Genomic DNA, 72,089 nt, shown 5'->3' with positions numbered 1-72,089 from the left:
AGCACCCCATACCATGATGCTGCCACCCCCGTGCTTCATGGTTGGGATGGTGTTCTTCGGCTTGCAAGCCTCCTCCTTTTTCCTCCAAACATAACGATGGTCATTATGGCCAAACAGCTCTAATTTTGTTTCATCAGACCAGAGGACATTTCTCAAAAGGTACGATCTTTGTCCCCATGTGCAGTTGCAAACCGTAGTCTGGCTTTTTTTGTGGCGGTTTTGGAGCAGTGCCTTCTTCCTTGCTGAGCGGCCTTTCAGGTTATGTCAATATAGGACTCGTTTTACTGTGGATATAGATACCTTTGTACCTGTTTCCTACAGCATCTTCACATGGTAATTTGCTGTTGTTCTGGGATTGATTTGCACTTTTCGCACCAAAGTACGTTCATCTCTAGGAGACAGAATGCGTCTCCTTCCTGAGCGGTATGACGGCTACGTGGTCCCATGGTGTTTATACTTGCGTACTATTGTTTGTACAGATGAACGTGGTACCTTCAGGCATTTGGAAATTGCTCCCAAGGATGAACCAGACTTGTGGAGGTCTACCATTTTTTTCTGAGGTCTTAAATGATTTCTTTTGATTTTCCCATGATGTCAAGCAAAGAGGTACTGAGTTTGAAGGTAGGCCTTGAAATATATCCACAGGTACACCTCCAATTGACTCAAATGATGTCAATTAGCCTGTCAGAAGCTTCTAATGCCATGACATCATTTTCTGGAATTTTCCAAGCTTTTTAAAGGCACAGTCAACTTACTGTATGTCAACTTCTGACCCACTGGAATTGTGATACAGTGAATTATAAGTGAAATAATCTGTCTGTAAACAATTGTTTGAAAAATGACTTGTGTCATGCACAAGATGATGTCCTAACTGACTTGCCAAAACTATAGTTTGTTAACAAGAAATTTGTGGAGTGGTTGAAAAACGAGTTTTAATGACTCTAACCTAAGTGTATGGAAACTTCCGACTTCAACTGTATATATTCTCTCCTATAATATTATTTATATGTAATACTGTATATATTCTTCACTGTTGGGGAGAATTCCATTGGTCGCTACAGTTTGATTTGGTCACCACTTCCTCACAGTAGAATAAAGCTATATGTCCTGTCTATTTCAGCTGTAAAAACACAAACTCAATCTGGTACCTGGCTGACTGTAACCACCCGATCCACAAGGCTGGGTTATACGCCGGAATCAGTATAACTGCCGGGGTTGTCCTGGTGATATTTGGTGTCCTGATAGTGTTCCTGGTGTTGAACAAGAAAAAGGAAAAGAGGTAAGTGGGGATGAGTTGAAGGAGGAGTAGAATGATAGAGACTAGAGAAAGATTGATTATTGTATTTTCAATTACTAAATTTTGCTGTGTAGTAAAAATACTCAATATTTGCATCTCCTGTCCTCTACTCCCCGTCTCCTCTCCCCTCCGTCTCCTCTACCCTCCTCTCCCTCTCCCCTCACCTCCCCTCCTCCTCATCTACCCTGCCCTCGGTCTCCTCTACCCTTCCCTCTGTCTCCTCTACCCTCCTCTCCCTCTCCTCTCCCCTCCGTCTCCTCTCCCCTCCGTCTCCTCTACCCTCCTCTCCCTCTCCCCTCACCTCCCCTCTCCCTCCTCTACCCTCCCCTCTGTCTCCTCTACCCTCCCCTCTGTCTCCTCTACCCTCCCCTCTGTCTCCTCTCCCCTCACCTCCCCTCCTCCTCATCTACCCTCCCCTCGGTCTCCTCTACCCTTCCCTCTGTCTCCTCTACCCTCCTCTCCCTCTCCTCTCCCCTCCGTCTCCTCTCCCCTCCGTCTCCTCTACCCTCCTCTCCCTCTCCCCTCACCTCCCCTCTCCCTCCTCTACCCTCCCCTCTGTCTCCTCTACCCTCCCCTTTGTCTCCTCTACCCTCCCCTCTGTCTCCTCTACCCTCCCCTCTCCCTCCTCTACCCTCCGTCTCCTCTACCCTCCTCTCCCTCTCCCCTCACCTCCCCTCTCCCTCCTCTACCCTCCCCTCTGTCTCCTCTACCCTCCCCTCTGTCTCCTCTACCCTCCTCTCCCTCTCCTCTCCCCTCCGTCTCCTCTCCCCTCCGTCTCCTCTCCCCTCCGTCTCCTCTCCCCTCCTCTCCCTCTCCCCTCACCTCCCCTCTGTCTCCTCTACCCTCCCCTCTGTCTCCTCTCCCCTCACCTCCCCTCCTCCTCATCTACCCTCCCCTCGGTCTCCTCTACCCTTCCCTCTGTCTCCTCTACCCTCCTCTCCCTCTCCTCTCCCCTCCGTCTCCTCTCCCCTCCGTCTCCTCTACCCTCCGTCTCCTCTACCCTCCTCTCCCTCTCCCCTCACCTCCCCTCTCCCTCCTCTACCCCTCCCCTCTGTCTCCTCTACCCTCCCCTTTGTCTCCTCTACCCTCCCCTCTGTCTCCTCTACCCTCCCCTCTCCCTCCTCTACCCTCCGTCTCCTCTACCCTCCTCTCCCTCTCCCCTCACCTCCCCTCTCCCTCCTCTACCCTCCCCTCTGTCTCCTCTACCCTCCCCTCTGTCTCCTCTACCCTCCTCTCCCTCTCCTCTCCCCTCCGTCTCCTCTCCCCTCCGTCTCCTCTCCCCTCCGTCTCCTCTCCCCTCCTCTCCCTCTCCCCTCACCTCCCCTCTGTCTCCTCTACCCTCCCCTCTGTCTCCTCTACCCTCTCCCCTCCTCTCCCTCTACCCTTCCCTCTGTCTCCTCTACCCTCCCCTCTGTCTCCTCTACCCTCCCCTCTCCCTCCTCTACCCTCCCCTTTGTCTCCTCTACCCTCCCCTCTGTCTCCTCTACCCTCCCCTCTGTCTCCTCTACCCTCCCCTCTGTCTCCCTCTGTCTCCTCTACCCTCCCCTCTGTCTCCTCTACCCTCCCCTCTGTCTCCTCTACCCTCCCCTCTGTCTCCTCTACCCTCCCCTCTGTCTCCTCTACCCTCTGCTCCTCTACCCTCCTCTCCTCTAACAGGAATAAAGACACTAAGCAGGAGATGGTAAACCAGTGGCTTGAGGATGACTTTGAATGGCCCACACCCAACACCAGGTCCACCACAACACCTCACCCAGGTACCTCGTCTTAGTTTTTCTGTTATTTTTTATATATTTTTTGTGTGTGTGTGTGGGGGTGGTTCCTGAAGAAAATGTGTGTGCTTGCTCCCGCTGTCTCAAAGTATTTCTATGGTATTTAGTGGAAGTAGTAGAGGTACTTGTTACTGCAGTATTAGTGGCTGTGGTGACTGTACTAACGGTAGTATTGACAACTGACACATTTTTTATCTTAGAATAACATCTTTATATTATATGTAAGGATATCTACATTTGATTTTTTACATTTTGTCTGTATTTCTTTTTCTAGTGACGTACGATAACCCAGCATACACCAACGGGGTGTCAAATATCTACCAACACTCAAGCGGTCCTCTTCCAACCTACAACCCCAACCCACAGTTGAACAAAAGATACCCTCCACCATACTACCCCTCAGAGCCCCACAACCAAATGCACAACTTCCCAAGCAACCAGCCTGTGAGTACACTATAGTACTATTGTATACCGGCGACCAGCCTGTGAGTATAGGTTGTTATCAATAAAGCGTCACATTAAGGTGCAGAGCATTCTATTTGGCTGTTGGGGGCAAGGAGACTCCCAGCTCTGCTAAAACCATTGACAACTCCCTGCCGTTTTCAAAAGGATTGTTGAAAAAATCTTAACTATTTGGTTATAATATCATCACCTCTTGAAGAGGATAGTCAGAACTACACATTTCTGATTATTCCACATTTAGCACTATCAGAGTTATACAGGAAGTAACGGCATGCTTTTCATGATCAGTAAACATCAATTGATCATTTCATTTCAGATACGTGAGGGTAGCCTCACGATATCTCTCAATATTGACGCACACGCACACACTAAATCTCAATTTCTATCTCTTTTTACCTCAGGTAAGGATCAACAGACCGCAGATCAGAACATCTTATGACTTGTAGCATCCTCTTACTCGCAAGAAAAAGTGCCTACAGATGCAGGATCTTAATTTGAGTCAGTACATTCCTAAAGAAAATATTGTACTTTTTACTCCATACATTTTCACTGACAACCAAAAGTACTCATTACATTTTGAATGCTTAGCAGGACAGGAAAATAGTCAAATTCAAGCACTTATCAGGAGAACACGTGGTCATCCCTACTGCCTCTGGCCTGGCGGACTCACTAAGCACAAATGCATCTTTTGTAAATAATCTCTGAGTGTTGGAGCGTGCCCTTGGCTATCCCTTAATTCTGAAAAAAATTAAATGCTCTGCTTTGCTTAATATAAGGAATTTTAAGTGATTTATACTTTTAGTAATAACATTTACTTTTGATACTTAAGTATATTTAAAACCAAATACTTTTAGACTTTTACTCAAGTAGTATTTTGATGACAATTGGGTACTTTTTCCACCACTGTGTGATAAATACACATAGGATTGCTTGCTTGTCTATGGCGGCCGAATGAGCCACAGCTCTCTGTTGTTCATTAATCCTCTTGAGTCAATTTCGTGAATCGAATTAGCATAATACAAAATCCCCATACAAATCTGTCTGTTTAAGCTTGAGATATCTGTTTCTATGCATGGGCTGCGTCTCAATCCATTGCATCCGCCGATATCGGCCTTCCGGATGGGCTGCGTCTCAATCCATTGCATCCACGGATATTGGCCTTCCGGATGGGCTGTGTCTCAATCCATTGCATCCGCCGATATCGGCCTTCAGGATGGGCTGTGTCTCAATCCATTGCATCCGCCGATATCGGCCTTCAGGATCTGCTGTGAAAGGTGGCAGAACTACAGTTGTGTTTGTCAGATCATGAGACCTCCCGAAAATCGGGACACTTCAGAACAAACTTCCTATAAAAAAAGATTGGGGTGCTATCTGTTTTTCCATGTGTGAATCTATTATTCAATGCATTTCTTTGAGCTAATCGCAGTAATGCCAAATTCAATGTTTCATCAAATCATTTTGGGACTCTGGAGGTTTAAAGCTGCTAAGTATTCTGTTCTGAAATGACAGGGTGATCAAATTAAGATCCTACATCTGTATGAACAAATTGAATGTGAATGTGGTAAATACACATAGGATTGCTTGCTTGTTTATGGCGGCTGAATGAGCCAAGCTCTCTGTTGTTCAGTAAAGCTGCTAGATACTCTGCTCTGAGACAGTGTCTCTGCCTATGTTGTCCAAGTATGTATAGCATATGGTCTTCTAGGAGGGCTTTGTCCATGAGAGGAGAGCCACAGTATGAGACCACTGGTGGCCAGCTCAGGATGCCTGAAACATATAGGATTAAAACAGCTATGGTATTAATACTCATAATAGATCATTTATTCACTTTGACAGTGGATCAAATTTTATTTTAGTGCACTTTAAGATTGAATTCATCAATGTGTATTTGATTGTTCTATGTCTAGCAATAGTTATGGAGGCTTATACGTAATATAGGTTTTATTTATTTTTCTTTGTTTACTTGTTATTGTATATTAGCTCTGTATTACACTGTAAGCGGTCTGCCAAACAATTTGTATCACTGTAAATACTGTTATGGAAATATGGAAATTGTAATCAGAAATTGATAAATATGATTTTTGTTATCAATAATTAAAATTGTTTCTGAAAATGTTCCAATGTCAGTTGTAAAAGTTCAAAGTTCTTTTTGAAACCTGATACAGTACGGTACACAGTGGGGTCCGAAATTATTGACACCCTTGATAAAGATGAGCAATAATGACTGTATAAAATAAATAATTCAAGTACTGAACTACACTGCATGACCAAAAGTAATTGGACACCTGCTCGTCGAACAAATCATTCCAAAATCATAGGCATTAATATGGAGTTTGTCCGCCCTTTGCTGCTATAACAGCTTCCACTCTTCTGGGACGGCATTCCACTAGATGTTGGAACATTGCGGGGACTTACTTCCATTAAGCTAAAAGAGCATTAGTGAGGTCAGGCACTGATGTTGGGCGATTAGGGCTGGCTCGCAGTAGGCATTCCAATTCATCCCAAAGGTGTTTGATGGGGTTGAGGTCAGAGCTCTGTGCAGGCCAGTCAAGTTTTTCCACACCGATCTCGACAAACAATTTCTGGATGGTACTCGCTTTGTGCACAGGGGCATTCATGCTGAAACAGGAAAGGGCCTTCCCCAAACTGTTGCTACAAAGTTGGAAGCACAGAATTGTCTAAAATGGCACTGCATACTGAAGCATTAAGATTTCCCTTCACTGGAACAAAGGGGCCTAGCCCGAACCATGAAAAACAGCCTCAGACCATTATTCCTCCTCCACCAAACTTTACAGTTGGCACAATGCATTCGGGCAGGTAGTGTCCTCCTGGCATCCGCCAAACCCAGATTTGTCCGTCGGACTGCCAGATGGTGAAGCGTGATTCCTCACTCCAGAGAACGTGTTTCCACTGCTCCAGATTCCATTCGCCACAAGCTTTACACCACTCCAGCCCACGCTTGGCATTGCGCATGATGATCTTATGCTTGTGTGTGGCTGCTCAGCCATGGAAACCCATTTCATAAAGCTCCCGACAAACAGTTATTGTGCTGGCATTGCTTCCAAAGGCAGTTTGGAACTCAGTAGTGAGTGTTGCAACCAAGGACACACGGTTTTACGCGCTACACGCTCAGCACTCTGCGATCCCATTCTGTGAGCTTATGTGTCCTACCACTTCGCGTCTGAGCCGCTGTTGCTCCTAGACGTTTCCATTTCACAATAACAGCACTTACAGTTGATGGGGAACTTCTAGCAAGGCAGAAATAAGACAAACAGACTTGTTGGAAAGGTGGCATCCTAGGGCGGTGCCACATTGAAAGTCACTTGAGATCTTCAGTAAGGCCAATTTACTGCCAATGTTTGTCTATGGAGATTGCATGGCAGTGTGCTGGATTTTATACACAGCAACAGGTAAGGCTGAAATAGTCGAATCCACTAATTTGAAGGGGTGCCCACATACTTTTGTATATATATAGAGTGTTTTGTTTACTACATTTTGGGGGAAATGTATATTATTTTATACTAATACAATTGCTCAGAGAATGAGATTTTGTTTAACAAGTAATACATTTCTTCCTCAAAAGAGGTAGAGGTCAAAATGATTGACACCCCTAAAGATTCGTATAAATAATGTAGCCAAAGGTTTAGTATTTGGTCCCATATTCCTAGCACGCAAAGACTAAATCAAGCTTGTGAGTCTACACAGTTGTTGGATGCATTTGCAGTTACTTTTGGTTGTGTTTCAGATTATTTTGTCCCCAATAGAATTAATGGTATTTAATGTCTTGTGTCATTTTGGAGTCCCTTTTATTCAAAATAAGAATATAGTATATTTCTAACGAATAATCCTGAGAGAATAATGATGAGTAAGAAAGTGTCAAAGATCATACCCCCAAGACATGCTAACCTCCCCTATTATTGGTAACGATGAGAAGTTAGCATGTCTTTGGGGTATAATCTTTGACCCTCTGTGATATTCTCATTTTAAGATTAATTCAGGATTATCCGTAATCATGGTAGCATCCACATGAATGTAAAAGTGTTTAGAAACATATTATATTCTTATTTATAATGAAAGTAACTCCAAACTGACACAATACATTATTTACCATACATTTTTATTGGGCAAACATTATCTGAAAGACAACCAAAATGAAGTGCAAATGCAACCAAAAAGTTTGTAGAGTCACAAGCTTGATGTAGTCATTGCGTGGTAGGAATATGGGACCAAATGCTAAACTTTTAGCTGCTTTATTTATAAGAAATTTTAGGGGTGTCAATCATTTTGACCGCTACCTTTTTGATAAAAAAGAATCCCAATTTTTGGAGCATACAATGCAGCTAAGTATTTGATATGTTTATTCTATCCAGTCATTATTGCTCCTTTTTATAAAGGGTTTCAATCATTTCGGACCCCACTGTATGTGTTACAACCTGAAATATAATTTCAAATATATTTTTAATAGGAAATCTGGATTATAGGTACAGTTGAAGTCGGAAGTTTACATACACTTAGGTTGGAAACATTAAAACTTGTTTTTCAACCACTCCACAAATTTCTTGTTAACAATAGTATAGTTTTGGCAAGTCGGTTAGGACATCTACTTTGTGCATGACACAAGTCCTTTTTCCAACAATTGTTTACAGACAGATTATTTCACTTATAATTCACTGTATCACAATTCCAGTGGGTCAGAAGTTTACATACACTAAGTTGACTGTGCCTTTAAACAGCTTGGAAATGTCCAGAAAATGATGTCATGGCTTTAGTTGCTTCTGATAGGCTAATTGACATCATTTGAGTTAATTGGAGGTGTACCTGTGGATGTATTTCAAGACCTACCTTCAAACTCTGTGCCTCTTTGCTTGACATCATGGGAAAATCAAAATAAAACATCAAAGACCTCCATAAGTGAACCAGACTTGTAGACCTCCACAAGTCTGGTTCATCCTTGGGAGCAATTTCCAAATGCCTGAAGGTACCACGTTCATCTGTACAAACAATAGTACGCAAGTATAAACACCATGGGACCACGCAGCCGTCATACTGCTCAGGAAGGAGACGGGTTCTATCTCCTAGAGATGAATGTACTTTGGTGTGAAAAGTGCAAATCAATCCCAGAACAACAGCAAAGGACCTTGTGAAGATGCAGGAGGAAACAGGTACAAAAGTATTTACATCCACAGTAAAACGAGTCCTATATTGACATAACTTGAAAGGCCGCTCCGCAAGGAAGATGCCACTGCTCGAAAACCGCCATAAAAAAGCCAGACTACAGTTTGTAACTGCACATGGGGACAAAGACCATACTTTTTGGAGAAATGTCCTCTGGTCTGATGAAACAAAAATAGAACTGTTTGGCCATAATGACCATCGTTATGTTTGGAGGAAAAAGGGGAAGGCTTGCAAGCTGAAGAACACCATCCCAAACGTGAAGCACGGGGGTGGAAGCATCATGTTGTGGGGGTGCTTTGCTGCAGGAGGGACTGGTGCACTTCACAAAATAGATGGTATCATGACGGAGGAAAGTTATGTGGATATATTGAAACAACATCTGAAGACATCAGTCAGGAAGTTAAAGCTTGGTCGCAAATGGGTCTTCCAAATGGACAACGTCTCCAAGCATACTTCCAAAGTTGTGGAAAAATGTCTTAAGGACAACAAAGTCAAGGTATTGGAGTGGCCATCACAAAGCCCTGACCTCAATCCTATCGAACATTTGTGGGCAGAACTGAAAAAGCATGTGCGAGCAAGGAGGCCTACAAAACCTGACTCAGTTACACCAGCTCTGTCAGGAGGAATGGGCCAAAATTCACCCAACTTATTGTGGGAAGCTTGTGGAAGGCTACCCAAAATGTTTGACCCAAGTTAAACAATTTAAAGGCAATTCTACCATATACAAATTCAGTATATGTAAACTTCTGACCCACTGGGAATGTGATGAAAGAAATAAAAGCTGAAATAAATCATTCTCTCTACTATTATTCTGACATTTCACATTATTAAAATAAAGTGGTGATTCTAACTGACCTATGACAGGGAGTGTTTACTAGGATTAAAAGTCAGGAATGTGAAAAACTGAGTTTAAATGTATTTGGCTAAGGTGTATGTAAACTTCCCACTTCAACCGTAGCAGTCATACATTTTTCACAAGCAGGTAAAATGCACACTTCTGTAAAAAGACTAGTGAGTTGGATCCAAAGTCCAATTACTTCTCTTGTTTTGCTAGCATTTAAAGAGTCATTCTGGAATTGGTATATCGGCTGTTTAACAAAAAAGTGTCAGGGAAAGGGCAAATGAAGGTGGACTCAGTTCTGATGCAATATCATCCACCAGCTGGCTCTCTCTATCAATTGAGCCTGGGGAAGAGATTAGTGACGCCGGCCACGTCACACTTCAAGGATGGGCAAACATTGATAGATTGTAAGTTTAAGGATACAATTTATAGATGTAGTAATGAGTTTTCACGAAGCAATCACCTCAAATAACCTGTACTATGTAGAAACTGGAAACCTCAGATCCAAAACAAGAAACATTCAACTGTTCGCTCATTTGTTCATTAATTCAGTCATGCATTATTTCATTTGTTTGTCCATTCATCCATTCATTCCATTGTAAACAAACAAGGTATAGCATCAAAACATGGTTAAAACTATCATGTGGTTGTCATGGACTGTCAGTCCTTGCATCTAAAGCGTTGTGTATGAATTTGAGAAGGGTTACATTACACAGAAAATGTTATTCCAATGTGATTTTCCCATGTGAAAATGCAGATTTGATTTTCACATGTGAAATGGTGTGTTAACATGTGAACTCTACATTGAATACATTTCAACATATGGTTTCACAAGTGAACAACTGATCTCACGTGTGTCTCTTATGGTTCTCACATTTCAGCTCAATGTGAAATTGCGATTTTTTTTCAAGTGAAAATTGTGGTTTTCACATGTGAAACTGAACATTTAAAATGTTTTGTTTGTAAAGGAAGTAATGAAATGGTGTGGGGTTTTTAAGGTAAGTGGTACAATGTTTGTGCATTTATTATGGATCCCCATAAGTTCCTGCCAAGGCAGTAGCTACACTTCCTGGGGTTTATTATGGATCCCCATAAGTTCCTGCCAAGGCAGTAGCTACACTTCCTGGGGTTTATTATGGATCTCCATTAGTTCCTGCCAAGGCAGCAGCAACTCTTCCTGGGGTTTATCATGGATCGCCATTAGTTCCTGCCAAGGCAGCAGCAACTCTTCCTGGGGTTTATCATGGATCGCCATTAGTTCCTTCCAAAGCAGCAGTAAATCTTCCTGGGATTTATTATGGATCCCCATTAGTTCCTGCCAAGGTAGCAGCTACTCTTTTTGGGGTCCAGCAAAATTAAGGCAGTTATATACAATAAAAAATATGACATTACATTTCACAACAAATTTCACAACACATTAAGTGTGTGCCCTCAAGCCTCTACTATACTACCACATACAGTTTCTACAAAAAGTGTACGTGTATATAGTGTGTATGTTATCATGTGTGTGTGTACAGTATGTGTATCTTTGTGTGTCTTTTAAATCAGATTTCACTGCTTGCATGAGTTACTTGATGTGGAATAGACTTCCATGTACTGTAGTCATGGCTCTATGTAGAGCTGTGTGCCTCCTGTAGTCTGTTCTTGACTTGGGGATTGTGAAGAGACCTCTGGTGGCATGTCTTGTGGGGTATGCATGGGTGTCTGAGCTGTGTGCTAGTAGTTTAAACAGACAGGTTGGTGCATTCAACATGTCAATACTTCTCACAAATACAAGCAGCGATGAAGTCCATTTCTCCTCTACTTCGAGTTAGGTAGATTTACATATTAATGTTAGCTCTCCTTGTACATTTAAGGGCCACACATGGCTGCCCTGTTCTGGGCCAATTGTAATTTCCGAAGTCCCTCTTTGAGGCACCTGGCCACATGACTGGACAGTAGTCCAGGTGTGACAAAATTAAGGCCTGTGGGACCTGCCTTGTTGATAGCGTTGTTAAGAAGGCAGAGCGGGAGTTTATTATGGACAGACCTCTCCCCATCGTAGCAACTGTTGAATCAACATGTTTTGACCATGACAGTTCACAATCCAGGGTTACTCCAAGCAGTTTAGTCTCCTCAACTTTCTCAATATCCATATTATTCATTACAAGATTTAGTTTGGGTTTAGAGTTTAGTGAATGATTTGTCCAAAATACAAATGCTTTTAAAAAAAATATATATATATATATATATATATAAAGGACTAACGTATTTCTTGCCACCCATTCTGAAACTAACTGCAGCTTTTTGTTAAGTGTTGCAGTGATTTCACTTGCTGTGGTAGCTGACATGTATAGTGTTGAGTCATCAGCATACATAGACACACAGGCTTTACTCAGAGCCAGTGGCAGGTCATTAGTAAATCTATTTTTTTAAGTAAGGGGCCTAGACAGCTGCCCTGGTGAATGCCTGACTCTACCTTGATTATGTTGGAGAGGCTTCCATTAAAGAACACCCTCTGTGTTCTGTTAGACAGGTAACTCTCGATTCACAATATAGCAGGGGATGTAAAGCCATAACACATATGTTTTTCCAGCAGCAGATTATGATTGATAATGTCAAATGCTGCACTGAAGTCAAACAAAACAGCTCTCATAATCTTTTTATTAACAATTTCTCTCAGCCAATCAATCTTTTGTGTAAGTGTCGTACATGTTGAATGACCTTCTCTATAAGCATTAAGCATCCTCTTCGGAGGACGACAATAAACGTTGCTTTTTCTTTTTGTACATTCTAAACACATTTGACATACATGGCACTTTTCTTTCTACAGTAGTTATATAGGAAGAATAAAGTAATTTTATATACATTGCATCTAGATAGATAGAACTTATACATTATATATCATGTTTTCAGTCATAACTATTATAGAACATGAGCTTTTTTTTCACCATGAAAGTAAGTTAATTTATTTACTGTGAAATAGCAATGTAGCTGGTCAAACACAATTGTTTCCAAAAGTTTACTACGGGTTGGTAACAGACTGATTAGTTGGCCGTTTGAGCCAGTAAAGGGTATTTTGCTATTCTTGCTTCCCTCCAGGCCTGAGGGCACACACTTCCCAATAGACGTAGATTGAAGAGAAACAGAAGTGGGAATATCGTCTGCTATCATCGTCAGTAATTTTCCATCCAAGTTGTCAGACCCAGATGGCTTGTCATTGTTGATAGACAATCATTTTTCAACTCTTTCACAAGAAACCAAAAATTGTCGCTCAAACAGAAAGGGGAACTAACAAAGAGTCACTAATAACAACCAAAACAAAGAGGCGTTCTCAACACTTGAGGGAGCAGTGACCAAATCTTTCACAGCCATTTTAGGGATGTGGCTATCTGCTCAAACAGTAAAATACACATCTACCTCTTTTTTGTTAAAAAACAGTGCAAGCAGGCTGTTCGACCAAAATCAAACTCTGTTGAGGGTGCAGGATGGCCTGACTGGAATTCGGAGTGCTTCCAGATCTATTACTCTTAATCAAATGACATGCTCACGCTCTTGATCTTGTTGTTTGGTTGCATGTTCAACGTACTTGTTCTTTGGCTGTACGCTCATCTCGTCTTTCCCTGTCCTCAAGCTCTAATTTATGTTACTCCTACTTTGCCTTTAGTTCTAACTCCCTCAGTTGCACGTCTACGGGACTCACCCCACTATCCGTAGCACCCTTTTCATCAGTCCTCTCTCTCCATAAAGATTTCCTCATCCACCGATCAGCACTTCGACCACTGCTTTTGGATTGCCAGATGCCACTTTGATGTCATAATTCTTTGCGATGATGAGCAGCTTTGCCTTCGTACATTTATCTATCATCTCCCATGTAGGGTTTTCCATAAATGCTTCCAACTAGCCTGTGTGATAATGCAACTTATAAAACAATTCCACCAATCTTATAACCTATTAGGGTGGATGTCAGTGACAGCAACTCTACCACAAAAGTGTATTTTGAACACTCAAGTATCTGGTCACAGCAAAGCTTCACAGTCGGAAATTCTAGCAACTATCACAGGAAACCAGATCCCGGACGAGCCCCCATTTTGTTACGTTCCCCAGCAAGAAACCAAAACGTTTCACTCAAACAGAAGGATGAACTAACAGAGTCACTAACAACAACCAAAACAAAAGGGAAGCGGGGATGATCATGTAAAGGATTGTTTTTAGGAATATCTAATAGAGAGAGCCAACTGATGGTGTTACTCCTTCACATCTCTCAAGACAACTGGAGCACTGGGCCAGCCACTCTTAAATATCACCTGGGTCAGCACAGGTGAAACACCTTCCCACTAAAGAGATGGACAAGCCAGCACAGGTGAAACACCTTCCCACTAAAGAGATGGACAAGCCAGCACAGGTGAAACACCTTCCCACTAAAGAGATGGACAAGCCAGCACAGGTGAAACACCTTCCCACTAAAGAGATGGACAAGCCAGCACAGGTGAAACACCTTCCCACTAAAGAGATGGACAAGCCAGCACAGGTGAAACACATGCCGACTAAAGAGATGGAGAAGCCAGCACAGGTGAAACACATGCTGACTAAAAAGATGGACAAGCCAGCACAGGTGAAACACATGCCGACTAAAGAGATGGACAAGCCAGCACAGGTGAAACACCTTCCGACTAAAGAGATGGACAAGCCAGCACAGGTGAAACACATACTGACTAAAGAGATGGACAAGCCAGCACAGGTGAAACACATGCCGACTAAAGAGATCGACAAGCCAGCACAGGTGTAACATATTGACTAACGATGAGACACCAATCGGTGCACCTCACGTGCTAACCCGCTAACGTCCAACCTCTAAATATAAACGGAAAAACCAAAGCCTGTAACAGGTCAGTTATGGATAGATGTGTAGGTTCAGAATTTGTTGTAGGCATGTCATGCCTAAGGTTGCTAATCATGCCAATAAAAAAATAATTTAATTAGTTGGCAATTTCAGTGGGTTTTGTGATAAATGAGCCATGTGATTCAATTTTAAAACCCGAGACCGGATTGTAAGGAGGTTTTACTGGCCAGGAATTCAGGCTGAAGTGGCTCGGCATTGTGGAGAGTGCCCGGAGTGCCAGGTAACAGCTCCCCGACCAGCGTTTAGAAGCCCGTTAGTGCCACTCCCCATAATCGAAACGCCATTTGAGAGGATAGCGATGGATATAGTGGGCCCACTACCCAAATATGCCAGAGGGCACCAATACATTCTGGTCATTCTAGATTATGCCACTCGCTACTCAGAAGCCATTCCCCTTCGGACAATGGCTTCCAAAAATATCGGCAAGGCACTAGTGCTATTGTTCACCAGGGTCGGGGTCCCAAAGGAGATCCTTACTGACCAGGGGACCCCCTTTATGTCCCGCCTTATGGTGGACCTTTGTAAATTGTGGCAGGTGAAACAGTTGAGGACATCGGTTTACCATCCACAGACGGACGGGCTGGTTGAGAGATTCAACCGGACCCTGAAGTCAATGCTCAGGAAGGTAATCGACAAGGATGGGAAAAACTGGGATTGCATGTTGCCATATCTGATGTTTGCCATTAGAGAGGTTCCTCAAGCCTCGCTGGGTTTTCTCCCTTCGAGCTGGTATATGGGAGGCACCCCCGGGGAATCTTAGACATCGCCCGGGAAACCTGGGAACACCAATCCACCCCGTATACTAGTGTCATAGAGCACGTCACGGCAATGCAAAACAGGATAGCCACAGTCATGCCCATCGTCAGAGAGCACATGAGACAAGCACAAGAGCACCAGCGGCACACTTATAACCGGCAGGCTACCCTGAGGGAATTTCAACCGGGAGATAAGGTGTTAGTGCTGATCCCCACGGTAGAGTGCAAACTACTAGCCACATGGAAAGGACCATATGAAGTACTGGAGAGAATAGGAGAAGTTAATTATCGGATCCGACAGCCAGGTCGACGGCCCCAGGAACAGATATATCACATAAACCTGTTAACCTCTTGGGGCTAGGTGGGACGCTAGCGTGCCACCCGTGGTGCACTCCATCAACAGCAGGTGCATTTCAAGAGCGGCAAATTTGAATCCAAATAAATGTCAAAATTCAAATTTTTCAAAAATACAACTATGTTACACCATTTGAAAGATAAACATCTCCTTAATCTAACCACGTTTTACGATTTCAAAAAGGTTTTACGGCGAAAGCATAAATTTAGAGTATGTTAGGACAGTACATTTACAAGAGTTGTGTGTAATGTTTTGTCAAGTCAAAGACAGGGTCACCAAAACCATAAAACCAGCTAAAATGATACACTAACCTTTTACAATCTCCATCAGATGACACTCCTAGGACATTATGTTAGACAATGCATGCATTTTTAGTTCTATCAAGTTCATATTTATATACAAAAACAGCGTTTTACTATGGCATTGATGTTGAGGAAATCTTTTCCCTCCAATAACCGGCAGTCAAGTCAGCGTCACAAATTAAATAATTAAAATTAGAAAACATTGGTAAAATATTATATTGTCATTTAAAGAATTATAGATTTACATCTTTTGAACGCAATCAACTTGCCAGATTTAAAAATAACCTTACTGGGAAATCACACTTTGCAATAATCTGAGCACTGTGCCCAGAAAAATACGCGTTGCGATACAGACTAGACGTCATGTTGGGGAGATCTAAAATCGAAAATACTATGTAAATAATCCATTACCTTTGATTCTCTTCATCAGATGTCACTTCCAGGTATCACAGGTCCATAACGAATGTAGTTTTGTTCAAAAAAGCTCATCATTTATGTCCAAAAATCTCCGTCTCGTTAGCACATGATGTAAGCCAGCCGGACTTCTCGTCATGAACGAGGGGAAAAAATATATTTCCGTTCGTTCAAACATGTCAAACGTTGTATAGCATAAATCATTAGGGCCTTTTTTAACCAGAACATGAATAATATTCAAGGTGGACGAATGCATAGTCTTTTATAACGTATTGGAACGAGGGTACCCAACATGAAGTAAGCGCCAGGTGTCTAATGGGACATCACCGTTCCATGGCTCTTGTTCGGTCAGATCTCCCTCCAGAAGACTCAAAACACTTTGTAAAGGCTGGTGACATCTAGTGGAAGCAATAGGAAGTGCCAAAATATTCCTAAACCCCTGTGTTTTTCAATGGGATAGGTTTAAAGTCAATACAACACATCAGGTATCCACTTCCTGTCAGAAAATGTCTCAGGGTTTTGCCTGCCAAATGAGTTCTGTTATACTCACAGACACCATTCAAACAGTTTTGGAAACTTTAGAGTGTTTTCTATCCATATATAATAAGTATATGCATATTCTAGTTACTGGGTAGGATTAGTAACCAGATTAAATCGGGTACATTTTTTTTATCCAGACGTGCAAATGCTGCCCCCTAGACCCAACAGGTTAAAAGCATGGAGAGAGAGAGAAACACTAATGGTCACGTACCCCACACACACTCAGGAGACAGCCGAAGTAAATATTTCACCTACTTTGTCCCCAGCACAAGTACAGGAAGTAAAGACCCTGATCCAGAAAAACAGAGATGTGTTTTCAGAGGTACCTGGCCGAACTGAGGTTACAGCTCATGATATCGTTTCCCTACCAGGGAGAAAAGTGAGCATGAGGCCATATTGGGTACCCGAGGCTCGACAGGCAGCGATTAGAGCAGAGACGGAGAAAATGTTGACAGCTGGAGTGATCGAAGAGTCACATAGTGAGTGGTCTAGCCCAATTGTGATGGTCTCCAAGCCCGATGGGTCTTTACGGTTCTGTAACGACTTTCGGAAGGTAAATGAAATCTCCAAGTTTGATGCCTACCCCATGCCCAGAGTAGACGAACTACTGGAGAAAATTGGTAAAGCTCGGTACATTACGACCCTGTACCTGACAAAAGGGTACTGGCAAATTCCTCTGACCCCCAGGGCCAAAGAAAAGACAGCCTTTGCAACCCCTGACGGTTTGTTTCAATACACTGTCATGCCATTCGGCCTACACGGGGCCCCAGCCACCTTTCAACGGCTCATGGACAAGGTCCTAAATCCGCACCAAGCATACGCCGCAGCTTATTTAGATGACGTGGGGATCTACAGCCCAGATTGGGAATCCCACTTACCCCGGGTACAGGCAGTGTTAGACGCCCTTAGAAAGGCAGGGCTCACAGCGAACCCTGCCAAGTGTTATGTGGGGTTAGAGGAAACGGAGTATCTGGGATACACAGTGGGAAGAGGATTAATCAAACCCCAACGTAAGAAGGTGGAGGCAATTAGAGAATGGCGAAACCAGTAAATAAGAAGCAGGTTCGAGCCTTCCTAGGGCTGACCGGGTAGTACCGGAAGTTCATCCCAAGTTATGCCACAGTGGCCGCCCCACTCACTGACATGACTAGAGCCAGAGGGCCAAACATGGTCAAGTGGGATGAAAGGGCCACCAAAGCATTTAGGACATTACAGGAGGCCCTCTGCTGTAATCCAGTGCTGGTGGTACCAGACTTTGAGAGAGAGTTTGTGGTTCAGATGGATGCTTCAGAGGTCGGCTTGGGAGCAGTGCTGTCCCAAGAGGTAGAAGGGGTGGAACACCCCATCCTGTTTTTAAGCAGGAAGCTGGAACCACGGGAAACCAACTACTCAGTTGTTGAGAAAGAGGCGCTGGCAGTAAAGTGGGCTCTGGAAAGCCTGAAATACTACCTGCTGGGGCGCCACTTCACCCTCATCAGTGACCATGCACCACTCACCTGGATGCATAGGGCTAAAGAGAAGAACGCTCGGGTGATGCAGTGGTTTTTGAGTCTCCAACCGTTTCACTTTGACTTGAAACACAGAGCAGGAAAGGAAATGGGAAATGTGGATGGGTTATCCCGAATGCAAGCATATTTTGCTGCGGTAGCCCGACCTAGGGGGTCGGATATAGGGGGGGAGATGTGTGGCAAAGAAGGGGGTCGAGTGATAAATGGCAGATATGTGAGGGCAGAACTAATAAACGGGCTCTGCCCGATCACTAAAATGGCCACCCCGATCAGAACTACAGACCACAAAATGTCCGACTGCCAAAACTACAATTCCCAGAAGCAAGGGGAACCCTCAGAAGGTGGAGCCGACCCACAGATAAAAGGTCAAGAAAAACCAGGAAGAGAGAGAGAGAGGGCGGGAAGGATCTATGAACCATAGAGAAAGAGACAATCTACATTGGCTGGATTTACCGTGTACGAGCTGGACTGTTTTGGACTTACCTGTTGGCGTTTAGACCTGGACCTACCGAGAACCAGATTTGTGTACCGAACCCTGCTATCCTTGACCTTACCTGCGGCCTGGGTGGACCAGGACATCGAAACAAACACACAGGTACTGTCATGTTCGAAAGAACTTTAATTCTGGGCTGACTTTGGTGACAGTTTCCCACTTAATTTGTGACAAACGCTCCTAACTTTGAAGAGGTTTGCCACAGCACAAATAGAGAAATAACTACTGGCGAGCACATACGCTTGCAAAAGGTTTCACCAATACGTCTACGGATGAGACTTCAAAGTAGAAACCGACCACAAACCATTGGTGTCAATCATGTCTAAGCCACTGAATGATTGTCCAATGAGAATCCAGAGAATGTTGATCAGACTGCAAAAGTATGATGTGAAGATGATCTATACCATGGGAAAGTTCATGTTTGCCGCAGACACCCATTCTCGAGCAGTCGACAAGAAAGAGAGCTTTGACACACAGAAAAACACTGAGATTCAGGCCTACGTCGACATGATCGTAGCATCACTTCCTGTGTCTTCTGAGATAATGGAGCAGATCAAAAGAGAGACCGCAGCTGACTAAACAATGACAGAGTTGAAAGACAACACTGATAGGATGGCCCGCACAGAAAAACCACTGTCCAAGGAGAATACCGGATTACTGGATGTGCAAAGCACAAATCACTGTTGTGGATGAAAGTGTTCAAAGGCAACAAGATTGCCATTCCCATGACACTACGCAAAGAAATGCTACAGAAAATACACGAGGGCCACTTGGGTGAGGAAAAATGCAAACGACGAGCACGAGAAGTAATGTACTGGCCAAGAATGAACCTGGAAATCAGCCAGACCACTGCTTCATGTGAACTGTTTGACCTACAGGCCAAAGCAGCAAGCAGAGCCACTAATGCCTCATCCAGTACCCAACAGACCCAACTACAAAGTTGGAGTTGACCTTTTTGACTGCAATGGCAAAAGTCACATTGTTGTTACCGACTACTACTCAAACTACCCTGAAGTAGCAACACTGCCAACTACCTCCAGCAATGCTGTAATCACCTCCCTGAAATCAGTCTTTGCAAGACATGGGGTTGCGTCTGAATTGTACTCGGACAATGGGCCACAGTTCTCTTGTTCCGAATTCCGATTGTTCACTAACGACTGGGGATTCCGACACAACACCTCCAGCCCCAACTACCCAAGGCCCAACGGCTTAGCAGAGAGTTCAGTCAAAATTGTCAAAGATCTGATGGAAAAGGCACACGATGGAAAGGAGGATTTCCTAAAAAATCTGATGATTTACCGCAGCGCACCGCTGCAGAATGGACTTTCACCTGCACAGAACGGACTTTCACCTGATGGGACGTCGCATCAGAACCAACCTACCCATCCATGAGGTGCTCACAAAGTCAAACTCGCAAAGGAAAAACAGAGAGACAAACAAAACACAGCGACACAACAAAAGTGCAAGACACTTACCTGAACTGAAACCTGGAGATCATGTACGACACCAAGACATCACTACAGGAACCTGGATGCAGCAAGGGTGTGTGCAGAGAGAAGTTGCACCGCGATCCTATGAGATCCAAATGAAGCATGGATCACAACTAAGATGAAACAGAGTGGATCTAAGGCTTCAGCCATTCTCTCAAGGGACTGAGGATCATCAGGAGGATACTGCTGAAGCGTCAAATGCCTTTAGGAATGGACAATTCAGTCAGAACACCCTGACTGACAACGAACGCTGTCCAACTGTTTCAGGAAGCACAGGAAGCACAAAATACAAAAAAGGGGCACCTGGACTGAATGTTTTGTTTATGTGAAAAGAAATAGAGCCACAATAGAGTATTGTTGGACAGACTATATTTAGTTGGAAACCCCCCCCATCAGAATATGTTTATTGCCTCTTAATGGTTAGGCTAATTAAGTTCCATGGAATATTCTGTTATCATAGGTGTGGTTATAAACTGCATTTTACTGCTGGTGCTCAAAAAAATAAAGGGAACACTTAAACAACACAATGTAACTCCAAGTCAATCACACTTCTGTGAAATCAAACTGTCCACTTAGGAAGCAACACTGATTGACAATACATTTCACATGCTGTTGTGCAAATGGAATAGACAACAGGTGGAAATTATAGGCAATTAGCAAGACACCCCCAATCAAGGAGTGGTTCTGCAGGTGGGGACCACAGACCACTTCTCAGTTCCTATGCTTCCTGGCTGATGTTTTGGTCACTTTTCAATGCTGGCGGTGCTTTCACTCTAGTGGTAGCATGAGACGGAGTCTACAACCCACACAAGTGGCTCAGGTAGTGCAGCTCATCCAGGATGGCACATCAATGCGAGCTGTGGCAAGAAGGTTTGCTGTGTCTGTCAGCGTAGTGTCCAGAGCATGGAGGCACTACCAGGAGACAGGCCAGTACATCAGGAGACATGGAGGAGGCCGTAGGAGGGCAACAACCCAGCAGCAGGACCGCTACCTCCGCCTTTGTGCAAGGAGGAGCAGGAGAAGCACTGCCAGAGCCCTGCAAAATGACCTCCAGCAGGCCACAAATGTGCATGTGTCTGCTCAAACGGTCAGAAACAGACTCCATGAGGGTGGTATGAGGGCCCGACGTCCACAGGTGGGGGTTGTGCTTACAGCCCAACACTGTGCAGGACGTTTGGCATTTGCCAGAGAACACCAAGATTGGCAAATTCGCCACTGGCGCCCTGTGCTCTTCACAGATGAAAGCAGGTTCACACTGAGCACGTGATAGACATGACAGAGTCTGGAGACGCCGTGGAGAACGTTCTGCTGCCTGCAACATCCTCCAACATGACCGGTTTGGCGGTGGGTCAGTCATGGTGTGGGGTGGCATTTCTTTGGGGGGGCCGCACAGCCATCCATGTGCTCGCCAGAGGTAGCCTGACTGCCATTAGGTACCGAGATGAGATCCTCAGACCCCTTGTGAGACCATATGCTGGTGTGGTTGGCCCTGGGTTCCTCCTAATGCAAGACAATGCTAGACCTCATGTGGCTGGAGTGTGTCAGCAGTTCCTGCAAGAGGAAGGCATTGATGCTATGGACTGGCCCGCCCGTTCCCCTGACCTGAATTCAATTGAGCACATCTGGGACATCATGTCTCGCTCCATCCACCAACGCCACGTTGCACCACAGACTGTCCAGGAGTTGGTGGATGCTTTAGTCCAGGTCTGGGAGGAGATCCCTCAGGAGACCATCCGCCACCTCATCAGGAGCATGCCCAGGCATTGTAGGGAGGTCATACAGGCACGTGGAGGCCACACACACTACTGAGCCTCATTTTGACTTGTTTTAAGGACATTACATCAAAGTTGGATCAGCCTGTAGTGTGGTTTTCCACTTTAATTTTGAGTGTGACTCCAAATCCAGACCTCCATGGGTTGATAAATTGGATTTCCATTGATTATTTTTGTGTGATTTTGTTGTCAGCACATTCAACTATGTAAAGAAAAAAGTATTTAATAAGATTATTTCTTTCATTCAGATCTAGGATGTGTTGTTTAAGTGTTCCCTTTATTTTTTTGAGCAGTATATATATATATATACAGTATCTCACAAAAGTGAGTAAACCCCTCACATTTTTGTAAATATTTGAGTATATCTTTTCATGTGACAACACTGAAGAAATGACACTTTGCTACAATGTAAAGTAGTGAGTGTACAGCTTGTATAAGAGCGTAAATTGCTGTCCCCTCAAAATAACACAACACACAGCCATTAATGTCTAAACCGCTGGCAACAAAAGTGAGTACACCCCTAAGTGAAAATGTCCAAATTGGGCCCAATTAGCCATTTTCCCTCCCCGGTGTCATGTGACTTGTTCGTGTTACAAGGTCTCAGGTGTGAATGGGGAGTAGGTGTGTTAAATTTGGTGTCATCGCTCTCACACTCCCTCATACTGACTGGTCACTAGAAGTTCTACATGGCACCTCATGGCAAAGAACTCTCTGAGGATCTGAAAAAAAGAATTGTTGCTCTACATAAAGATGGCCTGGGCTATAAGAAGATTGCCAAGACCCTGACATTGAGCTGCAGCACGGTGGCCAAGACCATACCGCGGTTTAACAGGACAGGTTCCACTCAGAACAGGCCTCGCCATGGTCGACCAAAGAAGTTGAGTGCACGTGCTCAGCTTCATATCCAGAGGTTGTCTTTGGGAAATAGAAGTATGAGTGCTGCCAGCATTGCTGCAGAGGTTGAAGGCGTGGGGGGTCAGCCTGTCAGTGCTCAGACCATACGCCGCACACTGCATCAAATTGGTCTGCATGGCTGTCGTCCCAGAAGGAAGCCTCTTCTAAAGATGATGCACAAGAAAGCCCGCAAACAGTTTGCTGAAGACAAGCAGACTAAGGACATGGATTACTGGAACCATGTCCTGTGGTCTGATGAGACCAAGATAAACTTATTTGGTTCAGATTGTGTCAAGCGTGTGTGGCGGCAACCAGGTGAGGAGTACAAAGACAAGTGTGTCTTGCCTACAGTCAAGCATGGTGGTGGGAGTGTCATGGTCTGGGGCTGCATGAGTGCTGCCGGCACTGGGGAGCTACAGTTCATTGAGGGAACCATGAATGCCAACAAGTACTGTGACATACTGAAGCAGAGCATGATCCTCTCCCTTCGGAGACTGGGCCGCAGGGCTGTATTCCAACATGATAACAACCCCAAACACACCTCCAAGACGACCACTGCCTTGCTAAAGAAGCTGAGGGTAAAGGTGATGGACTGGCCAAGCATGTCTCCAGACCTAAACCCTATTGAGCATCTGTGGGGCATCCTCAAACGGAAGGTGGAGGAGTGCAAGGTCTCTAACATCCACCAGCTCCGTGATGTCGTCATGGAGGAGTGGAAGAGGACTCCAGTGGCAACCTGTGAAGCTCTGGTGAACTCCATGCCCAAGAGGGTTAAGGCAGTGCTGGAAAATGATGGTGGCCACACAAAATATTGACACTTTGGGCCCAATTTGGATATTTTCACTTAGGGGTGTACTCACCTTTGTTGCCAGCGGTTTAGACATAAATGGCTGTGTGTTGTGTTATTTTTAGGGGACAGCAAATTTACACTGTTATACAAGCTGTACACTCACTACTTTACATTGTAGCAAAGTGTCATATCTTCAGTGTTGTCACATCAAAAGATATACTCATAAGATGTGTAAATTAGTCAATTTTCAGTGCATTTGTAAGGTAAAATATAATATACAACATATTGCAACACTGCAATGATGCTCAAAACCAAATGTATTGAACTTCTGAAAAACACACTCAAATATATGCACAGTATTTATCGTGAATGCGAAGAGTATCAGTGAGTGAACTGGCAAATTATGGAAATGTTTATAAGACCTGAGAATTTATGAGAAACTTGCAACGTGAATAGTCAAATTAGAGTAATTCCAATGTATAGTCAAACTATAGGCAAACATATAGTAGTCATTAAAGTAAGCCTTGTTCAAGCCAGAACAACCCATAGGGCAAGAACCTCTGTTTCTAAAGAGGGACAGTGGACATCAAATCAAATTTTATTGGTCACATACACATGGTTAGCAGATGTTAATGTGAGTGTAGCGAAATGCTTGTGCTTCTAGTTCCGACCATGCAGTAATATCTAACAAGTAATCTAACAATTTCACAACAACTACCTTATACACACAAGTGTAAAGGAATGAATACGAATATGTACATAAACATATATATGGATGAGTGATGGCCGAACGGCATAGGCAAGATGCAGTAGATGGTATAGAGTACAGTATATACATTTGAGATGAGTAGTGTAGGGTATGTAAATATTATACACTGCTCAAAAAAATAAAGGGAACACTTAAACAACACATCCTAGATCTGAATGAAATAAATAATCTTATTATATACTTTTTTCTTTACATAGGTGAATGTGCTGACAACAATATCACACAAAAATAATCAATGGAAATCCAATTTATCAACCCATGGAGGTCTGGATTTGGAGTCACACTCAAAATTAAAGTGGAAAACCACACTACAGGCTGATCCAACTTTGATGTAATGTCCTTAAAACAAGTCAAAATGAGGCTCAGTAGTGTGTGTGGCCTCCACGTGCCTGTATGACCTCCCTACAACGCCTGGGCATGCTCCTGATGAGGTGGCGGATGGTCTCCTGAGGGATCTCCTCCCAGACCTGGACTAAAGCATCCGCCAACTCCTGGACAGTCTGTGGTGCAACGTGGCGTTGGTGGATGGAGCGAGACATGATGTCCCAGATGTGCTCAATTGGATTCAGGTCTGGGGAACGGGCGGGCCAGTCCATAGCATCAATGCCTTCCTCTTGCAGGAACTGCTGACACACTCCAGCCACATGAGGTCTAGCATTGTCTTGCATTAGGAGGAACCCAGGGCCAACCGTACCAGCATATGGTCTCACAAGGGGTCTGAGGATCTCATCTCGGTACCTAATGGCAGTCAGGCTACCTCTGGCGAGCACATGGAGGGCTGTGCGGCCCCCCAAAGAAATGCCACCCCACACCATGACTGACCCACCGCCAAACCGGTCATGCTGGAGGATGTTGCAGGCAGCAGAACGTTCTCCACAGCGTCTCCAGACTCTGTCACGTCTGTCACAGTGTGAACCTGCTTCCATCTGTGAAGAGCACAGGGCGCCAGTGGCGAATTTGCCAATCTTGGTGTTCTCTGGCAAATGCCAAACGTCCTGCACAGTGTTGGGCTGTAAGCACAACTCCCACCTGTGGACGTCGGGCCCTCATACCACCCTCATGGAGTCTGTTTCTGACCGTTTGAGCAGACACATGCACATTTGTGGCCTGCTGGAGGTCATTTTGCAGGGCTCTGGCAGTGCTTCTCCTGCTCCTCCTTGCACAAAGGCGGAGGTAGCGGTCCTGCTGCTGGGTTGTTGCCCTCCTACGGCCTCCTCCAAGTCTCCTGATGTACTGGCCTGTCTCCTGGTAGCGCCTCCATGCTCTGGACACTACGCTGACAGACACAGCAAACCTTCTTGCCACAGCTCGCATTGATGTGCCACTTGTGTGGGTTGTAGACTCCGTCTCATGCTACCACTAGAGTGAAAGCACCGCCAGCATTCAAAACTGACCAAAACATCAGCCAGGAAGCATAGGAACTGAGAAGTGGTCTGTGGTCCCCATCTGCAGAACCACTCCTTTATTGGGGGTGTCTTGCTAATTGCCTGTAATTTCCACCTGTTGTCTATTCCATTTGCACAACAGCATGTGAAATTTATTGTCAATCAGTGTTGCTTCCTAAGTGGACAGTTTGATTTCACAGAAGTGTGATTGACTTGGAGTTACATTGTGTTGTTTAAGTGTTCCCTTTATTTTTTTGAGCAGTCTATAAAGTGGCATAGTTTAAAGAGACTAGTGATACATTTATTACATCCAATTTTGTATTTTTAAAGTGGCTAGAGATTGAGTCAGTATGTTGGCAGCAGCCACTCAATGTTAGTGATGGCTGTTAAACAGTCTGATTGGCTTGAGATAGAAGCTGTTTTTCAGTCTCTCGGTCTCAGCTTTGATGCACCTGCACTGACCTCGCCTTCTGGATGATAGCGAGGTGAACAGGCAGTGGCTCAGGTGGTTGTTGTCCTTGATGATCTTTTTGGCCTTCCTGTGACATCGGGTGGTGTAGGTGTCCAGGAGGGCAGGTAGTTTGCCCCCGGTGATGCGTTGTAGAAAACCTTAAGACAGTTGTGCTACAAGTCATCTAATGCTATGAGCAAATGTTAATAAGTAATTTTTATAATGATGATAAAAGTAATTCGGTAGGCTTTCCCTAGTAGGAGGACGGGAGTGGCATTTACAGGGAACTCTATACTTCTAGAGTATCGTTTCAGCAGCTTTCATAGCCATATAACCTTGCATGTTGTAACATACTTTGAAACTGCAATAAAATGAACCAACGGAAAAATGTCAAAGGAGTTCAGCTAACTGCTCAGTGCTCATTAATCTTTTGACATGATCTGAGATGGAAAATGTATGTAATTATATTATCAACTCAAATGTTATTTGTCACATGCACAGGGACTCCGAGACAATTATCTCATCACTTTCCCTTTGGTTATATTCAAAGTAATCTTGTTTGGGTCTTTGACCAGTGTCAGGAAAATAATTATATTTCGGCATCGTTTTAGAGATTTTTGTCGGTTGGGTGCTGTTTAATGGGTAACAGATTCAGTCTAGAGGAGAAAAAAACACAGCTATTTAGGGGAGGGGGTGGCTAGCGGAGTAGAACACTTGAAAAATTAAAGGAGAGCCGCACACTCTAGGAGTTCAGACGCAATAATTTAATAACCTAATAACCAACGTTTCGACAGACAAGCGGTCTTCACCAGGGTATAATGACAAACACTGCGGGGTGACTAGTTTATAAAGTGTCAAAGGACACACACAGGTGTTTGTAATCATGGCCGGGTGTGGCCTGATATCATTGGTTAATTGTCAGATATAAAAATAACATACCAAAAACATGAATGGATATCATACGATCATAGATACAATTTGGCTACATAGGCCTATAAACATTTACGATAGCAAAAATCACAATAATCACAAGAATGGCTTCAGATCAAAGTCTATGTTAAGAACGTATGGAGCAAGGGTCTTTATTAAATTAAAGATCCAGGCAGCCTCTTGAGCTGCCCCGGTCAACTGAAACGTCTAGGAGCATCAATGGCTCAGCCGTGAAGTGGTAGGTCACACAAGCTCACAGAACGGGACCACTGAGTGCTAAAGCGCATAAACATTGTCTGTCCTTGGTTGTAACACTCACTACTGAGTTCCACACTGCTTCTGGAAGCAAGGTCAGCACAAGAACTGTTAGTTCGTCGGGAGCTTCATGAAACAGGTTTCCATTACCGAGCAGCCGCACACAAGCCTACGATCCCCATGCACAATGCCAAGCGTTGGCTGGAGTGTTGTAAAGCTCGCCGACATTGGACTCCGGAGCAGTAGAAATGCGTTCTCGAGTGATAAATCACGCATCACAATCTGGCAGTCCGATGGATGAATCTGGGTTTGGCAGATGCCAGGAGAACGCTACCTGCCCCAATGCATAGTGTCAACTGTAAAGTTTGGTGGAGGAGGAATAATGGTCTGGGGTTGTTTTTCATGGTTCGGCCTAGGTCCCTTAGTTCCAGTGAAGGGAAATCTTAAAGCTGCAGCATACAATGACATTCTAGACCAGGCCTGGGCAACTCCAGTCCTCGTGGGCCTGATTGGTGTCACACTTTTGTCCCAGCCCCAGCTAACACACCTGACTCCAATGATCAACTAATCATGATCTTCAGTTAAAAATGCAATTAGTTGAAAATAAGTTGTGTTTGCTAGGGATGGGGGAAAAGTATGACTCCAATCAGGCCCCCGAGGACTGGAATTGCCCAGGCATGTTCTAAATGATACTGTGCTTCCAACTTTGTGGCAAGAGCTTGAAGAAGGCCCTTTCCTGTTTCAGCATGACAATGTCCCTGTGCACAAAGCGAGGTCAATACAGAAATGGTTTGTTGAGATTGATGTTGAAGAACTTGACTGGCCTGCACACAGCCCTGACCTCAACCTCATCAAACACATTTGGGATGAATTGGAACGCCGACTGCGAGCCAGGCCTAATGGCCCAACATCAGTGCCCCGACATCACAAATTCTCTTGTGGTTGAATGGAAGCCAGTCCCCGCAGCAATGTTCCAACATCTAGTGGAAAGCCTTCCCAGAAGAGTGGAGACTGTTATAGCAGCAAAGGGGGGACCAACTCCATATTAATGCCCATGATTTTGGAATGAGATGTTTGACCAACAGGTGTACACATACATGTAGTGTAGATTTTCAAGCATTTCACACATATTATCTAGATACATTCTGTTAGCACTTGGTGGTTTATAGCGACCTTTAGGTGAGACGTGAACCTCTAGCCATATTACTTCAACAGCATTTGACAAGAGATCCTCGCTAAGTTTTACAGGAATATGACTGAACATCAATGGAAACACCTCCACCATTGGCATTCCTGTCTCTTCTGAAGATATTGAAAACGTGTATTGCTACCACTGTATCATCAAAGGTATTATCTAAGTGAGTTTCAGAGATAGTCAGTATATGAGTGTTGTCTGTTACTAGCAAGTTATCGATTTCATGAACTTTCTTTCTTAGACTACATAGTGTATGTTAATGTGGGCTATTAATAGCACTTTTCTGGGATTATAGATTGTTTTTATTGCTTTACTGGGAGTTTTATCAGAGGTAGACATGACAGTGATCTATATTGTTTGAGCCGATAGTGCAGGGTAAGCTGCACAGTGGACTTCCTACTAGGGCTAACAGCCTCAGTCCTAAGTATAACTCAGGTTCATAGGCGGATGATTACGGCTTAATCCCCCATTCCCGCAGAAGGCTTTTTGCCTTTTGGTAGGCCATCATTGTAAATAAGAATTTGTTCTTAACTGACTTGCCTAGTTAAATAGAGGTAAAATATATAAATAAAATAAAATACAATAGCTGTATGACTGACAGAGGCATTCAGGGGAGTTAGAGGGACATACACTAGGTTATTACTGCCAACAATCCTGGGACAATGTACATTTTCAGCAGCACTACGACAGCTCTGTGACACAAAGGTAGGGATTATCTGAGCAGTGCTTGGGTCACTGATAAGTCATTGTCTCAACGTAGCTGTGAAATGCACAGAATGGATCCAGAATGTTTGCAGGGCATCATGTGAAAATGGGAATACACATGTGAAAGGTTATGTGATCACGTGAAAATCCACGTGTGAAATATCCGCACCTGCGAAGTTGTTCCAAAACCACATAATTTCACATGTGAAAGGTTGTGATCACATGAAAATCCACTTGTGAGATGTGAAACTTCATGTGAAATATCATCACATGTGAAGTGTTCTAAAGCCACATGGTTTCACGTGCACAATATGTGAGAATTTCACATGTAAAAACATTGTGATTTTCCACTTGTGGAATCATGTGTTTGTTTTTGTAAGGGGGTTGGCCATTTTGCTGTTTTTTTTTTTTAATCGCAGAATGTATCTTTAAATGTGTACATGAAATGATTATTTCATTATTATTACCGTCCCCAGCGTCACAAGAGAACAGCAAACACTAGGGATGGGTCCTGATCAAACATTGCAGAACGTGCTCAAATGTGACCATGGCAGTTGGTTAGTTGAAGATAGTAGCATGTTAGTAGTAGCTAGTTACCAGCAAAATACATGTCACATAGCCATCACTGACCTCTCCATCATAATCACTTACTTATGCTACAGGAGTTGGAATTGTAATAGGTTATCAATCAACTCTGTGGGGTAAGAGTCTGAAATAATCATTCAATGTTCAAACCTGTCCATCGATATGATATCTACAACAAGTGGATCCTGAGGATAGTGTTTTTTTATATGGGATAATGATGGTGAAATGCAATATCTTTGAATTAGCAAAATAACAAATATCTCTATCTTGTGTACTTGTACACTACAGATGGATTCCACAGTTTTTATTGGCTTGATCCTTCTGTTGCAAGAAGATATTAAGTCAATCATTGTCAGCAGGATGAAAAAAAACAGCATAATATTTATTGCAGCCCCTGAAATGTTAAAATATTATTTGCATTGACATTTACAATCCTTTGTCATCTTTTTACAGTGGGAGGTCCATCACAGCTACAGATCTCTTATCTCTGACTCTGATGCCTTTGCCTTTTCCAGTGCCCTCGTGAACTTACACAACGGATATAATAAATATTCTAGAGCTCATAGAGAGCTGATAGTTAAGTGACTGAAAATAGAAACACGTAACATCCTGTACAGGACAACCTCCCTGCAGTCACTGTGTCATTCTTTATAAACTATCATATGTGTGTTGAACATCATTTAAACAGAGTGGTTGCTCCTTAGCAATCATGGGTTTCCTGGGAGACCATGCTATGGATATACTATGGAGTTTTCTACTATTGTTGACTCTTATAGGTAAGACCCCATTCGAATGTTTAGTACTACTTTTTTTAAATGGTAGATGTGATTTTAAACTGCATTTAACAGCTGATAACTTAGTATTAGTCATCAGCAATGCACATGCAATGGATATACAACTAAGTTCTCTCTTATTGATCGCTGTAAGACCCCATACCTAATGGTTAGGCTAATTAAGTTCCATGGAATATTCTGTTATCATAGGTGTGGTTATAAACTGCATTTTACTGTTGGTGAAGTTATAGTCAGCAATATAATTTATATGTACATATGTATATACACTGCTCAAAAAAATTAAGGGAACACTAAAATAACACATCCTAGATCTGAATGAATGAAATAATCTTCTTAAATACTTTTTTCTTTACATAGTTGAATGTGCTGACAACAAAATCACACAAAAATAATCAATGGAAATCCAATTTATCAACCCATGGAGGTCTGAATTTGGAGTCACACTCAAAATTAAAGTGGAAAACCACACTACAGGCTGATCCAACTTTGATGTAATGTCCTTAAAACAAGTCAAAATTAGGCTCAGTAGTGTGTGTGGCCTCCACGTGCCTGTATGACCTCCCTACAACGCCTGGGCATGCTCCTGATGAGGTGGCGGATGGTCTCCTGAGGGATCTCCTCCCAGACCTGAACTAAAGCATCCGCCAAATCCTGGACAGTCTGTGGTGCAACGTGGCGTTGGTGGATGGAGCGAGACATGATGTCTCAGATGTGCTCAATTGGATTCAGGTCTGGGGAACGGGCGGGCCAGTCCATTGCATCAATGCCTTCCTCTTGCAGGAACTGCTGACACACTCCAGCCACATGAGGTCTTGCATTGTCTTGAATTAGGAGGAACCCAGGGCCAACCGCACCAGCATATGGTCTCACAAGGGGTCTGAGGATCTCATCTCGGTACCTAATGGCAGTCAGGCTACCTCTGGCGAGCACATGGAGGGCTGTGCGGTCCCCCAAAGAAATGCCACCCCACACCATGACTGACCCACCGCCAAACCGGTCATGCTGGAGGATGTTGCAGGCAGCATAACGTTCTCCACGGCGTCTCCAGACTCTGTCACGTCTGTCACATGTGCTCAGTGTGAACCTGCTTTCATCTGTGAAGAGCACAGGGCGCCAGTGGCGAATTTGCCAATCTTGGCGTTCTCTGGCAAATGCCAAACGTCCTGCACGGTGTTGGGCTGTAAGCACAACCCCCACCTGTGGACGTCGGGCCCTCATACCACCCTCATGGAGTCTGTTTCTGACCGTTTGAGCAGACACATGCACATTTGTGGCCTGCTGGAGGTCATTTTGCAGGGCTCTGGCAGTGCTCCCCCTGCTCCTCCTTGCATAAAGGCGGATGTAGCGGTCCTGCTGCTGGGTTGTTGCCCTCCTACGGCCTCCTCCACGTCTCCTGATGTACTGGCCTGTCTCCTGGTAGCGCCTCCATGCTCTGGACACTACGCTGACAGACACAGCAAACCTTCTTGCCACAGCTCGCATTGATGTGCCATCCTGGATGAGCTGCACTACCTGAGCCACTTGTGTGGGTTGTAGACTCCGTCTCATGCTACCACTAGAGTGAAAGCACCGCCAGCATTCAAAAGTGACCAAAACATCAGCCAGGAAGCATAGGAACTGAGAAGTGGTCTGTGGTCACCACCTGCAGAACCACTACTTTATTGGGGGTGTCATGCTAATTGCCTATAATTTCCACCTGTTGTCTATTCCATTTGCACAACAGCATGTGAAATGTATTGTCAATCAGTGTTGCTTCCTAAGTGGACAGTTTGATTTCACAGAAGTGTGATTGACTTGGAGTTACATTGTGTTGTTTAAGTGTTCCCTCCATTTTTTTGAGCAGTGTATTTGACTCTCGCCACAAAATGAGGGCAAGGCTATTTTCTTGCCTGGCGAAATCCCCCTCCATCCTTCTATCTTGGGACTGCAAGGCCTGGCACACTTCAGAATAATTTTGGTAGCTCATGTTGACCAGTAGTGTGTGCCACAGAAAGCAAAATTAAAGTATAAAGAAACATAAGCATTTGTTTTAGAAACATTTTGTCATGTTTAAGAAAATAATGATAATACACACATATTATCACACAGTAACAAAAAATATCACAAAGTTACGTTTGTTAACAAACATTAAATAAGAAATACAAAGTTTGATCTTTGCATAATAAGATGTAAAATGACAATAAATCAAATATTAAAAGACAATAAATAACAAACAAATATTGAATAGCTGCAACAGCTCGACTGAACATTTAGTCCACTTTTTATGGAAAGTTTTCCAGGTGATACCGTCGCCTGGAACTCAAGCCTAACCTAGTCCTGATAGGTAGGCCTTGCAGTCCCAAGATAGAAGGGGATAAAAAAGAGATAGAAAATAGCCTTGCCGAAATCCTCCTCCCCCTTCCAATTTCCTTCATTTTGTGGCTAGAGTCAAATACTTTCTGTGGCACACATCAGAGTCAAATACTTTCTATAGAACAAACTTCACATCAGGATAGGCAACCAAAATTAATAATTAATGTATGTGTGTTATATTAAACATAGAGGAGGGAGTAAAATGTAGGCAAGCAGTAAACATTTCAGAACTACTACTAGTCCAATAAGACATGGGAGAGATGACGAATTTTGTCAAAGAGACGTATTTATAGACTAAATAGCCAAACCGAAAACTGCAGACATTACTAGTGCCTCCCCCCGGTATCAAACCGAAATAAAAAATAAAATGAAAGGCAGCCGAACGTAATCAGAAATCTCAACTAGCAACTCATTTTTTTGAGCAGTCTATATATATATATATATATATATATATATATATATACGTCCACAGGTGGGGGTTGTGCTTACAGCCCAACACCGTGCAGGACGTTTGGCATATATATATATATATATACTGTATAATATATGCTGTATAATATATATGTACAGTATAAGATATATACTGTACTTCTGATTATTTTAATAGGTATTTATGATACAATTACATTTGTATGTCTTTGTAATTGATGCATTTATGTATTCTAATGTATGTAGTAATGTATTTATCAGTTGACGCTTGTAATCAGTATCTTGTGAAAACGTGTTTTAAATGTTTTTCAACTTTGTGCATTTAGACAAATGGTAGGCAGGGTGTATAGGGAATGGTAAGGGGTTATCATTTATACTTGGTGATAATTTTTTTGAAAATAATAAAGCTGTTAAATGAGTAGGTTATTGTTATAGAATTCTTTTAATTATGCAATTTATGTAATGATAATAGATGAATAAAATGAATATTTAAAAACTAATTTGCTGGTATGGATAGCACATTTGACTCTTAAAACTGAAAAGAAGATCTTGAATAATCTTTGAAATATCTCACCTGGAATTTAGGTTTGGTTTAGTGCTGATCTAGGATCAGGTTTGCCTTTCAGATCATAATGCGCAAGATATGGGGGACCTGATCCTAAATCAGCACCCGTACTCTGAGACACTTTGTGAATACAGGCCCTGGAGTGTATTTTAAATGGCATTTAGTTTTCAGAATGTTTTTACATTGAAATAATAAGAATACAGTTCTAATACAGCATTCATTTAATGTAACTCATGGACACTACAAGATGTGTAAATTAGTCAATTTTCCCTGCATTTGTAAGGTAAAATATAATATACAACATATTGCAACACTGCAATGATGCTCAAAACCAAACGTATTGAACATCCGAAAACACACTCAAATATATGCACAGTATTTATCGTGAATGCGAAGAGTATCAGTGAGTGAACTGGCAAATTATGGAAATGTTTATAAGACCTGAGAATTTGTGAAAAACTTGCAATGTGAATAGTCAAATTAGAGTAATTCCAATGTATAGTCAAACTATAGGCAAACATATAGTAGTCATTAAAGTAAGCCTTGTCCAAGCCAGAGCAACCCATAGGGCAAGAACCTCTTTTTCTGAAGAGGGACAGTGGACATCAAATCAAATGTTATTTGTCACATACACATGGTTAGCAGATGTTAATGCGAGTGTAGCGAAATGCTTGTGCTTTTAGTTCCGACCATGCAGTAATATCTAACAAGTAATCTAACAATTTCACAACAACTACTTTATACACACAAGTGTAAAGGAATGAATACAAATATGTACATAACAATATATATGGATGAGTGATGGCCGAACGACATAGGCAAGATGCAGTAGATGGTATAGAGTACAGTATATACATTTGAGATGAGTAGTGTAGGGTATGTAAACATTATATAAAGTGGCATAGCTTAAAGTGACTAGTTATACATTTATTTCATAAAATTATTAATTATTAAAGTGGCTAGAGATTGAGTCAGTATGTTGGCAGCAGCCACTCAATGTTAGTGATGGCTGTTAAACAGTCTGATTGGCTTGAGATAGAAGCTGTTTTTCAGTCTCTCGGTCCCAGCTTTGATGCACCTGCACTGACCTCGCCTTCTGGATGATAGCGAGGTGAACAGGCAGTGGCTCGGGTGGTTGTTGTCCTTAATGATCTTTTTGGCCTTCCTGTGACATCGGGTGGTGTAGGTGTCCAGGAGGGCAGGTAGTTTGCCCCCGGTGATGCGTTGTAGAAAACCTTAAGACAGTTGTGCTACAAGTCATCTAATGCTATGAGCAAATGTTAATAAGTAATTTTTATAATGATGATAAAAGTAATTCGGTAGGCTTTCCCTAGTAGGAGGACGGGAGTGGCATTTACAGGGAACTCTATACTTCTAGAGTATCGTTTCAGCAGCTTTCATAGCCATATAACCTTGCATGTTGTAACATACTTTGAAACTGCAATAAAATGAACCAACGGAAAAATGTCAAAGGAGTTCAGCTAACTGCTCAGTGCTCATTAATCTTTTGACATGATCTGAGATGGAAAATGTATGTAATTATATTATCAACTCAAATGTTATTTGTCACATGCACAGAATAAAACAGTCTGTCTGTGAACAATTGTTGGGAAAATTACTTGTGTCATACACAAAGTAGATGTCCTAACCGACTTGCCAAAGCTATAGTTTGTTAACAAGAAATTTGTGGAGTGGTTGAAAAACTAGTTTTAATGACTCCAACCTAAGTGTATGTAAACTTCCGACTTCAACTGTACGTACATCCACTGTGGGGATGACGTCATCGATGCACTTATTTATGAAGCCAGTGACTGATGTGGTGTACTCCTCAATGCCATCGGAAGAATCCCGGAACATATTCCAGTCTGTGCTAGCTTATGGCCGTATACAGCTGATTGAGTGCGGTCTTAGTGCCATCATCGGTTTGTGGTAGTAAATAGACAGCTACAAAGAATATAGATGAAACTCTCTCTGTAAATAGTGTGGTCTACAGCTTATCATGAGATTTCATACCTCAAGGGGAGCAAAACCTTTAGACTAACTAAGATTTCGTGCACCAGCTGTTGTTTACTAATATATTGTACATAGACCGTCACCCCTTATCTTACCAGAGGCGGCTGTTCTATCCTGCCGAAAAATCGTATAACCCGCCAGCTGTGTGTTATTCATGTCGTCGTTCAGACACGACTCAGTGAAACACAAGGTAATACAATTTTTAATGTCACGTTGTTAGGATGTAGAGGCAGATTACCGACTAGCCGTCAGATCCTTACAAGGCACCGAGTGCTACGTCCCCGATATCTCCGTCTCATTCTCCTGCAAATGACGGAGATGAGGGCCTTGTTGGGTATTTGGAGTAAATCCTTTGTGTCCGACTCGTTAAAGAAAAAATCTTCTTCCAGTACGAGGTGAGTAATCGCTGTCCTGATGTATAGAAGCTATTTTCGGTCATAAGAGATGGTGGCAGAAACATTATGTACAAAATAAGTTACAAATAACGTGAAAAAACACAATAGCAATAGGTTAGGTGACTGTAAAATGAACAGTACACTGGCAGCGATCTCTTCCGGCACCATTATATTGGGATGTGAAGTTACAAAAACATTCTATTAAAATCTTTCATTCAATAAAGGATTGTATTAAACTGGCAAGGAAAATATAGACGATGTGTGAAAGCAGTCCTAATTATATATTTATTTTTGTTGAAATAACTGTTATAAAACTGTACTAATGATTCATTCTCTACCACCCAAAACAGCAAATACAGCCTCATCAACTGATTTCACTATAACATCTAAAGAGAAAAATCATCCACCACCAGATGGGATTACAACATTTAAAATGTGGGTGAAAATCCCAGACAGACTCAAGAAAAATATAACTGCATCTGTCAAGAATAAAATGGCAGCAACAAGTGCCTTGCCAGAACAAAAATCCTCACAACCTTCTACGATTACCAGTGAGCCTGCCATTACAAATGAACTAACTTCAGCAGTCACGGACGGGCAAATATCTTCCACCACCATTGGACTCTCATCTACCCAGGGAACTGAAAGTACAACTGCAGAGCCAACTGACTCCACAACTGTAGTGGGAACGACCCTTGAAGATCACACAACAGCGTTAGAAATGACAACAATTCCAGCTGAAACAACTACCATTGTTACACAAGAACCATCAGCTAGCACAGAGACTGTGACAAGCCGGTCTCCCACAATCACATCTGGGCACACATCAGTGTCCTCTGACGTTACAAGTGAGTCTCTAACTAGCGCTGCTGGTACCTCAACTCCACGTAAGGCATCAACAACAACTTCTGAAGCAAGCACATCTGCTGAAGAATCAACATCGACCTCAGCTGGTTTAACAAGTGCAACTGTGGAAGCTACGTTTTCAACATCGGGAGTGACCATGACACCAGAAACAGCCAAAGACACAATGGAAACAACTACAGCTATGTCCTCAGGTGTAACAGAAACTTCAACCAGTACCTCGCCGGAAACAAGTCCCTCACAACCTTCTACGATTACCAGTGAGCCTGCCACTACAAATGAACTAACTTCAGCAGTCACAGAGGGGCAAATATCGGCCACAACCGTTGGACTCTCATCTACCCAGGGAACTGAAAGTACAACTGCAGACCCAACTGTCTCCACAACTGCAGCAGGAACGACCCCTGAAGAACACACAACGTTAGAAATGACGACAATTTCAGCTGAAACAGCTACCATTGTTACAGAAGAACCATCAGCTAGCCCGGAGACTGTAACAAGCCTGTCTCCCACAATTACTTCTGATCAAACATCAGTGCCCTCTGACATTACAAGTGAGTCATTACCTAGCACTGCTGGTACCTCAACATCAAGTGAGAAATCAACAACAACTTCTGAAGCAAGCACATCTGCTGAAGAATCAACATCGACCACAGCTGGTTTAACAAGTGCAAATGTGGAAGCTACGTTTTCAACATCGGGAGTGACTATGACACCAGAAACAGCCAAAGATACAATGGAAACAACTACAGCTATGTCCTCAGGTGTAACAGAAACTTCAACCAGTACCTCGCCGGAAACAAGTCCCTCCCAACCTTCTACAATTACCAGTGAGCCTGCCACTACAAATGAAAGAACTTCAGCAGTCACAGACGGGCAAATATCTTCCACTACCGTTGGACTCTCATCTACCCAGAGAACTGAAAGTACAACTGCAGACCCAACTGACTCCACAACTGCAGCGGGAACGACCGCTGAAGAACACACAACAACGTTAGAAATGACAAGTATTCCAGCTGAAGCATCTACCATTGTTACACAAGAACCATCAGCTAGCACAGAGACTGTGACAAGCCCGTCTCCCACAATCACTTCTGGTCACACATCAGTGTCCTCTGACGTTACAAGTGAGTCTCTAACTGGCACTGCTGGTACCTCAACATCAAGTAAGGCATCAACAACAACTTCTGAAGAAAGCACATCTGCTGAAGAATCAACATCGACCTCAGCTGGTTTAACAAGTGCAAATGTGGAAGCTACGTTTTCAACATCGGGAGTGACTATGACACCAGAAACAGCCAAAGATACAATGGAAACAACTACAGCTATGTCCTCAGGTGTAACAGAAACTTCAACCAGTACCTCGCCGGAAACAAGTCCCTCACAACCTTCTACGATTACCAGTGAGCCTGCCACTACAAATGAACGAACTTCAGCAGTCACAGACGGGCAAATATCTTCCACTACCGTTGGACTCTCATCTACCCAGAGAACTGAAAGTACAACTGCAGACCCAACTGACTCCACAACTGCAGCGGGAACGACCGCTGAAGAACACACAACAACGTTAGAAATGACAAGTATTCCAGCTGAAGCATCTACCATTGTTACACAAGAACCATCAGCTAGCACAGAGACTGTGACAAGCCCGTCTCCCACAATCACTTCTGGTCACACATCAGTGTCCTCTGACGTTACAAGTGAGTCTCTAACTAGCACTGCTGGTACCTCAACATCAAGTAAGGCATCAACAACAACTTCTGAAGAAAGCACATCTGCTGAAGAATCAACATCGACCTCAGCTGGTTTAACAACTGCAAATGTGGAAGCTACGTTTTCAACATCGGGAGTGACCATGACACCAGAATCAGCCAAAGACACAATGGAAACAACTACAGCTATGTCCTCAGGTGTAACAGAAACTTCAACCAGTACCTCGCCGGAAACAAGTCCCTCACAACCTTCTACGATTACCAGTGAGCCTGCCACTACAAATGAACTAACTTCAGCAGTCACAGAGGGGCAAATATCGGCCACAACCGTTGGACTCTCATCTACCCAGGGAACTGAAAGTACAACTGCAGACCCAACTGTCTCCACAACTGCAGCGGGAACGACCCCTGAAGAACACACAACAACGTTAGAAATGACGACAATTTCAGCTGAAACAGCTACCATTGTTACAGAAGAACCATCAGCTAGCCCGGAGACTGTAACAAGCCTGTCTCCCACAATTACTTCTGATCAAACATCAGTGCCCTCTGACATTACAAGTGAGTCATTACCTAGCACTGCTGGTACCTCAACATCAAGTGAGGCATCAACAACAACTTCTGAAGCAAGCACATCTGCTGAAGAATCAACATCGACCACAGCTGGTTTAACAAGTGCAACTGTGGAAGCTACGTTTTCAACATCGGAAGTGACAATGACACCAGAAACAGCCAAAGACACAATGGAAACAACTACAGCTATGTCCTCAGGTGTAACAGAAACTTCAACCAGTACCTCGCCGGAAACAAGTCCCTCACAACCTTCTACGATTACCAGTGAGCCTGCCACTACAAATGAACGAACTTCAGCAGTCACAGACGGGCAAATATCTTCCAATACCGTTGGACTCTCATCTACCCAGAGAACTGAAAGTACAACTGCAGACCCAACTGACTCCACAACTGCAGCGGGAACGACCGCTGAAGAACACACAACAACGTTAGAAATGACAAGTATTCCAGCTGAAGCATCTACCATTGTTACACAAGAACCATCAGCTAGCACAGAGACTGTGACAAGCCCGTCTCCCACAATCACTTCTGGTCACACATCAGTGTCCTCTGACGTTACAAGTGAGTCTCTAACTAGCACTGCTGGTACCTCAACATCAAGTAAGGCATCAACAACCTTCTGAAGAAAGCACATCTGCTGAAGAATCGACATCGACCTCAGCTGGTTTAACAAGTGCAAATGTGGAAGCTACGTTTTCAACATCGGGAGTGACTATGACACCAGAAACAGCCAAAGACACAATGGAAACAACTACAGCTATGTCCTCAGGTGTAACAGAAACTTCAACCAGTACCTTGCCGGAAACAAGTCCCTCACAACCTTCTACGATTACCAGTGAGCCTGCCACTACAAATGAACGAACTTCAGCAGTCACAGACGGGCAAATATCTTCCACTACCGTTGGACTCTCATCTACCCAGAGAACTGAAAGTACAACTGCGGACCCAACTGACTCCACAACTGCAGCGGGAACGACCCCTGAAGAACGCACAACAACGTTAGAAATGACAACATTTTCAGCTGAAACAGCTACCATGGTTACACAAGAACCATCAGCTAGCCCAGAGACTGTGACAAGCCCATCTCCCACAATTACTTCTGGTCACACATCAGTGCCCTCTGACGTTACAAGTGAGTCTCTAACTAGCACTGCTGGTACCTCAACTCCAAGTAAGGGATCAACAACTTCTGAAGTAAACACATCTGCTGAAGAATCGATAGCGACCTCAGCTAGTTTAACAACTGCGGAAGCTACGTTTTCAACATCGGGAGTGACCATGACACCAGAATCAACCAAAGACACAATGGAAACAACTACAGCTATGTCCTCAGGTGTAACAGAAACTTCAACCAGTACCTCGCCGGAAACAAGTCCCTCACAACCTTCTACGATTACCAGTGAGCCTGCCACTACAAATGAACTAACTTCAGCAGTCACAGAGGGGCAAATATCGGCCACAACCGTTGGACTCTCATCTACCCAGGGAACTGAAAGTACAACTGCAGACCCAACTGTCTCCACAACTGCAGCGGGAACGACCCCTGAAGAACACACAACAACGTTAGAAATGACGACAATTTCAGCTGAAACAGCTACCATTGTTACAGAAGAACCATCAGCTAGCCCGGAGACTGTAACAAGCCTGTCTCCCACAATTACTTCTGATCAAACATCAGTGCCCTCTGACATTACAAGTGAGTCATTACCTAGCACTGCTGGTACCTCAACATCAAGTGAGGCATCAACAACAACTTCTGAAGCAAGCACATCTGCTGAAGAATCAACATCGACCACAGCTGGTTTAACAAGTGCAACTGTGGAAGCTACGTTTTCAACATCGGAAGTGACAATGACACCAGAAACAGCCAAAGACACAATGGAAACAACTACAGCTATGTCCTCAGGTGTAACAGAAACTTCAACCAGTACCTCGCCGGAAACAAGTCCCTCACAACCTTCTACGATTACCAGTGAACCTGCCACTACAAATGAACGAACTTCAGCAGTCACAGACGGGCAAATATCTTCCACTACCGTTGGACTCTCATCTACCCAGAGAACTGAAAGTACAACTGCAGACCCAACTGACTCCACAACTGCAGCGGGAACGACCGCTGAAGAACACACAACAACGTTAGAAATGACAAGTATTCCAGCTGAAGCATCTACCATTGTTACACAAGAACCATCAGCTAGCACAGAGACTGTGACAAGCCCGTCTCCCACAATCACTTCTGGGCACACATCAGTGTCCTCTGACGTTACAAGTGAGTCTCTAACTAGCACTGCTGGTACCTCAACATCAAGTAAGGGATCAACAACTTCTGAAGTAAACACATCTGCTGAAGAATCGATAGCGACCTCAGCTAGTTTAACAACTGCGGAAGCTACGTTTTCAACATCGGGAGTGACCATGACACCAGAATCAACCAAAGACACAATGGAAACAACTACAGCTATGTCCTCAGGTGTAACAGAAACTTCAACCAGTACCTCGCCGGAAACAAGTCCCTCACAACCTTCTCCGATTACCAGTGAGCCTGCCACTACAAATGAACGAACTTCAGCAGTCACAGACGGGCAAATATCTTCCACTACCGTTGGACTCTCACCTACCCAGAGAACTGAAAGTACAACTGCAGACCCATCTGACTCCACAACTGCAGTGGGAACGACCGCTGAAGAACGCACAACAACGTTAGAAATGACAACATTTCCAGCTGAAAGCATCTACCATTGTTACACAAGAACCATCAGCTAGCCCAGAGACTGTGACAAGCCCATCTCCCACAATTACTTCTGGTCACACATCAGTGCCCTCTGACGTTACAAGTGAGTCTCTAACTAGCACTGCTGGTACCTCAACTCCAAGTAAGGGATCAACAACTTCTGAAGTAAACACATCTGCTGAAGAATCGATAGCGACCTCAGCTAGTTTAACAACTGCGGAAGCTACGTTTTCAACATCGGGAGTCACCATGACACCAGAATCAACCAAAGACACAATGGAAACAACTACAGCTATGTCCTCAGGTGTAACAGAAACTTCAACCAGTACCTCGCCGGAAACAAGTCCCTCACAACCTTCTACGATTACCAGTGAGCCTGCCACTACAAATGAACTAACTTCAGCAGTCACAGAGGGGCAAATATCGGCCACAACCGTTGGACTCTCATCTACCCAGGGAACTGAAAGTACAACTGCAGACCCAACTGTCTCCACAACTGCAGCGGGAACGACCCCTGAAGAACACACAACAACGTTAGAAATGACGACAATTTCAGCTGAAACAGCTACCATTGTTACAGAAGAACCATCAGCTAGCCCGGAGACTGTAACAAGCCCGTCTCCCACAATTACTTCTGATCAAACATCAGTGCCCTCTGACATTACAAGTGAGTCATTACCTAGCACTGCTGGTACCTCAACATCAAGTGAGGCATCAACAACAACTTCTGAAGCAAGCACATCTGCTGAAGAATCAACATCGACCACAGCTGGTTTAACAAGTGCAACTGTGGAAGCTACGTTTTCAACATCGGAAGTGACAATGACACCAGAAACAGCCAAAGACACAATGGAAACAACTACAGCTATGTCCTCAGGTGTAACAGAAACTTCAACCAGTACCTCGCCGGAAACAAGTCCCTCACAACCTTCTACGATTACCAGTGAGCCTGCCACTACAAATGAACGAACTTCAGCAGTCACAGACGGGCAAATATCTTCCACTACCGTTGGACTCTCATCTACCCAGAGAACTGAAAGTACAACTGCAGACCCAACTGACTCCACAACTGCAGCGGGAACGACCGCTGAAGAACACACAACAACGTTAGAAATGACAAGTATTCCAGCTGAAGCATCTACCATTGTTACACAAGAACCATCAGCTAGCACAGAGACTGTGACAAGCCCGTCTCCCACAATCACTTCTGGGCACACATCAGTGTCCTCTGACGTTACAAGTGAGTCTCTAACTAGCACTGCTGGTACCTCAACATCAAGTAAGGGATCAACAACTTCTGAAGTAAACACATCTGCTGAAGAATCGATAGCGACCTCAGCTAGTTTAACAACCGCGGAAGCTACGTTTTCAACATCGGGAGTGACCATGACACCAGAATCAACCAAAGACACAATGGAAACAACTACAGCTATGTCCTCAGGTGTAACAGAAACTTCAACCAGTACCTCGCCGGAAACAAGTCCCTCACAACCTTCTACGATTACCAGTGAGCCTGCCACTACAAATGAACTAACTTCAGCAGTCACAGAGGGGCAAATATCGTCCACAACCGTTGGACTCTCACCTACCCAGAGAACTGAAAGTACAACTGCAGACCCAACTGACTCCACAACTGCAGCGGGAACGACCCCTGAAGAACACACAACAACGTTAGAAATGACGACAATTTCAGCTGAAAGCATCTACCATTGTTACACAAGAACCATCAGCTAGCCCAGAGACTGTAACAAGCCCGTCTCCCACAATCACTTCTGATCACACATCAGTGCCCTCTGACATTACAAGTGAGTCACTACCTAGCACTGCTGCTACCTCAACATCAAGTGAGGCATCAACAACAACTTCTGAAGCAAGCACATCTGCTGAAGAATCAACATCGACCTCAGCTGGTTTAACAAGTGCAACTGTGGAAGCTACGTTTTCAACATCGGGAGTGACAATGACACCAGAAACAGCCAAAGACACAATGGAAACAACTACAGCTATGTCCTCAGGTGTAACAGAAACTTCAACCAGTACCTCGCCGGAAACAAGTCCCTCACAACCTTCTACGATTACCAGTGAGCCTGCCACTACAAATGAACGAACTTCAGCAGTCACAGACGGGCAAATATCTTCCACTACCGTTGGACTCTCATCTACCCAGAGAACTGAAAGTACAACTGCAGACCCAACTGACTCCACAACTGCAGCGGGAACGACCGCTGAAGAACACACAACAACGTTAGAAATGACAAGTATTCCAGCTGAAGCATCTACCATTGTTACACAAGAACCATCAGCTAGCACAGAGACTGTGACAAGCCCGTCTCCCACAATCACTTCTGGGCACACATCAGTGTCCTCTGACGTTACAAGTGAGTCTCTAACTAGCACTGCTGGTACCTCAACATCAAGTAAGGGATCAACAACTTCTGAAGTAAACACATCTGCTGAAGAATCGATAGCGACCTCAGCTAGTTTAACAACTGCGGAAGCTACGTTTTCAACATCGGGAGTGACCATGACACCAGAATCAACCAAAGACACAATGGAAACAACTACAGCTATGTCCTCAGGTGTAACAGAAACTTCAACAAGTACCTCGCCGGAAACAAGTCCCTCACAACCTTCTCCGATTACCAGTGAGCCTGCCACTACAAATGAACTAACTTCAGCAGTCACAGAGGGGCAAATATCTTCCACAACCGTTGGACTCTCACCTACCCAGGGAACTGAAAGTACAACTGCAGACCCAACTGACTCCACAACTGCAGCGGGAACGACCCCTGAAGAACACACAACAACGTTAGAAATGACGACAATTTCAGCTGAAACAGCTACCATTGTTACACAAGAACCATCAGCTAGCCCAGAGACTGTGACAAGCCCGTCTCCCACAATCACTTCTGGTCACACATCAGTGCCCTCTGACGTTACAAGTGAGTCACTACCTAGCACTGCTGGTACCTCAACATCAAGTGAGGCATCAACAACAACTTCTGAAGCAAACACATCTGCTGAAGAATCGACATCGACCTCAGCTGGTTTAACAAGTGCAACTGTGGAAGCTACGTTTTCAACATCGGAAGTGACAATGACACCAGAAACAGCCAAAGACCCAATGGAAACAACTACAGCTATGTCCTCAGGTGTAACAGAAACTTCAACCAGTACCTCGCCGGAAACAACTCCCTCACAACCTTCTACGATTACCAGTGAGCCTGCCACTACAAATGAACGAACTTCAGCAGTCACAGACGGGCAAATATCTTCCACTACCGTTGGACTCTCATCTACCCAGAGAACTGAAAGTACAACTGCAGACCCAACTGACTCCACAACTGCAGCGGGAACGACCGCTGAAGAACACACAACAACGTTAGAAATGACAAGTATTCCAGCTGAAGCATCTACCATTGTTACACAAGAACCATCAGCTAGCCCAGAGACTGTGACAAGCCCGTCTCCCACAATCACTTCTGGGCACACATCAGTGCCCTCTGACGTTACAAGTGAGTCTCTAACTAGCACTGCTGGTACCTCAACATCAAGTAAGGGATCAACAACTTCTGAAGTAAACACATCTGCTGAAGAATCGACAGCGACCTCAGCTAGTTTAACAACTGCGGAAGCTACGTTTTCAACATCGGGAGTGACCATGACACCAGAATCAACCAAAGACACAATGGAAACAACTACAGCTATGTCCTCAGGTGTAACAGAAACTTCAACAAGTACCTCGCCGGAAACAAGTCCCTCACAACCTTCTCCGATTACCAGTGAGCCTGCCACTACAAATGAACGAACTTCAGCAGTCACAGACGGGCAAATATCTTCCACTACCGTTGGACTCTCACCTACCCAGAGAACTGAAAGTACAACTGCAGACCCATCTGACTCCACAACTGCAGCGGGAACGACCGCTGAAGAACACACAACAACGTTAGAAATGACAAGTATTCCAGCGAAAGCATCTACCATTGTTACACAAGAACCATCAGCTAGCACAGAGACTGTGACAAGCTCGTCTCCCACAATCACTTCTGGGCACACATCTGTGTCCTCTGACGTTACAAGTGAGTCTCTAACTAGCACTGCTGGTACCTCAACATCAAGTAATGCATCAACAACAACTTCTGAAGCAAACACATCTGCTGAAGAATCAACATCGACCTCAGCTGGTTTAACAACTGCAAATGTGGAAGCTACGTTTTCAACATCGGGAGTGACTATGACACCAGAATCAACCAAAGACACAATGGAAACAACTACAGCTATGTCCTCAGGTGTAACAGAAACTTCAACCAGTACCTCGACGGAAACAAGTCCCTCACAACCTTCTCCAATTACCAGTGAGCCTGCCACTACAAATGAACGAACTTCAGCAGTCACAGACGGGCAAATATCTTCCACTACCGTTGGACTCTCACCTACCCAGAGAACTGAAAGTACAACTGCAGACCCATCTGACTCCACAACTGCAGCGGGAACGACCCCTGAAGAACACACAACAACGTTAGAAATGACAAGTTTTTCAGCTGAAACATCTACCATTGTTACACAAGAACCATCAGCTAGCCCAGAGACTGTGACAAGCCCGTCTCCCACAATCACTTCTGGTCACACATCAGTGCCCTCTGACGTTACAAGTGAGTCTCTAACTAGCACTGCTGGTACCTCAACTCCAAGTAAGGGATCAACAACTTCTGAAGTAAACACATCTGCTGAAGAATCGATAGCGACCTCAGCTAGTTTAACAACTGCGGAAGCTACGTTTTCAACATCGGGAGTGACCATGACACCAGAATCAGCCAAAGACACAATGGAAACAACTACAGCTATGTCCTCAGGTGTAACAGAAACTTCAACCAGTACCTCGCCGGAAACAAGTCCCTCACAACCTTCTACGATTACCAGTGAGCCTGCCACTACAAATGAACTAACTTCAGCAGTCACAGACGGGCAAATATCGTCCAATACCGTTGGACTCTCATCTACCCAGAGAACTGAAAGTACAACTGCAGACCCAACTGTCTCCACAACTGCAGCGGGAACGACCCCTGAAGAACACACAACAACGTTAGAAATGACGACAATTTCAGCTGAAACAGCTACCATTGTTACACAAGAACCATCAGCTAGCCCAGAGACTGTAACAAGCCTGTCTCCCACAATTACTTCTGGTCACACATCAGTGCCCTCTGACATTACAAGTGAGTCACTACCTAGCACTGCTGGTACCTCAACATCAAGTGAGGCATCAACAACAACTTCTGAAGCAAGCACATCTGCTGAAGAATCAACATCGACCACAGCTGGTTTAACAAGTGCAACTGTGGAAGCTACGTTTTCAACATCGGAAGTGACAATGACACCAGAAACAGCCAAAGATACAATGGAAACAACTACAGCTATGTCCTCAGGTGTAACAGAAACTTCAACCAGTACCTCGCCGGAAACAAGTCCCTCACAACCTTCTACGATTACCAGTGAGCCTGCCACTACAAATGAACGAACTTCAGCAGTCACAGACGGGCAAATATCTTCCACTACCGTTGGACTCTCATCTACCCAGAGAACTGAAAGTACAACTGCAGACCCAACTGACTCCACAACTGCAGCGGGAACGACCGCTGAAGAACACACAACAACTTTAGAAATGACAAGTATTCCAGCTGAAGCATCTACCATTGTTACACAAGAACCATCAGCTAGCCCAGAGACTGTGACAAGCCCGTCTCCCACAATCACTTCTGGTCACACATCAGTGTCCTCTGACGTTACAAGTGAGTCTCTAACTAGCACTGCTGGTACCTCAACATCAAGTAAGGGATCAACAACTTCTGAAGTAAACACATCTGCTGAAGAATCGAGTAGCGACCTCAGCTAGTTTAACAACCGCGGAAGCTACGTTTTCAACATCGGGAGTGACCATGACACCAGAATCAACCAAAGACACAATGGAAACAACTACAGCTATGTCCTCAGGTGTAACAGAAACTTCAACAAGTACCTCGCCGGAAACAAGTCCCTCACAACCTTCTCCGATTACCAGTGAGCCTGCCACTACAAATGAACGATCTTCAGCAGTCACAGACGGGCAAATATCTTCCACTACCGTTGGACTCTCACCTACCCAGAGAACTGAAAGTACAACTGCAGACCCATCTGACTCCACAACTGCAGTGGGAACGACCGCTGAAGAACACACAACAACGTTAGAAATGACAAGTATTCCAGAGAAAGCATCTACCATTGTTACACAAGAACCATCAGCTAGCACAGAGACTGTGACAAGCTCGTCTCCCACAATCACTTCTGGGCACACATCTGTGTACTCTGACGTTACAAGTGAGTCTCTAACTAGCACTGCTGGTACCTCAACATCAAGTATTGCATCAACAACAACTTCTGAAGCAAACACATCTGCTGAAGAATCAACATCGACCTCAGCTGGTTTAACAAGTGCAAATGTGGAAGCTACGTTTTCAACATCGGGAGTGACTATGACACCAGAAACAGCCAAAGATACAATGGAAACAACTACAGCTATGTCCTCAGGTGTAACAGAAACTTCAACCAGTACCTCGCCGGAAACAAGTCCCTCACAACCTTATACGATTACCAGTGAGCCTGCCACTACAAATGAACGAACTTCAGCAGTCACAGACGGGCAAATATCTTCCACTACCGTTGGACTCTCATCTACCCAGAGAACTGAAAGTACAACTGCAGACCCAACTGACTCCACAACTGCAGCGGGAACGACCGCTGAAGAACACACAACAACGTTAGAAATGACAAGTATTCCAGCTGAAGCATCTACCATTGTTACACAAGAACCATCAGCTAGCCCAGAGACTGTGACAAGCCCATCTCCCACAATCACTTCTGGTCACACATCAGTGTCCTCTGACGTTACAAGTGAGTCTCTAACTAGCACTGCTGGTACCTCAACATCAAGTAAGGGATCAACAACTTCTGAAGTAAACACATCTGCTGAAGAATCGATAGCGACCTCAGCTAGTTTAACAACCGCGGAAGCTACGTTTTCAACATCGGGAGTGACCATGACACCAGAATCAACCAAAGACACAATGGAAACAACTACAGCTATGTCCTCAGGTGTAACAGAAACTTCAACAAGTACCTCGCCGGAAACAAGTCCCTCACAACCTTCTCCGATTACCAGTGAGCCTGCCACTACAAATGAACGAACTTCAGCAGTCACAGACGGGCAAATATCTTCCACTACCGTTGGACTCTCACCTACCCAGAGAACTGAAAGTACAACTGCAGACCCATCTGACTCCACAACTGCAGTGGGAACGACCGCTGAAGAACACACAACAACGTTAGAAATGACAAGTATTCCAGCGAAAGCATCTACCATTGTTACACAAGAACCATCAGCTAGCCCAGAGACTGTGACAAGCTCGTCTCCCACAATCACTTCTGGTCACACATCTGTGTACTCTGACATTACAAGTGAGTCTCTAACTAGCACTGCTGGTACCTCAACATCAAGTATTGCATCAACAACAACTTCTGAAGCAAACACATCTGCTGAAGAATCAACATCGACCTCAGCTGGTTTAACAAGTGCAAATGTGGAAGCTACGTTTTCAACATCGGGAGTGACAATGACACCAGAAACAGCCAAAGACACAATGGAAACAACTACAGCTATGTCCTCAGGTGTAACAGAAACTTCAACGAGTACCTCGCCGGAAACAAGTCCCTCACAACCTTATACGATTACCAGTGAGCCTGCCACTACAAATGAACGAACTTCAGCAGTCACAGACGGGCAAATATCTTCCACTACCGTTGGACTCTCATCTACCCAGAGACCTGAAAGTACAACTGCAGACCCAACTGACTCCACAACTGCAGCGGGAACGACCCCTGAAGAACGCACAACAACATTAGAAATGACAACATTTTCAGCTGAAACAGCTACCATGGTTACACAAGAACCATCAGCTAGCCCAGAGACAGTGACAAGCCCATCTCCCACAATTACTTCTGGTCACACATCAGTGCCCTCTGACGTTACAAGTGAGTCTCTAACTAGCGCTGCTGGTACCTCAACTCCAAGTAAGGGATCAACAACTTCTGAAGTAAACACATCTGCTGAAGAATCGATAGCGACCTCAGCTAGTTTAACAACTGTGGAAGCTACGTTTTCAACATCGGAAGTGACAATGACACCAGAAACAGCCAAAGACACAATGGAAACAACTACAGCTATGTCCTCAGGTGTAACAGAAACCTCAACCAGTACCTCGCCGGAAACAAGTCCCTCACAACCTTCTACGATTACCAGTGAGCCTGCCACTACAAATGAACGAACTTCAGCAGTCACAGACGGGCAAATATCTTCCACTACCGTTGGACTCTCATCTACCCAGAGAACTGAAAGTACAACTGCAGACCCAACTGACTCCACAACTGCAGCGGGAACGACCACTGAAGAACACACAACAACGTTAGAAATGACAAGTATTCCAGCTGAAACATCTACCATTGTTACACAAGAACCATCAGCTAGCACAGAGACTGTGACAAGCCCGTCTCCCACAATCACTTCTGGGCACACATCAGTGTCCTCTGACGTTACAAGTGAGTCTCTAACTAGCACTGCTGGTACCTCAACATCAAGTAAGGGATCAACAACCTTCTGAAGCAAACACATCTGCTGAAGAATCGACAGCGACCTCAGCTGGTTTAACAACCGCGGGAAGCTACGTTTTCAACATCGGGAGTGACTATGACACCAGAAACAACCAAAGACACAATGGAAACAACTACAGCTATGTCCTCAGGTGTAACAGAAACTTCAACAAGTACCTCGCCGGAAACAAGTCCCTCACAACCTTCTCCGATTACCAGTGAGCCTGCCACTACAAATGAACGAACTTCAGCAGTCACAGACGGGCAAATATCTTCCACTACCGTTGGACTCTCACCTACCCAGAGAACTGAAAGTACAACTGCAGACCCATCTGACTCCACAACTGCAGTGGGAACGACCGCTGAAGAACACACAACAACGTTAGAAATGACAAGTATTCCAGAGAAAGCATCTACCATTGTTACACAAGAACCATCAGCTAGCACAGAGACTGTGACAAGCTCGTCTCCCACAATCACTTCTGGGCACACATCTGTGTACTCTGACGTTACAAGTGAGTCTCTAACTAGCACTGCTGGTACCTCAACATCAAGTATTGCATCAACAACAACTTCTGAAGCAAACACATCTGCTGAAGAATCAACATCGACCTCAGCTGGTTTAACAAGTGCAATGTGGAAGCTACGTTTTCAACATCGGGAGTGACTATGACACCAGAAACAGCCAAAGATACAATGGAAACAACTACAGCTATGTCCTCAGGTGTAACAGAAACTTCAACGAGTACCTCGCCGGAAACAAGTCCCTCACAACCTTATACGATTACCAGTGAGCCTGCCACTACAAATGAACGAACTTCAGCAGTCACAGACGGGCAAATATCTTCCACTACCGTTGGACTCTCATCTACCCAGAGAACTGAAAGTACAACTGCAGACCCAACTGACTCCACAACTGCAGCGGGAACGACCGCTGAAGAACACACAACAACGTTAGAAATGACAAGTATTCCAGCTGAAGCATCTACCATTGTTACACAAGAACCATCAGCTAGCACAGAGACTGTGACAAGCCCGTCTCCCACAATCACTTCTGGGCACACATCAGTGTCCTCTGACGTTACAAGTGAGTCTCTAACTAGCACTGCTGGTACCTCAACATCAAGTAAGGGATCAACAACTTCTGAAGTAAACACATCTGCTGAAGAATCGATAGCGACCTCAGCTAGTTTAACAACCGCGGAAGCTACGTTTTCAACATCGGGAGTGACCATGACACCAGAATCAACCAAAGACACAATGGAAACAACTACAGCTATGTCCTCAGGTGTAACAGAAACTTCAACAAGTACCTCGCCGGAAACAAGTCCCTCACAACCTTCTCCAATTACCAGTGAGCCTGCCACTACAAATGAACGAACTTCAGCAGTCACAGACGGGCAAATATCTTCCACTACCGTTGGACTCTCACCTACCCAGAGAACTGAAAGTACAACTGCAGACCCATCTGACTCCACAACTGCAGTGGGAACGACCGCTGAAGAACACACAACAACGTTAGAAATGACAAGTATTCCAGAGAAAGCATCTACCATTGTTACACAAGAACCATCAGCTAGCACAGAGACTGTGACAAGCTCGTCTCCCACAATCACTTCTGGGCACACATCTGTGTACTCTGACGTTACAAGTGAGTCTCTAACTAGCACTGCTGGTACCTCAACATCAAGTATTGCATCAACAACAACTTCTGAAGCAAACACATCTGCTGAAGAATCAACATCGACCTCAGCTGGTTTAACAAGTGCAAATGTGGAAGCTACGTTTTCAACATCGGGAGTGACTATGACACCAGAAACAGCCAAAGATACAATGGAAACAACTACAGCTATGTCCTCAGGTGTAACAGAAACTTCAACGAGTACCTCGCCGGAAACAAGTCCCTCACAACCTTATACGATTACCAGTGAGCCTGCCACTACAAATGAACGAACTTCAGCAGTCACAGACGGGCAAATATCTTCCACTACCGTTGGACTCTCATCTACCCAGAGACCTGAAAGTACAACTGCAGACCCAACTGACTCCACAACTGCAGCGGGAACGACCCCTGAAGAACGCACAACAACATTAGAAATGACAAGATTTTCAGCTGAAGCATCTACCATTGTTACACAAGAACCATCAGCTAGCCCAGAGACTGTGACAAGCCCGTCTCCCACAATCACTTCTGGTCACACATCAGTGCCCTCTGACGTTACAAGTGAGTCTCTAACTAGCGCTGCTGGTACCTCAACTCCAAGTAAGGGATCAACAACTTCTGAAGTAAACACATCTGCTGAAGAATCGATAGCGACCTCAGCTAGTTTAACAACTGTGGAAGCTACGTTTTCAACATCGGAAGTGACAATGACACCAGAAACAACCAAAGACACAATGGAAACAACTACAGCTATGTCCTCAGGTGTAACAGAAACCTCAACCAGTACCTCGCCGGAAACAAGTCCCTCACAACCTTCTACGATTACCAGTGAGCCTGCCACTACAAATGAACGAACTTCAGCAGTCACAGACGGGCAAATATCTTCCACTACCGTTGGACTCTCATCTACCCAGAGAACTGAAAGTACAACTGCAGACCCAACTGACTCCACAACTGCAGCGGGAACGACCACTGAAGAACACACAACAACGTTAGAAATGACAAGTATTCCAGCTGAAGCATCTACCATTGTTACACAAGAACCATCAGCTAGCACAGAGACTGTGACAAGCCCGTCTCCCACAATCACTTCTGGGCACACATCAGTGTCCTCTGACGTTACAAGTGAGTCTCTAACTAGCACTGCTGGTACCTCAACATCAAGTAAGGGATCAACAACTTCTGAAGTAAACACATCTGCTGAAGAATCGATAGCGACCTCAGCTAGTTTAACAACCGCGGGAAGCTACGTTTTCAACATCGGGAGTGACCATGACACCAGAATCAGCCAAAGACACAATGGAAACAACTACAGCTATGTCCTCAGGTGTAACAGAAACTTCAACAAGTACCTTGCCGGAAACAAGTCCCTCACAACCTTCTCCGATTACCAGTGAGCCTGCCACTACAAATGAACGAACTTCAGCAGTCACAGACGGGCAAATATCTTCCACTACCGTTGGACTCTCACCTACCCAGAGAACTGAAAGTACAACTGCAGACCCATCTGACTCCACAACTGCAGCGGGAACGACCGCTGAAGAACACACAACAACGTTAGAAATGACAAGTATTCCAGAGAAAGCATCTACCATTGTTACACAAGAACCATCAGCTAGCACAGAGACTGTGACAAGCTCGTCTCCCACAATCACTTCTGGGCACACATCTGTGTACTCTGACGTTACAAGTGAGTCTCTAACTAGCACTGCTGGTACCTCAACATCAAGTATTGCATCAACAACAACTTCTGAAGCAAACACATCTGCTGAAGAATCAACATCGACCTCAGCTGGTTTAACAAGTGCAAATGTGGAAGCTACGTTTTCAACATCGGGAGTGACTATGACACCAGAAACAGCCAAAGATACAATGGAAACAACTACAGCTATGTCCTCAGGTGTAACAGAAACTTCAACCAGTACCTCGACGGAAACAAGTCCCTCACAACCTTCTACAATTACCAGTGAGCCTGCCACTACAAATGAAAGAACTTCAGCAGTCACAGACGGGCAAATATCTTCCACTACCGTTGGACTCTCATCTACCCAGAGAACTGAAAGTACAACTGCAGACCCAACTGACTCCACAACTGCAGCGGGAACGACCGCTGAAGAACACACAACAACGTTAGAAATGACAAGTATTCCAGCTGAAGCATCTACCATTGTTACACAAGAACCATCAGCTAGCACAGAGACTGTGACAAGCCCGTCTCCCACAATCACTTCTGGTCACACATCAGTGTCCTCTGACGTTACAAGTGAGTCTCTAACTAGCACTGCTGGTACCTCAACATCAAGTAAGGCATCAACAACAACTTCTGAAGAAAGCACATCTGCTGAAGAATCAACATCGACCTCAGCTGGTTTAACAAGTGCAAATGTGGAAGCTACGTTTTCAACATCGGGAGTGACTATGACACCAGAAACAGCCAAAGATACAATGGAAACAACTACAGCTATGTCCTCAGGTGTAACAGAAACTTCAACCAGTACCTCGCCGGAAACAAGTCCCTCACAACCTTCTACGATTACCAGTGACCCTGCCACTACAAATGAACGAACTTCAGCAGTCACAGACGGGCAAATATCTTCCACTACCGTTGGACTCTCATCTACCCAGAGAACTGAAAGTACAACTGCAGACCCAACTGACTCCACAACTGCAGCGGGAACGACCCCTGAAGAACGCACAACAACGTTAGAAATGACAACATTTTCAGCTGAAACAGCTACCATGGTTACACAAGAACCATCAGCTAGCCCAGAGACTGTGACAAGCCCATCTCCCACAATTACTTCTGGTCACACATCAGTGCCCTCTGACGTTACAAGTGAGTCTCTAACTAGCACTGCTGGTACCTCAACTCCAAGTAAGGGATCAACAACTTCTGAAGTAAACACATCTGCTGAAGAATCGAAAGCGACCTCAGCTAGTTTAACAACTGCGGAAGCTACGTTTTCAACATCGGGAGTGACCATGACACCAGAATCAACCAAAGACACAATGGAAACAACTACAGCTATGTCCTCAGGTGTAACAGAAACTTCAACCAGTACCTCGCCGGAAACAAGTCCCTCACAACCTTCTACGATTACCAGTGAGCCTGCCACTACAAATGAACGAACTTCAGCAGTCACAGACGGGCAAATATCTTCCACTACCGTTGGACTCTCATCTACCCAGAGAACTGAAAGTACAACTGCAGACCCAACTGACTCCACAACTGCAGCGGGAACGACCGCTGAAGAACACACAACAACGTTAGAAATGACAAGTATTCCAGCTGAAGCATCTACCATTGTTACACAAGAACCATCAGCTAGCACAGAGACTGTGACAAGCCCGTCTCCCACAATCACTTCTGGGCACACATCAGTGTCCTCTGACGTTACAAGTGAGTCTCTAACTAGCACTGCTGGTACCTCAACATCAAGTAAGGGATCAACAACTTCTGAAGTAAACACATCTGCTGAAGAATCGATAGCGACCTCAGCTAGTTTAACAACAGCGGAAGCTACGTTTTCAACATCGGGAGTGACCATGACACCAGAATCAACCAAAGACACAATGGAAACAACTACAGCTATGTCCTCAGGTGTAACAGAAACTTCAACCAGTACCTCGCCGGAAACAAGTCCCTCACAACCTTCTACAATTACCAGTGAGCCTGCCACTACAAATGAACGAACTTCAGCAGTCACAGACGGGCAAATATCTTCCACTACCGTTGGACTCTCATCTACCCAGAGAACTGAAAGTACAACTGCAGACCCAACTGACTCCACAACTGCAGCGGGAACGACCGCTGAAGAACACACAACAACGTTAGAAATGACAAGTATTCCAGCTGAAGCATCTACCATTGTTACAGAAGAACCATCAGCTAGCACAGAGACTGTGACAAGCCCGTCTCCCACAATCACTTCTGGTCACACATCAGTGTCCTCTGACGTTACAAGTGAGTCTCTAACTAGCACTGCTGGTACCTCAACATCAAGTAAGGCATCAACAACAACTTCTGAAGAAAGCACATCTGCTGAAGAATCAACATCGACCTCAGCTGGTTTAACAAGTGCAAATGTGGAAGCTACGTTTTCAACATCGGGAGTGACTATGACACCAGAAACAGCCAAAGATACAATGGAAACAACTACAGCTATGTCCTCAGGTGTAACAGAAACTTCAACCAGTACCTCGCCGGAAACAAGTCCCTCACAACCTTCTACAATTACCAGTGAGCCTGCCACTACAAATGAACGAACTTCAGCAGTCACAGACGGGCAAATATCTTCCACTACCGTTGGACTCTCATCTACCCAGAGAACTGAAAGTACAACTGCAGACCCAACTGACTCCACAACTGCAGCGGGAACGACCCCTGAAGAACGCACAACAACGTTAGAAATGACAACATTTTCAGCTGAAGCATCTACCATTGTTACACAAGAACCATCAGCTAGCACAGAGACTGTGACAAGCCCGTCTCCCACAATCACTTCTGGTCACACATCAGTGCCCTCTGACGTTACAAGTGAGTCTCTAACTAGCACTGCTGGTACCTCAACTCCAAGTAAGGGATCAACAACTTCTGAAGTAAACACATCTGCTGAAGAATCGACAGCGACCTCAGCTAGTTTAACAACTGCAAATGTGGAAGCTACGTTTTCAACATCGGGAGTCACCATGACACCAGAATCAGCCAAAGACACAATGGAAACAACTACAGCTATGTCCTCAGGTGTAACAGAAACTTCAACCAGTACCTCGCCGGAAACAAGTCCCTCACAACCTTCTACGATTACCAGTGAGCCTGCCACTACAAATGAACTAACTTCAGCAGTCACAGACGGGCAAATATCTTCCACAACCGTTGGACTCTCATCTACCCAGGGAACTGAAAGTACAACTGCAGACCCAACTGTCTCCACAACTGCAGCGGGAACGACCCCTGAAGAACACACAACAACGTTAGAAATGACAACAATTTCAGCTGAAACAGCTACCATTGTTACACAAGAACCATCAGCTAGCCCAGAGACTGTAACAAGCCTGTCTCCCACAATTACTTCTGGTCACACATCAGTGCCCTCTGACGTTACAAGTGAGTCTCTACCTAGCACTGCTGGTACCTCAACATCAAGTGAGGCATCAACAACAACTTCTGAAGCAAACACATCTGCTGAAGAATCAACATCGACCTCAGCTGGTTTAACAAGTGCAAATGTGGAAGCTACGTTTTCAACATCGGGAGTGACTATGACACCAGAAACAGCCAAAGAAACAATGGAAACAACTACAGCTATGTCCTCAGGTGTAACAGAAACTTCAACCAGTACCTCGCCGGAAACAAGTCCCTCACAACCTTCTACAATTACCAGTGAGCCTGCCACTACAAATGAACGAACTTCAGCAGTCACAGACGGGCAAATATCTTCCACTACCGTTGGACTCTCATCTACCCAGAGAACTGAAAGTACAACTGCAGACCCAACTGACTCCACAACTGCAGCGGGAACGACCGCTGAAGAACACACAACAACGTTAGAAATGACAAGTATTCCAGCTGAAGCAGCTACCATTGTTACAGAAGAACCATCAGCTAGCACAGAGACTGTGACAAGCCCGTCTCCCACAATTACTTCTGGTCACACATCAGTGCCCTCTGACGTTACAAGTGAGTCTCTAACTAGCACTGCTGGTACCTCAACATCAAGTAAGGCATCAACAACAACTTCTGAAGAAAGCACATCTGCTGAAGAATCAACATCGACCTCAGCTGGTTTAACAAGTGCAAATGTGGAAGCTACGTTTTCAACATCGGGAGTGACTATGACACCAGAAACAGCCAAAGACACAATGGAAACAACTACAGCTATGTCCTCAGGTGTAACAGAAACTTCAACCAGTACCTCGCCGGAAACAAGTCCCTCACAACCTTCTACGATTACCAGTGAGCCTGCCACTACAAATGAACGAACTTCAGCAGTCACAGACGGGCAAATATCTTCCACTACCGTTGGACTCTCATCTACCCAGAGAACTGAAAGTACAACTGCAGACCCAACTGACTCCACAACTGCAGCGGGAACGACCGCTGAAGAACGCACAACAACGTTAGAAATGACAAGTTTTCCAGCTGAAGCATCTACCATGGTTACACAAGAACCATCAGCTAGCACAGAGACTGTGACAAGCCCATCTCCCACAATCACTTCTGGGCACACATCAGTGCCCTCTGACGTTACAAGTGAGTCTCTAACTAGCACTGCTGGTACCTCAACACCAAGTAAGGGATCAACAACTTCTGAAGTAAACACATCTGCTGAAGAATCGATAGCGACCTCAGCTAGTTTAACAACTGCGGAAGCTACGTTTTCAACATCGGGAGTGACCATGACACCAGAATCAACCAAAGACACAATGGAAACAACTACAGCTATGTCCTCAGGTGTAACAGAAACTTCAACCAGTACCTCGCCGGAAACAAGTCCCTCACAACCTTCTACAATTACCAGTGAGCCTGCCACTACAAATGAACTAACTTCAGCAGTCACAGACGGGCAAATATCGTCCACTACCGTTGGACTCTCATCTACCCAGGGAACTGAAAGTACAACTGCAGACCCAACTGTCTCCACAACTGCAGCGGGAACGACCCCTGAAGAACACACAACAACGTTAGAAATGACAACAATTTCAGCTGAAACAGCTACCATTGTTACACAAGAACCATCAGCTAGCCCGGAGACTGTAACAAGCCTGTCTCCCACAATTACTTCTGGTCAAACATCAGTGCCCTCTGACGTTACAAGTGAGTCATTACCTAGCACTGCTGGTACCTCAACATCAAGTAAGGCATCAACAACAACTTCTGAAGCAAGCACATCTGCTGAAGAATCAACATCGACCACAGCTGGTTTAACAACTGCAACTGTGGAAGCTACGTTTTCAACATCGGGAGTGACCATGACACCAGAAACAGCCAAAGACACAATGGAAACAACTACAGCTATGTCCTCAGGTGTAACAGAAACTTCAACCAGTACCTCGCCGGAAACAAGTCCCTCACAACCTTCTACGATTACCAGTGAGCCTGCCACTACAAATGAACGAACTTCAGCAGTCACAGACGGGCAAATATCTTCCACTACCGTTGGACTCTCATCTACCCAGAGAACTGAAAGTACAACTGCAGACCCAACTGACTCCACAACTGCAGCGGGAACGACCGCTGAAGAACACACAACAACGTTAGAAATGACAAGTATTCCAGCTGAAGCAGCTACCATTGTTACACAAGAACCATCAGCTAGCACAGAGACTGTGACAAGCCCGTCTCCCACAATCACTTCTGGGCACACATCAGTGTCCTCTGACGTTACAAGTGAGTCTCTAACTAGCACTGCTGGTACCTCAACATCAAGTAAGGGATCAACAACTTCTGAAGTAAACACATCTGCTGAAGAATCGATAGCAACCTCAGCTAGTTTAACAACAGCGGAAGCTACGTTTTCAACATCGGGAGTGACCATGACACCAGAATCAACCAAAGACACAATGGAAACAACTACAGCTATGTCCTCAGGTGTAACAGAAACTTCAACCAGTACCTCGCCGGAAACAAGTCCCTCACAACCTTCTACAATTACAAGTGAGCCTGCCACTACAAATGAACTAACTTCAGCAGTCACAGAGGGGCAAATATCGGCCACAACCGTTGGACTCTCATCTACCCAGGGAACTGAAAGTACAACTACAGACCCAACTGTCTCCACAACTGCAGCGGGAACGACCCCTGAAGAACACACAACAACGTTAGAAATGACAACAATTTCAGCTGAAACAGCTACCATTGTTACAGAAGAACCATCAGCTAGCCCGGAGACTGTAACAAGCCTGTCTCCCACAATTACTTCTGATCAAACATCAGTGCCCTCTGACATTACAAGTGAGTCATTACCTAGCACTGCTGGTACCTCAACATCAAGTGAGGCATCAACAACAACTTCTGAAGCAAACACATCTGCTGAAGAATCAACATCGACCTCAGCTGGTTTAACAAGTGCAACTGTGGAAGCTACGTTTTCAACATCGGAAGTGACCATGACACCAGAAACAGCCAAAGAAACAATGGAAACAACTACAGCTATGTCCTCAGGTGTAACAGAAACTTCAACCAGTACCTCGCCGGAAACAAGTCCCTCACAACCTTCTACAATTACCAGTGAGCCTGCCACTACAAATGAACGAACTTCAGCAGTCACAGACGGCCAAATATCTTCCACTACCGTTGGACTCTCATCTACCCAGAGAACTGAAAGTACAACTGCAGACCCAACTGACTCCACAACTGCAGCGGGAACGACCGCTGAAGAACACACAACAACGTTAGAAATGACAACTATTCCAGCTGAAGCATCTACCATTGTTACACAAGAACCATCAGCTAGCACAGAGACTGTGACAAGCCCGTCTCCCACAATCACTTCTGGGCACACATCAGTGTCCTCTGACGTTACAAGTGAGTCTCTAACTAGCACTGCTGGTACCTCAACATCAAGTAAGGGATCAACAACTTCTGAAGTAAGCACATCTGCTGAAGAATCGATAGCGACCTCAGCTGGTTTAACAACTGCCGGAAGCTACGTTTTCAACATCGGGAGTGACCATGACACCAGAAACAGCCAAAGACACAATGGAAACAACTACAGCTATGTCCTCAGGTGTAACAGAAACTTCAACCAGTACCTCGCCGGAAACAAGTCCCTCACAACCTTCTACGATTACCAGTGAGCCTGCCACTACAAATGAACTAACTTCAGCAGTCACAGAGGGGCAAATATCGGCCACAACCGTTGGACTCTCATCTACCCAGGGAACTGAAAGTACAACTACAGACCCAACTGTCTCCACAACTGCAGCGGGAACGACCCCTGAAGAACACACAACAACGTTAGAAATGACAACAATTTCAGCTGAAACAGCTACCATTGTTACAGAAGAACCAACAGCTAGCCCGGAGACTGTAACAAGCCTGTCTCCCACAATTACTTCTGATCAAACATCAGTGCCCTCTGACGTTACAAGTGAGTCTCTAACTAGCACTGCTGGTACCTCAACTCCAAGTAAGGGATCAACAACTTCTGAAGTAAACACATCTGCTGAAGAATCGATAGCGACCTCAGCTAGTTTAACAACTGCGGAAGCTACGTTTTCAACATCGGGAGTGACCATGACACCAGAATCAACCAAAGACACAATGGAAACAACTACAGCTATGTCCTCAGGTGTAACAGAAACTTCAACAAGTACCTCGCCGGAAACAAGTCCCTCACAACCTTCTCCGATTACCAGTGAGCCTGCCACTACAAATCAACGAACTTCAGCAGTCACAGACGGGCAAATATCTTCCACTACCGTTGGACTCTCACCTACCCAGAGAACTGAAAGTACAACTGCAGACCCATCTGACTCCACAACTGCAGTGGGAACGACCGCTGAAGAACACACAACAACGTTAGAAATGACAAGTATTCCAGAGAAAGCATCTACCATTGTTACACAAGAACCATCAGCTAGCACAGAGACTGTGACAAGCTCGTCTCCCACAATCACTTCTGGGCACACATCTGTGTACTCTGACGTTACAAGTGAGTCTCTAACTAGCACTGCTGGTACCTCAACATCAAGTATTGCATCAACAACAACTTCTGAAGCAAACACATCTGCTGAAGAATCAACATCGACCTCAGCTGGTTTAACAAGTGCAAATGTGGAAGCTACGTTTTCAACATCGGGAGTGACTATGACACCAGAAACAGCCAAAGACACAATGGAAACAACTACAGCTATGTCCTCAGGTGTAACAGAAACTTCAACCAGTACCCCGCCGGAAACAAGTCCCTCACAACGTTCTACGATTACCAGTGAGCCTGCCACTACAAATGAACTAACTTCAGCAGTCACAGAGGGGCAAATATCGGCCACAACCGTTGGACTCTCATCTACCCAGGGAACTGAAAGTACAACTGCAGACCCAACTGTCTCCACAACTGCAGCGGGAACGACCCCTGAAGAACACACAACAACGTTAGAAATGACAACAATTTCAGCTGAAACAGCTACCATTGTTACAGAAGAACCATCAGCTAGCCCGGAGACTGTAACAAGCCTGTCTCCCACAATTACTTCTGATCAAACATCAGTGCCCTCTGACATTACAAGTGAGTCATTACCTAGCACTGCTGGTACCTCAACATCAAGTGAGGCATCAACAACAACTTCTGAAGCAAACACATCTGCTGAAGAATCAACATCGACCACAGCTGGTTTAACAAGTGCAACTGTGGAAGCTACGTTTTCAACATCGGAAGTGACAATGACACCAGAAACAGCCAAAGACACAATGGAAACAACTACAGCTATGTCCTCAGGTGTAACAGAAACTTCAACCAGTACCTCGCCGGAAACAAGTCCCTCACAACCTTCTACGATTACCAGTGAGCCTGCCACTACAAATGAACGAACTTCAGCAGTCACAGACGGGCAAATATCTTCCACTACCTTTGGACTCTCATCTACCCAGAGAACTGAAAGTACAACTGCAGACCCAACTGACTCCACAACTGCAGCGGGAACGAACCCTGAAGAACGCACAACAACGTTAGAAATGACAACATTTTCAGCTGAAACAGCTACCATTGTTACACAAGAACCATCAGCTAGCCCAGAGACTGTGACAAGCCCATCTCCCACAATTACTTCTGGTCACACATCAGTGCCCTCTGACGTTACAAGTGAGTCTCTAACTAGCACTGCTGGTACCTCAACTCCAAGTAAGGGATCAACAACTTCTGAAGTAAACACATCTGCTGAAGAATCGATAGCGACCTCAGCTAGTTTAACAACTGCGGAAGCTACGTTTTCAACATCGGGAGTGACCATGACACCAGAATCAACCAAAGACACAATGGAAACAACTACAGCTATGTCCTCAGGTGTAACAGAAACTTCAACCAGTACCTCGCCGGAAACAAGTCCCTCACAACCTTCTACGATTACCAGTGAGCTTGCCACTACAAATGAACTAACTTCAGCAGTCACAGAGGGGCAAATATCGGCCACAACCGTTGGACTCTCATCTACCCAGGGAACTGAAAGTACAACTGCAGACCCAACTGTCTCCACAACTGCAGCGGGAACGACCCCTGAAGAACACACAACAACGTTAGAAATGACAAGTATTCCAGCTGAAGCATCTACCATTGTTACACAAGAACCATCAGCTTGCCCAGAGACTGTGACAAGCCTGTCTCCCACAATCACTTCTGGTCACACATCAGTGCCCTCTGACGTTACAAGTGAGTCTCTACCTAGCACTGCTGGTACCTCAACATCAAGTAAGGGATCAACAACTTCTGAAGCAAACACATCTGCTGAAGAATCGATAGCGACCTCAGCTAGTTTAACAACTGCAACTGGAAGCTACGTTTTCAACATCGGGAGTCACCATGACACCAGAATCAACCAAAGACACAATGGAAACAACTACAGCTATGTCCTCAGGTGTAACAGAAACTTCAACCAGTACCTCGCCGGAAACAAGTCCCTCACAACCTTCTACGATTACCAGTGAGCCTGCCACTACAAATGAACTAACTTCAGCAGTCACAGACGGGCAAATATCTTCCACAACCGTTGGACTCTCATCTACCCAGAGAACTGAAAGTACAACTGCAGACCCAACTGTCTCCACAACTGCAGCGGGAACGACCCCTGAAGAACACACAACAACGTTAGAAATGACAACAATTTCAGCTGAAGCATCTACCACTGTTACACAAGAACCATCAGCTAGCCCGGAGACTGTAACAAGCCTGTCTCCCACAATTACTTCTGATCACACATCAGTGCCCTCTGATATTACAAGTGAGTCATTACCTAGCACTGCTGGTACCTCAACATCAAGTGAGAAATCAACAACTTCTGAAGCAAACACATCTGCTGAAGAATCGATAGCGACCTCAGCTAGTTTAACAAGTGCAACTGTGGAAGCTACGTTTTCAACATCGGAAGTGACAATGACACCAGAAACAGCCAAAGACACAATGGAAACAACTACAGCTATGTCTTCAGGTGTAAGAGAAACTTCAACCAGTACCTCGCCGGAAACAAGTCCCTCACAACCTTCTACGATTACCAGTGAGCCTGCCACTACAAATGAACTAACTTCAGCAGTCACGGACAGGCAAACATCTTCCACAACCGTTGGACTCTCATCTACCCAGAGAACTGAAAGTACAACTGCAGACCCAACTGACTCCACAACTGCAGTGGGAACGACCCCTGAAGAACGCACAACAACGTTAGAAATGACAAGTATTCCTGCTGAAGCATCTACCACTGCTGCACAAGAACCATCAGCTAGCCCGGAGACTGTAACAAGCCTGTCTCCCACAATTACTTCTGATCACACATCAATGCCCTCTGACGTTACAAGTGAGTCATTACCTAGCACTGCTGGTACCTCAACATCAAGTAAGGCATCAACAACAACTTCTGAAGAAAGCACATCTGCTGAAGAATCAACATCGACCTCAGCTGGTTTAACAAGTGCAACTGTGGAAGCTACGTTTTCAACATCGGAAGTGACAATGACACCAGAAACAGCCAAAGACACAATGGAAACAACTACAGCTATGTCTTCAGGTGTAAGAGAAACTTCAACCAGTACCTCGCCGGAAACAAGTCCCTCACAACCTTCTACGATTACCAGTGAGCCTGCCACTACAAATGAACTAACTTCAGCAGTCACGGACAGGCAAACATCTGCCACAACCGTTGGACTCTCATCTACCCAGAGAACTGAAAGTACAACTGCAGACCCAACTGACTCCACAACTGCAGTGGGAACGACCCCTGAAGAACGCACAACAACGTTAGAAATGACAAGTATTCCTGCAGAAGCATCTACCACTGCTGCACAAGAACCATCAGCTAGCCCGGAGACTGTAACAAGCCTGTCTCCCACAATTACTTCTGATCACACATCAATGCCCTCTGACGTTACAAGTGAGTCATTACCTAGCACTGCTGGTACCTCAACATTAAGTAAGGCATCAACAACAACTTCTGAAGAAAGCACATCTGCTGAAGAATCAACATCGACCACAGCTGGTTTAACAAGTGCAACTGTGGAAGCTACGTTTTCAACATCGGGAGTGACAATGACACCAGAAACAGCCAAAGACACAATGGAAACAACTACAGCTATGTCCTCAGGTGTAACAGAAACTTCAACCAGTACCTTGCCGGAAAGCCTGTCTCCCACAATCACTTCTGGGCACACATCAGTGTCCTCTGACGTTACAAGTGAGTCTCTAACAAACACTGCTGGTACCTCAACTCCAAGTAAGGCATCAACAACTTCTGAAGCAAACACATCTGCTGAAGAATCGATAGCGACCTCATCTAGTTTAACAAGTGCAACTGTGGAAGCTACGTTTTCAACATCGGGAGTGACTATGACACCAGAATCAACCAAAGACACAATGGAAACAACTATAGCTATGTCCTCAGGTGTAACAGAAACTTCAACCAGTACCTCGCCGGAAACAAGTCCCTCACAACCTTCTACGATTACCAGTGAGCCTGCCACTACAAATGAACGAACTTCAGCAGTCACGGAAGGGCAAGTATCAGCCCCAACCATTGGACTCTCCTCTACCCAGAGACCTGAAAGTACAACTGCAGACCCAACTGACTCCACAACTGCAGCGGGAACGACCCCTGAAGAACACACAACAACGTTAGAAATGACAAGTAGCCAACATACAACATATAGCCTACATACAACATATAGCCAACATATAACATATAGTCAACATATAACACATACAACATGTAACACATACAACATATAGCCAACATATAACACATATAACATATAGTCAACATACAACATATAGCCAACATACAACATATAGTCAACAGACAACATATAGCCAACATATAACATATAGTCAACAGACAACATATAGCCAACATACAACACATAGCCAACATACAACATATAACACATACAACATATAACACATACAACATATAACACATACAACATATAACACATACAACATATAGCCAACATATAACACATACAACATATAGCCAACATATAACATATAGCCAACATACAACATATAGTCAACAGACAACATATAGCCAACATACAACATATAACACATACAACATATAACACATACAACATATAACACATACAACATATAACACATACAACATATAGCCAACATATAACACATACAACATATAGTCAACATACAACATATAGCCAACATACAACATATAGTCAACAGACAACATATAGCCAACATACAACATATAGCTAACATACAACATATAACACATACAACATATAGCCAACATATAACACATACAACATATCGCCAACATATAACACATACAACATATATCCAACATACAACATATATCCAACATACAACATATAGCCAACATACAACATATAGCCAACATACAACATATAGCCAACATATAACACATACAACATAGAGCCAACATACAACATATAGCCAACATACAACATATAGCCAACATACAACATATAGCCAACATATAACACATACAACATATAGCCAACATACAACATATAGTCAACATATAGCCAACATACAACATATAGTCAACATACAACATATAGCCAACATACAACATATAGTCAACATATAGCCAACATATAACACATACAACATATAGCCAACATATAACACATACAACATATAGCCAACATACAACATATAGTCAACATATAGCCAACATATAACACATACAACATATAGCCATCATATAACACATACAACATATAACACATACAACATATAGTCAACATACAACATATAGTCAACATATAGCCAACATATAACACATACAACATATAGTCAACATACAACATATAGTCAACATACAACATATAGCCAACATACAACATATAGTCAACATATAGCCAACATATAACACATACAGCATATAGCCAACATACAACATATAGTCAACATACAACATATAGTCAACATACAACATACAACATATAGCCATCATATAACACATACAACATATAGTCAACATATAACACATACAACATATAGCCAACATACAACATATAGTCAACATACAACATATAGTCAACATACAACATATAGTCAACATATAGCCAACATATAACACATACAACATATTGCCAACATACAACATATAGTCAACATACAACATATAGTCAACATACAACATACAACATATAGCCATCATATAACACATACAACATATAACACATACAACATATAGCCAACATACAACACATACAACATATAGCCAACATATAACACATACAACATATAGCCAACATACAACATATAGCCAACATACAACATTTAGCCAACATATAGCCAACATAAAACCAGCACAATGACTCCACTTAACCCTCCATCCTTCTGTGTCCCATCCACCACCCACACAGATGTAACCAGGACTACTGGTACCTAGGCTCCGACTGCTACGGTCCTATCCTGAAGAGGGACCTCTATGCCGCGTTACTGACCCTGGCAGGACTGGTGATAGCAGCCGTGGGGGTCGTGGTGGTCTACGTGCCCTGGCATAGACGACAATTACATAGGTGAGACTGACTACAGATCAACACAGCAGCTAAAAATACAAAATAAATATATATATTATAAGAGTGACAAATGTTTACATGCAGTAAGTGAAGCCTTCACCATCTAGTCATGAGAGAACCCTTCACCATCTGGTGATGAGAGAACCCTTCACCATCTAGTCATGAGAGAACCCTTCACCATCTAGTCATGAGAGAACCCTTCACCATCTAGTGATGAGAGAACCCTTCACCATCTAGTCATGAGAGAACCCTTCACCATCTTGTCATGAGAGAACCCTTCACCATCTTGTCATGAGAGAACCCTTCACCATCTAGTCATGAGAGAACCCTTCACCATCTAGTCATGAGAGAACCCTTCACCATCTAGTCATGAGAGAACCCTTCACCATCTAGTCATGAGAGAACCCTTCACCATCTAGTCATGAGAGAACCCTTCACCATCTGGTGATGAGAGAACCCTTCACCATCTAGTCATGAGAGAACCCTTCACCATCTAGTCATGAGAGAACCCTTCACCATCTAGTGATGAGAGAACCCTTCACCATCTAGTCATGAGAGAACCCTTCACCATCTTGTCATGAGAGAACCCTTCACCATCTAGTCATGAGAGAACCCTTCACCATCTAGTCATGAGAGAACCCTTCACCATCTAGTCATGAGAGAACCCTTCACCATCTAGTCATGAGAGAACCCTTCACCATCTAGTTACGAGAGAACCCTTCACCATCTAGTCATGAGAGAAGCCTTCACCATCTAGTCATGAGAGAAGCCTTCACCATCTAGTCATGAGAGAAGCTAATGTGTGGATTTGTAAAGATAAAACAGCAGGAGTAAGATGTTGGCACAGACAAGCCTGGAGGTGATGTATTACAAAGCTCTGCATTTGTATAGAATTTGGATATGATGAACTCTGATCTCCAACACATATATAACTGTGTAAGAAGTTGGAACTTTGAAACCTGGTTGAGGATGTGATTTTTTTTTTGTAGCAATCAATGACACCAACCAATAATTATTCTCATAACAATGATCATAGTACGATGATCAGCAATGCAAGCTCATAAAGTACGTTTCCTCTCTCCCCCTTTCCTTCAGGGTGAAAGACATCCATACTGAACAAGTTAACCAGTGGCTGGAGGAAGACTTTGAATGGCCCAACAGGCCAAATACAGGTGGCCACTTGGTTGGTTCAAGTAGTACCACAGTCCTAACAGGTACACTGTCTAAACCCTACTCTGCCTCACCTGCCATAGGTTATTACTAGAATTGTGTTATAAGGGGTACATTTATAATATTCCATTGTTAAACAGTCTTTTACTTTTATCTGACCTAGTTTTGATTCCGTGCTCTTTTATGATCATATTCTGGATGTTCTATTTCTTACTGTTTGATATTGAACACTGTATTGCTGAGGAAGAGCTTGTCAGTGAGCATTTCTCTGTACTGTTTCCACCTGCTGCATCCTGTGCAAGTAACACGTAAACTTTGATTTCATTTTACTTTAAAAAGTGTGGCATAATGCTGCCCCCTTCCGAAAAATGTATTTTAAAATATTCTTATCTGTAGAGTAGCTTGGCATGTTTTAAAACATGAGTATCTTCAGAGGACCGTTTGTAAATATCATTTTTGTCCCCTTTTATACAGAGAATGAGCCTAACCCACCTTATGGTGGCCGAGTGGGCTTGCAGTACGACGCAGAGAGAGATTCCCTGTCATCCTCCAGTACAAGGCTGCCATCTCCCTACCATGGAACACAGGCACAGGTGGGGATCTATTATAGCTATCCTAGATGCCATCTCCTGCTGTGGTGCCTTTGAGCAAGGCACTTGACTTAACCCATGGCTCACCCTTGTTTCCGACCCCTCTGTCTGTGTCTGTGTGTGTGTGTGGGAGACGAGTGCATGTTACGTAAAGGGTTAAAAAGCAACATAAAAAAGGAAATTCCATGATCTGAAAATGACAATCAAGTCTTCTTTTTCTTCTTCAAAAGGTGTCCAGGAGGAGGTCTGAGACCATCTGCCGTGACTACAGTTCCTGGGGCGCTGATAGGGACGCCATTCAAGTCATACAGACTACTGCCACCTCGTCAGGGCAACATTTTACAATGAGTGACCCTGGCAGCCAATCAGAGGTGGGAACGGATTGTTCATCATAATGCTGTCAAATATGTATGTAATAGGTATGACTGGCCCTCGTAAACTGTTTCAGCCTTCTGGGTGTGCACTTTCCAAGTAAATTACTACATGATTGAGGACACACAGAGGAGCTAGTGATCACTTTAGAAACCTATTGCATACTCAAATACCTGTTTTAAATATTCCCTGACAGCTTAGGATCAGCATACCGGAGATAAGGACTTACTCTGAGATCTAGTGGGACACCTTCAACTCTTAAACAGAATTGGACAAAGAAGAGGATAATACATTTAAAGAAGTGTTTCTCATTGACCAACGGAATAAAACAGACAGAAAATGTATCTCTAACGGACAGTCTCCTCTTTGGGAGCCGAAGCCTGAATAACGGTTGCGGGACAATGCTTTATTAACACTACACAGGATTGTCCAAAGAAGTGTGGTTTCCATGGACTCACTGATACAGGAGTATGTGAAACCAAACCTCAGGTTCCTTAATGGAATAATCTGCTCTCAACTCTATTACCTATCAGGATATCTAAGGAAACAACATGTTTTATATGCTGTACTTCAGTGATGCATGTTTACAATAAGTCTGCCCAATGATATATGTTACTTATACCAGTTTACCAATTAGCATGGCTTGTTTTGCACTTTGGTACTACTTTGGTACTAAAACTAATGAACGTAAATAATGTTGTAATATCACATGTATATAATAATATGGCCTAACAATCTGTCTGTATATAGAACAGATATTGCACAGTGGTAGTTCTTACACACGCAAAACATATTTAAAATGTGTACCAAAAACTAAGTTATTTCCCAACTCATTTTTGTAAACTGCATAATGTTAAACCAATAATACACTTGCAAATTCTGTTTAAAAAATATATAGAACAATAATCGCAACTGATGAAGTTGGCAGTCAAATGAACAATGAATGAATGCCAAAGTGAGCCATTTCTGATCAAATAAATACTGCTGTATTGTGACTGTATATCTCCTTCTTTACCAATAAAGTGCTTACGAACATTCTATGAAATCCTCAAGATTGTCAGCCATTTTGTTTCTCTCAGAATATGAAAATAAACTAAATGGACACTACGGCAACACATCTTCCACCAAATGGATCTGTTACAAGTGCACCATGAAGGGGTTAAAGGGACATAGTCCCAGCCTTCTCACAGTCAGGTTTCCTTTGCGTAGCTGTCCCTGATTTTGCTGACTCGCAATTTGGGCGTTTCTCCTTGGGCTTGTCCATTGGCATGGGAAAGGCTGACAGTGTCAGTTCTGGCTCTTTCCGCTGTCCTCTCCTGCAACACAACCAGCCCTGTCCTTGGCAATGGAATTTGAATTCCTGGCAACAGAGTTGCTGGGCGCAACTGTTGCTGTGGCAGCCACACACTGATTGGCTGAGATGGATTCTGTCCTGTCACTGTTGCCGTCACCTCCTCCTCGATC

At 44.2% G+C, this 72,089-nt stretch overlaps 3 protein-coding genes across 5 annotated transcripts in view; all 3 read left to right on the top strand.

Moving 5' to 3' along the window:
• Nucleotides 1–5,644, top strand: part of muc3a (mucin 3A, cell surface associated) — a 14,757-nt gene extending 9,113 nt beyond the window's left edge. For both annotated transcript variants that reach the window (XM_014156323.2, XM_014156322.2), the window contains 4 exons: nucleotides 1,121–1,279; nucleotides 2,954–3,051; nucleotides 3,341–3,510; nucleotides 3,930–5,644. In XM_014156323.2, coding sequence (XP_014011798.1) covers nucleotides 1,121–1,279; nucleotides 2,954–3,051; nucleotides 3,341–3,510; nucleotides 3,930–3,974 — 472 coding nt within the window. In that variant the 3' untranslated portion in view covers nucleotides 3,975–5,644. The remainder of the gene's footprint in view (nucleotides 1–1,120; nucleotides 1,280–2,953; nucleotides 3,052–3,340; nucleotides 3,511–3,929) is intronic.
• A 48,510-nt stretch (nucleotides 5,645–54,154) lies between these two features.
• LOC123728670 (mucin-5AC-like) lies at nucleotides 54,155–59,881 on the top strand. Its single transcript, XM_045700608.1, has 3 exons — nucleotides 54,155–57,321; nucleotides 59,020–59,359; nucleotides 59,686–59,881. Exons 1-3 carry the CDS (start codon nucleotides 54,348–54,350, stop codon nucleotides 59,879–59,881), a joined length of 3,510 nt encoding a protein of 1,169 aa, XP_045556564.1. The 5' UTR covers nucleotides 54,155–54,347.
• A 1,555-nt stretch (nucleotides 59,882–61,436) lies between these two features.
• Nucleotides 61,437–71,677, top strand: LOC106577917 (mucin-5AC). Of its 2 annotated transcripts, none has more exons than XM_045701534.1 (6): nucleotides 61,437–62,879; nucleotides 68,338–68,493; nucleotides 69,589–69,707; nucleotides 70,138–70,256; nucleotides 70,484–70,624; nucleotides 70,822–71,677. In XM_045701534.1, exons 1-6 carry the CDS (start codon nucleotides 61,459–61,461, stop codon nucleotides 70,864–70,866), a joined length of 2,001 nt encoding a protein of 666 aa, XP_045557490.1. In that variant the 5' UTR covers nucleotides 61,437–61,458; the 3' UTR covers nucleotides 70,867–71,677. The 2 variants fall into 2 exon arrangements, with proteins under 2 accessions (XP_045557490.1, XP_045557489.1); XM_045701533.1 differs by lacking the exon at nucleotides 61,437–62,879 and adding an exon at nucleotides 64,278–66,597.
• The last annotated feature ends 412 nt before the right edge of the window (nucleotides 71,678–72,089 follow it).

Source organism: Salmo salar, chromosome ssa18 (genome assembly GCF_905237065.1).
Source record: "Salmo salar chromosome ssa18, Ssal_v3.1, whole genome shotgun sequence".
Classification (NCBI taxonomy): Eukaryota; Metazoa; Chordata; class Actinopteri; order Salmoniformes; family Salmonidae; genus Salmo; species Salmo salar.
Note: the sequence above shows the minus strand (reverse complement) of the source record. Positions and strands in the feature narration are given on the sequence as shown.

Bases quoted from the DNA above. Each gene is read 5' to 3' on its own strand.
- LOC123728670 (XM_045700608.1), top strand. From the start codon at position 54,348: ATGACAAGTATTCCAGAGAAAGCATCTACCATTGTTACACAAGAACCA. The intron at 57,322-59,019 runs GTGAGTCTCTAA...GGCACACATCAG, and splicing joins AGTGCCCTCTGACGTTACAA to TGCCCTCTGACGTTACAAGT. The intron at 59,360-59,685 runs GTCCACTACCGT...CATCTGCTGAAG, and splicing joins GTCACAGACGGGCAAATATC to AATCAACATCGACCACAGCT.
- LOC106577917 (XM_045701533.1), top strand. From the start codon at position 64,301: ATGACACCAGAATCAACCAAAGACACAATGGAAACAACTACAGCTATG. The intron at 68,494-69,588 runs GTGAGACTGACT...CCTTTCCTTCAG, and splicing joins CATAGACGACAATTACATAG to GGTGAAAGACATCCATACTG. The intron at 70,625-70,821 runs GTGGGAACGGAT...ATTCCCTGACAG, and splicing joins ACCCTGGCAGCCAATCAGAG to CTTAGGATCAGCATACCGGA.